This window comes from Paroedura picta, chromosome 8 (genome assembly GCF_049243985.1).
Source record: "Paroedura picta isolate Pp20150507F chromosome 8, Ppicta_v3.0, whole genome shotgun sequence".
NCBI classification, from domain to species: domain Eukaryota; kingdom Metazoa; phylum Chordata; class Lepidosauria; order Squamata; family Gekkonidae; genus Paroedura; species Paroedura picta.
In genome coordinates this window covers 103,159,609-103,231,697 of record NC_135376.1, presented here as the reverse complement: position 1 = coordinate 103,231,697, position 72,089 = coordinate 103,159,609, and positions in this window count along the sequence as shown.

Below are 72,089 nucleotides of genomic sequence, written 5' to 3'. Positions count from 1 at the left end.
TCTTTCACATAGTGATTCACCTGATCCTTTGAGCTAGAGATGCTGCCAGAGATTGAAGGTGGGGCTTTCTGCATGGGAAGCAGGTGCTGTACCACTGAGCCATGGCCCCTCACCGCATCTTACAAGCATGGATCCAGCTTTGAATTACAGCTTTCCCATTGAGAACAAGAGGAAATGTGGTCCCTTTGGACACGAAGGGGAAAGGGAGTAAGGGGCATGGCTGAGCTCTGCCTGAGAGAGACCGTTTCCGCACTAGCAATCTCATTTGGATTTGCATTTTTAAAGGGCCAAGTTTTCAGCTCAGTTCTACATTAAAATCTGCCTTTCCAGGTGCGGACTTGAATAGACTTACTGCGCATTTTGGAAATTCCCAGTTACAGCGATTTTAATGGTCAAGGTAGAATCTAATTTGGGGCAGCCCAAGGGAGAAATGCGGACACTTGGTTTCCCCCCACAGCCAGCATGCTGAGTGGTTTTTGCGCACCCCCTTTCTCATCACCATCCGCCCTCCCCTGCCTTCCCTCCATCCCGAAACAGCAGCCTTAAAAAAAAGTGGACTATCACGTTCAGACGCTGTTTCTAGCCATAAAGATAAGCTGTGGCAGTCTTCCATGTTGCCCTGCAGCAGCAGCATAATGCAATGACCCACTTTTAAAAAATAAAAAAGCACTGCCAGTATACTGGGGGGGGGGCGCGATTGAGGGAGCAGAATGGTGGGATTTAGGGATGCAAGGAGATGAAAGGTTCAAGTAGGCACCATTTTGCAGGGGGGGGGGTAAAGGTTTTTGGATAAGGGCAAGGAAGCAAAGCATCATGGGAAGCTGCCTGCATCACACTCAAATGCAGAAAGCATATCACAGTTTTCAGCCTGGGAGACGAGGGGAGGGAAGCCCGAATGCAGAAAGGCTGGAGTCAGTTCGCGGCATCCAAAGGAAATCCAGAGTGAGGCTGAAGCAAGGGAGGTCTCCTCATGCGGTCGGAGGAAAAGGAGGAAGAGGAAGAACTATTTTCGGTAATCCACTTTTCCCTGCCCAAAGAAGTTCCAAAGCGGCTTCCAATCGCCTCCCCTTCCTCTCCCCACAACAGACCGCCTGTGAGGGAGGGGAGCTCTGGGAGAACTAGCCCGAGGTCACCCAGCGGACTGCATGTGGGGGGGGGGAGTGGGGAAGCTACCTGGTTCTGCTGATCAGAGGCCAGGGCTCTTCACCCCGGGATAGCCCTGGCCAGCCCAATCACGCCAATCTCAGAAGGTAAGTGAGGGCTGCCTCACTCACATTTGGATGGGAGACCTCCAAGGCGCCCTGATGCAGAGGCAGGAAATGCCAGACCACCTCCAAATGCCCCCAGCCTATCCCCACCCACGCCTTCCCATCAGTAAATGACCTCAAGCTGGCCTGACCGGGGGGGGGGGGGTGCTCCCTTGAGCGGCTGCCCGCACACATCATTCCACGGCACGCTTTCCCCGAAGGGAACGGCTTTCCCATTGCGGGCTCCTGCAAATGACCCTGTGGTGTCCCCCCCCCCCCACTGACCTTCATCTAACCCTGGCTCAGCCATGTGTGTCTCCCCTGGGAGCCACCTACTGCTACTCATGAGTATTTCCTGCACTGCCTGTAGAAGTATGCAAAGTGTCAACCTCAGCTTAGTTTTTAACCTGGAGTGATAGCTTTACTGATTTGCCACTTTACTACTCTTGTTAATGAATTTTTAATCTTCTTAATGACATTAAACACGGAAAGTAATTAAGGAAAACAAGTTTGAAACTGCTGACTTAAACCCTTTATTCAGAACTATTTAATGTAGAATTAATTTGATTTTGCCCATTATTCAAATGAACGCATTACCTTCCCAGGCACAGGGCTTTTCTTCTTCTCACCCCCCACCCACCCCCCCACCCCCCCACCATTTTATTAAATATATATCATACGGCATTTGTTCTTTGCCTTATGATGCAGCCAGCGAGCTCCATCATCTACCCAAGGTAGGGGCAGACCCCTCTGGAGCCTCCTAACCCTGCTGCTGAAAGGATTCCTTTTCCTGTGAAGGAGAGGAGAGGAGCAAGATCCTGGCTCCAGCGAGGGCAAGAGGCAGCCAAGGTGGCCATGCTGGGAAGGAGGGGGGCGGGGAGGGCAGCTGTTGCTCCTCTGGGGGAGGCAAAGCCTTCTCTAAAGAAGGAGGGGCGGCATTTGCATCAGGGTTACCAACTCCAGGTGAGGCCTGCAAATCTTGCTGAACTGCAGCTCATCTCCAGGCGACAGCCTCCCAGGGAAGAATGGCTGCTTGAAAAGGTGAACTTTCCCAGTTCCATTAATCTCTAACCTTAACATTTTTATTGCCCCAATGCTTTTGTGAATGGCAATTGAACCCAAAAAACTGATTTGCTTTTCTAGCAAAGAATTATGATACTGCTTATTTTGGACATTGTGATGCCGTTTACTAATTTGCTATGAATTTACTCTCTCCTTATATCTGCACTCTTACTGTTGTTGTTCCATTGTCTGAGGAAGAGTGCTTGCACTCGAAAGCTCACACCTTGAATAAATCTTTGTTGGTCTTAAAGGTGTTCCTGGACTCTGATTGTGTTGTGCTACTTCAGACCAACATGGCCATCCACTTGAATCTATCATAACTATGCTATTTATGTAGTCTGGTGGTCTGTTGTCATTCCAGGAGATCTCCAGCCCACACCTTAAGGTTGGCAATCCTGTTCTGTGGGGGCCAACACACACACACACACACACTCCTGTCCCCCCTCCCAATGCAGAGTTGGGGTTCCCGCTCCGCCCATCCCTCTTGGATGCACAGACAACCTGGGGAATTTGGGAATATTGATAACCTGAAGCCAAATTGCATCTCATTCTGGGATCTGTGTCTCAGCTGGGTCATCTCTGTCTATTGGGGCATTTGCAGAGTAAAAGCCAAAGTTTCCACATCCACCCTCCATACTTGAAAATCAACGGATACCTCTGGGGCGGTTTGTTTGTCTCCATGACCGCTCTTACTGAAACACCATAAGAAGAAAAGGACAGAACGTTGAGAGAGAGAAGACATTAAATCAAAAAAGTTTCCTTTTTTGACCAAGTAACAGGTTTGCTGGATCGGGGAAATTCGGTTGATGTCATTTACTTGGATTTTAGTAAAGCTCTTGACAAGGTTCCCCATGATGTTCTGATGGATAAGTTGAAGGACTGCAATCTGGATTTTCAGATAGTTAGGTGGATAGGGAATTGGTTAGAGAACCGCACTCAAAGAGTTGTTGTCAATGGTGTTTCATCAGACTGGAGAGAGGTGAGTAGCGGGGTACCTCAGGGCTCGGTGCTCGGCCCGGTACTTTTTAACATATTTATTAATGATCTAGATGAGGGGGTGGAGGGACTACTCATCAAGTTTGCCGATGACACCAAATTGGGAGGACTGGCAAATACTCCGGAAGATAGAGACAGAGTTCAACGAGATCTGAACACAATGGAAAAATGGGCAAATGAGAACAAGATGCAATTTAATAAAGATAAGTGTAAAGTTCTGCATCTGGGTCAGAAAAATGAAAAGCATGCCTACTGGATGGGGGATACGCTTCTAGGTAGCACTGTGTGTGAACGAGACCTTGGGGTACTTGTGGATTGTAAACTAAACATGAGCAGGCAGTGTGATGCAGCGGTAAAAAAGGCAAATGCCATTTTGGGCTGTATCAACAGAGGCATCAGATCAAAATCACAAGATGTCATAGTCCCATTGTATACGGCACTGGTCAGACCACACCTGGAGTCCTGTGTGCAGTTCTGGAGGCCTCACTTCAAGAAGGACGTCGATAAAATTGAAAGGGTACAGAGGAGAGCGACAAGGATGATCTGGGGCCAAGGGGCCAAGCCCTATGAAGATAGGTTGAGGGACTTGGGAATGTTCAGCCTGGAGAAAAGGAGGTTTAGAGGGGACATGATAGCCCTCTTTAAGTATTTGAAAGGTTGTCACTTGGAGGAGGGCAGGATGCTGTTTCTGTTGGCTGCAGAGGAGAGGACACGCAGTAATGGGTTTAAACTTCAAGTACAACGATATAGGCTAGATATCAGGAAAAAGTTTTTCACAGTCAGAGTCGTTCAGCAGTGGAATAGGCTGCCTAAGGAGGTGGTGAACTCCCCCTCACTGGCAGTCTTCAAGCAAAGGTTGGATACACACTTTTCTTGGATGCTTTAGGATACTTAGGGCTAATCCTGCGTTGAGCAGGGGGTTGGACTAGATGGCCTGTATGGCCCCTTCCAGCTCTATGATTCTATGATTCTATAAAACGCACCGGCCCTTCTGAGGACTCTCCCCTCCCCTCCCCAATCTCCGCCCGCTCCAGACTCACCCCCAAATCATTAGGAAATCCCGAGCCCAGAACTGGCAGCCCGAGGCAGGAGGCTGATGCAGGGAGGATCGTCTCAAAGGACCTTCCAGCCAGGCTCCGGCGTGAGCGTTTGGGGGAGGGGGGGAGGGGGTTGCAATTTATGCCAGAATCCTTTCTCTTGTTTTTTTATAACTCTGTTTCCATTATTTTTCTATCTTGTTAATAACTTTCCATTGATTCAATGAGTAGCTTTTTGTATTATGTTTTAACACTGGATTTTGGAAGAGAGTTAACCCCTCTTCCCCCCAACACTGTTCGTGTGGCCTTGCCTCCAGCACTAAATCTGCTTCAGCATCTTCCTGTCTCAGGCTCTGCAGGGTGAATTCCGAGTCAGCTGACCCCTCAGACCAATCCCCTTCCAGTGGCCCGTGGGAAGCTCCAGCAGCACAGAGCCGAGCAATAACCCACCGGGGCAGCCCACCGGGCACCGTTTGCATCCTGTCCTTCTTCAAGGCCAATGCAGGAAATGCTGCTGGAGCCCCCAGTTCTCTAGCTTTTGTGGCCTAGTGATGAGGGATGCCAGGGCCTCGTAGGTACCAGGGAGAACTTTAGAGAGGCACGCTTTGTGTTACAACTTTGGGGGGGGGGGGATAGTTCTGGAATCGCCTGCATGCTTGTACGCATATGCGATGCTCCAGGCAGTTCACTTTAAAAAATTCCATCCCCAGGAGAGGAGAGAAGAAAGCAGGGGTGAGGGCGGGACAATGAGGAAGAAGAAGAAGAGTCGGTTCTTATATGCCGCTTTTCCCTACCTGAAGGAGTCTCAAAGCAGCTTCCAGTCGCCTTCCCTTTCCTCTCCCCACAACAGACACCCTGTGGGGTAGGTGAGGCTGAGAGAGCCCTGAGATTATTGAAGAAGAAGAAGAGTTGGCTCTTATATGCCGCTTTTCTCTACCTGAAGGAGTCTCAAAGTGGCTTACAGTCGCCTTCCCTTTCCTCTCCCCACAACAGACACCCTGTGAGGGAAGTGAGGCTGAGAGAGCCCTGATATTACTGAAGAAGAAGAAGAGTTGGCTCTTATATGCCGCTTTTCTCTACCTGAAGGAGTCTCAAAGTGGCTTACAGTCGCCTTCCCTTTCCTCTCCCCACAACAGACACCCTGTGAGGGAAGTGAGGCTGAGAGAGCCCTGATATTACTGAAGAAGAAGAAGAGTTGGCTCTTATATGCCGCTTTTCTCTACCTGAAGGAGTCTCAAAGCAGCTTACATTCGCCTTCCCTTTCCTCTCCCCACAACAGACACCCTGTGAGGGAAGTGAGGCTGAGAGAGCCCTGATATTACTGAAGAAGAAGAAGAGTTGGTTCTTATATGCCGCTTTTCCCTACCCGAAGGAGGCTCAAAGCGGCTTACAGTTGCCTTCCCATTCCTCTCCCCACAACAGACACCCAGTGGGGTGGGTGAGGCTGAGAGAGCCCTGATATCACTGCTCGGTCAGAACAGTTTTATCAGTGCTGTGGCGAGCCCAAGGTCACCCAGCTGGTTGCATGTGGGGGAGTGCAGAATCGAACCTGGCATGCCAGATTAGAAGTCCGCACTCCTAACCACGACACCAAACTGGCTCTCTAGGAGGCGGAGATAGCGCTTTTTCACCTCCATACATTTCTTTGGCATGTAGTGTGCTCAGGGTGGTTCACAGGGAATGTAAAAAATAAAGAAATATAAAGATAGAATAGAGTTGGGACGGGGAAGGCAAAAGCTCAATGCTGTTTCCAGAAGGTCCTGCAGAACTCCGTGAGTTCCAACATGGCCCTGACATCCTCCAGGATCTCATTCCACCCAAACAGGGCCTGGGCTGTGGGCCTGGGACAAAGAGCTCTCCGGGGAACATAGACAGGCAGTCCCTCAGATGCATCAGGCCCAGGCCATGTATGGCCTTACGACCAAAACCTTGAGCCGTATCCAGAAACCTACTGGAAGCCGACAAAGAACTGGTCTGTTTTTAAATTGTATCATTTAAATCTCTTTCCCATCGTTTTCCCAACTCTCTAAACTGACTGTGTGTTCAATGCCACTTGCCCTTCATTCCTTCCTCCTCAGTACACCAATTTGACAATTATTTTTACTTCTTGGAATGTCCCCCTTTTCTCCTCATTTATAATCATCCAATATTCAGATTTTATTTTAGAAAACTCTTTTGTCTAATTGGTGGTACTTAAACCATTCACTTATTATTTCTTGGACTTCAATCCATTCCTTGAGTCTGAATTGGGCCCCTCACAATGTTCAGGTGAGGACCAGGCAGCTGTGGAGTCCAGAGCAAGGACAAGGGCAGGCCAGCGCAGAGCAAAGCCTGGAGGTGACCATCGCATGGTAGATGGTGCTCCATGGTCAGATAAGGTGCAAGCAGTTTTGCTTGGCAGACATGGAAATATGCCAGCTGAGCCACTCCTGTGACTTGAGCCTCCTTGGATGTCATGCCCAGGTTCCTGGCTGGCTGTGCGGCCTGGGAAGGCATGCTGCTTGGGCTGGTCCTTTCCGGCCCAGGGGTTACGCTTCCGGTGCTTCGCCTTGATCCGCTGCACCATGGCTTCCAAGCACTGTCTGAATGAGCTCAGGGGTATCTGGTCAGCCATCCATTAGGAGAGAGAAGCCAAATGCCCATAGCAGAAGGCTGACCATAGATATCCGCAACATTTGGTCTCTGTTGCCTCACTAGGGGAGCCTCGATGATCTTTGGGCTGCCTCATGCTTTGTTGGCCCTGGAGACGGCCCTCCTGGCGATCCTGTTTGCATGAGCTGAACAGACCTGCAGTTCTCCCTGTGGGAATACTGGCAACAACCACCCACAAGAGGGCTAATGGCAGCTCTCAGATGTAGCACTGAGTTGCATTCAGACACTTTGGATTATGCTCTCTGACAGCAATTCTTAAGATTTTACAGATCTGTTCAAAATGCTTCTCTTACAAGGCTTCTGCTTTGATATTTTTCACCAGGACATAGAATTCTGTTCTTTACTGGTAGGAATAGGCTGCCTCAGGAGGTGGTGAGCTCCCCCTCACTGGCAGTCTTCAAGCAAAGGTTGGATACACACTTTTCTTGGATGGTTTAGGATGCTTAGGGCTGATCCTGCGTTGAGCAGGGGGTTGGACTAGATGGCCTGTATGGCCCCTTCCAACTCTAGGATTCTGTGATTCTGTGAATAAGGTTGACATTAAATAAAGAATATTTTTAAGCCACCTTCCACCCAAAGAGCTTTACTGCTCAGTTGTCCAAATGTTCTGACATATCTGCTGGAAAATCTTAAGAATTACCAGGACTGGTTTGTCATTTTCTGCTGCCTGCTGTGCTGCTAGCCCTCCCTCTCTGGCCTCGCACCTGGAAAGCCCAGCACGGATGTCCCTTGCTCTGTCTTGACTCCTCCTGGGCAGCGGCAGAACTCAGGAGGGGGCTGCTGGGATACGAGTAGGTCCCCCCCCTTTCCTGAACAACCAAATTACTGTGAAGCATTAGCTGAGGTCGCTTTCTGGGAGGGCGGAGTCTGAGGTCAAAGCTGTGCTTGAAGCCTTCTGGAGAGAAGTGATTGGTCTGGGTCATTTTCGAGAGCCAGCATGGTGGACCCATGGAGAGCAGCAGCCACTAATCTGGAGAGCCACATGTGATCCCTGCTCCTCCACGTGCAGCCAGCTGGGCAGTCTTGGCCACCCAGCCACAGTTCTCTTAGAGCTGTCCTTGCAGAGCAGTTCTTTCGGACCAGGCTAGCTCACAGGATGCCTGCTGTGGGGAGAGGAAGGGAAAGGTGCTTGCAAGACACTTGGGGACTCCTTTGGGTGGGGAACGGTGGGGTACCAAAACCCAGCTGTTCTTCCCTGTTGCTCATGGAGCAAGCTCTGTTTGCAGCCCCCCTGCCCCTTGGCTGCTGCTTTGGGCCTCTGAACCGCAAGGCTCCTCCTCTGGGCAGAGGCGCAAGGCAGCTGGATCCCATTAAACCACTGGCCCATTACCATGGCGAAAGCCAGTAAGGGAGTGGGGGGGGGGGCTATCCAGGGTCTGCATAGAGCAACACTGATAGGAACTGGGGGGGGGGGTGCTCGCTGCATGGAGCTCCTGGCTCTCGGGAAGCAGGTTGGCTCCCTTGAGGCCAGGGTTGCCAATATGGAGAGAATGGGGCAGGGAGAGAGAACGTGTTGGGGAAGAGACCCTGAGGGACTTACCAGAAAATCCCGCCCTACTCCTGTGCTGACAGCTCCTCTCCTGTTGTGGAGAAGGAGAGTCTTGTGCTCGGAGGGCATCAGCCTGAGAAGGAAGAACGTGGTGCCGTAGAAGGGGGGCCTCTTCCTTAGACAAGGGACTGGTATCCTCTTGTAGTGAGGAGTCCCCTGGGGGGGCAGGGCAGGGCAGGGCAGAGGGGGCTTCTTGTAGTGGGTGAGTCAGTCCCTCTGACAGACATTCTGGCCACGGGGTGACTCTTCTGCCTCGTGCAAAGGTTGCAGACCTCACTCACTGTCCAGATCAGGACAGCAGAGGAGTCAGAAATCTCCCCTATGATTCTATGATTCTATGACTCTACATTTATCTTTGCACTAAGACTGGGGCCAGTTACTGTGGCAATCAGTAGAAACCTCACACTAACATTTAAAAAGTTTCAGAGCAGCATTTAAACTAACTCTGTTCAGAGGGAGCTAACAGGGCTGTGGAGCACCCAGTTCAGGACAGGTCAGGCCAAAGAGAGAACTGTGTAAAACAATCAGGGTCACATTGACAGGAGCATAATAGAAGAAGGGTGCATGCACACAAAAGCTTGTGCCCAGACTTGAACTTCATTGGTCTTAAAGTTGCCCCTGGACTCACACTTGGAAGGTTCCTCCAAGGCCATCTAGTCCAACCCTCTGCACAATGCTGGACACGGAAACTACCTGCCTACCTGCAGTGACCCCAGTTCCGTGCCCAGATGACTCCCCCTGCAAGAAAACCAGGATCCCTGGACCGCCTGGCCTGGAGGAGTTTGCCTCCCAACCTCAGAGTGGCCACTGGCATTTCCCTGGGCAGACTGGAAGGGCCAAGGAGCCACGCCCATTGTTCTGCCACCAGGGCCGCTAGATCACCATCAGTCTGTCTGGCAGAACCAGCCCTAATAAAACACGGCACCTGGGAGCACGCTCCGGGGCTATTAAGGAGGCTCCAGATATTCCTGGAGAAACTCTTTCTAGTCTATTGATCATAAGGTCTATGATTTATTGACAGCTGCCAAATTTTTGATAGCCAAAAATGGGAAGAGCTGGAGAATGCTTAACATTAGAAAGTGGGTTCAAAAAGGGTAGCATCTAGTCAAGCTATCCAGACTCCTAGGATTAGTACAAATAAGGGGTGGGATGGGGGGGGGGACTTTTTCATTTAAATGCTGTGGGCAACTGTCAGATTTTTTGGCACCTAAAACTTGATTTCTGCAATTGCTGTTTTATATTGTCACGGTAGGAAATAGGTATGTAATCATCAGGTATGGAAGATAAATAGGTAATAATAGAGTGTTAAATTTCTAATATTTGTGTTAAAAGTTATATTTTATGTGTGTGCTGTGAAATAAGTATAAAAGAAAAATATATAAAATAAGAAGAGGAATTCCTTGGAATAGATGTTGTGGTTGTATCTTTTTATTTCCCATTCCTTTTTCACTTTCTTCTTTTTGTACATCTCTGATCAGCTCACAATGTGTGTGTTTCCCCCTCTTTTTCCTTCGTTTTGCTCAAAGAAAGGAAGGAAGAGAGAAAAGGCTTTTTTTGTTTGTTTGTTTGTTTCTTCATAAACTCCAGCTGTACCACAGGGAAACCCAGTTCTTCTTTCCCAACCACAGTTGTCAGAAATACAGAGAGAAGTTAATCATAAAACGTGGGAAATGAGGAAAAGGAGAGCGGGAGAAATGATGTTTCTCTCCTCCGGCAAAGGGGCAGAGTCGGGCGGGGACTAGTTGGGACTGGGGGCTGCTGGGATGATGGTGAGGAGCAAAGTCGGTTTCTTTGTTTTATTGATTTTTTAAAAAACCACACACACACATCCCAGAGGCGCCAAAAAGCACAGGGCAATGATTAATGTCCCCTCAGAAAAAGAAATTATATAGAATAAATTAAACTACTGTGGCAGCAAATTGAAAAATAAGGATGTAAATGAGGTTTGAATACTTAATATCTGAGAAAAGGAAGCTAGTCAGGTCCCTGGAAAGAAGGAGCAGATTTTGCCTGGACAGAGTAACTTCTGTGCAGGGAGTAGGACGGGGGGAGGGGGGGGAGGATGTATTCGTTGGGGAGGAGAAAAGTCCAGCTCAGTCCACCTGGCTACTCTTCCACCTGGGCCAGAAGACCGGATGTTCTGGGGGCTTGGGAGCAGGGCCTCGGGGAAGGTGGGTTTGGTGGTAGGGGCAGCTTCAGCAGGGTATGCAGCCCACCTTCCAAAGGAGACATTTTTCTCCAAGGGAGGTGCAGTATAGAAATCAGAGGCCCTGCCTCTATTATTTGCCCCATGGCTGCCTCCTTTAACATGCATGGGGTCGCCCAAAAATGCTTCCTCCATTTCCACATGCTGCACAGAAGGGTTTTTGATCAGGTCAGGACAGCTGGAGACCTGCAGGGGCCTCCATCCTCCTTCATCCCTTGCCCTGCCAGGAAGTAAGTTCTGAGCAGAGCACTGAACTAGGCCCAAAGGGTGCTGCTCGGGCAGAACCGGCAAGGAGCCCAGTGCCGAGGAAACCACTGGTCTATTCAGAGAGAGGGAAGCAGCCTTGCAGCTGGGGAATGCTAGCTTGCAGGACAAAACCTGTCCGGTGGAGTCTTGTGTAGAGAGAAAGCTCCACATAACAGTGGAAAGGGCCTCCATGAGCAGAACTGATATTCAGGGGCCATTCCGCACGACTTAAATGTAGCAGAAGTCTTACCTTTGGTAAACGCTACTAATTCAAGGTTCTGCATGACGTGGCACACAATCGGCAACACTCCTGCAACACTCCCGCAAAAATCGCTTTGTTGTAGCGCTTTACGGGAAATCCAGAAAAGTGGATTCCCCCTGAGAAAACCGCTACAATTCTGCGCACAAGCTGCAACACATCAGCGAAAGGCATGTGCATTCTCAATGTAGTGGTAGAAAGAAAGTCCCTTCCCCGCTCTCACACCCGAACTTCCGGTCAAACGATCGCCATTTTTTTTTCCTTAGACGGGGAAAGCAACGAACGAGCAAAGCTTCTCCGGCTAAAGTCCCTCCACAGAAGTTATTAAAAGTTAAACAATGCTCCGTACTGCAAGTGTCTTTAAAGTTCCCAAGCACAATACAGCCCCTTGTTCGACACTGCCCATAATTTCAGCCACAAATCTCGCCCATGGGGGGGGGGGATTTTTTTGTTTTAACTTGAGGAGCCTGTAAATGATTAAGTGCCAGTTCCTACGCCTGCAGAAAAGGTCTTTCTGATACATTGAAGGAACGAATATGCGTTGCTACAGGTGTTTTCGGGTTTTTTAAAAAGAGTTCTTAAACAAAAACATGAACACAACAGTTACTTGGCTGTTAAGGGGTGGGAGGAAGCGTGGAAAAATATCGCCTCCCCTATTGCGATTTCAGCAAGACTGGAAACGTGTGCGTTACGAGAACAGCGCTAGTGGGAGAGCCTTTCTTCGCTAGGAACGGCTGTGTGCGTTACTGCAATCTGCCGCTTTTGCCTGCAGCACTTTTCAATAGCACACAGATTTAGCCACGTTGCCCTTTGTGCGGAATGGCCCTCAGGATCCAGCTCAATGAAATTAGCAATTAAAGCTAAACAATATCTCAGTTCAAGCTGAGATGGAGTTACCTCAAAAATTATCTTTCAAGAATTTGATGGGGAATTTTAAGTTCCCGATACTTTGGGGAGGCAAGGATATTCTCTGAATATTTTTATATTCACTACCAACTTTTGTATCCAAAGATAGCCCAGTGACACTGGTCAGCATTTCACAGTATCTTGATATGTAACGGTCAAGGATGACAGCTAGCATTCTGTGGAAGTTAGTGTCTGGGACACGGGGTGGCACTCCTCCCCACGGACGAATGAAAAAAGAACCTGTAATCCTGTTGCTTCCCTGTGCGGGAGACACAAAAACGAAGGACAGTAATGATGAGCAACCGACTGAGTAGCTGAACCGAATCACAGAGTGCCTCTTCCTCCTCCTCCTCCTCCTCCTCCTCCTCCTCTCCTCCCTGCTTCTTGCCTACCAGGACCTACTTACCTGACTGCCACTGCTCCATCTTTAGCTGGCTGGTGACCGTAGGCCGGCAAGTCAACAAACACAAGGGAGGGGAGGGAAATCCTGTCTGCCTCCCTCAGGTGCAGCTGCCAACTGAAGAAGCTGCCAGACCTGACTCAGTTTTAAACCTCCCCAGTCCTGCCTGCATAGCAGGATCAGTCCTTCAAGCATCCAGCGCCTCCAGCCAATCAGAGTGGAGCATGATACACCAGGCATGTGGTTGAGGTCAGCCTGAACCACCACTTCCCACGACCCTCCACTGAGCCCCCTCCTATGGCACCCAGTACAACTCCACCCAAGCCACTGATCTATCGCTATGCGTAATTTAATGTTCTCCATATTATTCTATTGTTCTTCTGTGTTGCTAGCCATTATCACTGTATTACTGCTAAACTGAATTATCTGTATTGTTTCTGTTTTATGTGAAGCGCCCTGAGCCTTTGGGGAGGGCGGTATATAAATATAATAAATTATCAGGGGATGATTTCCACACCAGATAACTTTCAGATGTTAAAAAGGAATGTAAGAACACAGGGTTGGCCATGTTCAGCTTCCCAAAACCAAATAACCTATTTTGCATCGTATGCAAATTGACTAGTAATTATGCAAACCAAACACATTATGTTGTTATCAACCAGGTTCTTTTCATCTTCTCCTATGAACTATAGCAAAGTATTTCTAGAAAACATGTATTTAACCATCTCTTTCTGATACCAGGATTTGCCCGGACTTTCTTCTGAGACAACATCAAACTTCTGTGCTCAAACCAATATGGCAGATCCTCAGCACAGACAGACCTACAGGCACTTCCATTCAGATGCTACAGCAATGAACAGGCGAGGCAGATTCTTCTAAAAGCCTGGAGAAAAAACAAGGTGCACAAGAAATTCTGAAATATATAAAAGGGGAGGGGAGGGGAGGGGAGGGGAGGGGGGTACCTCCCCCCAAATAATAAAAGCAGCTTTAAGATATGAATACTCTCAGTGGCCGTTGCAAGGCACTAAGACAGTATTGTTAACAGAGATTAAACGTGCAAATGAGCACAGCACTGGATCCTTAAAGAATAAATAGCTTGGTAAAGAGAGAGAGGAGAGAGTTCTGACTGCCTAACTGTTTATTTATTTATTTTCCGCTTCATACCCCGTCACTTACAAAAATGTCATCTTGTAGTGGCTCACAATATAAAATCAAATCACAAAATACCCATAAAACCCCCTTAAAACATTAAAACCAATACAGTAATAACAATATCAAAAATATCGTGATGGCGATGTAACCCTAATAGGCCCCAAAACGCAGCTCAGCTGTTCCAGCCCAGGCCAATAGCATGGCCCTAAAAAGATGTGACACGGGGGATCTAAGCAACTGAGGGCAAGAAGGGAGGAGGTGGGCTCAAAGGAACAGGAAGTGTCTCACTGAGCCAATCAGACAAAGGGGGAGATGATTTGAAAATGTCAGGAAGTTCTAATCTGAATATGCTAACTCTGCATCTTCCCTGATGCCTCTTCGTGTCCTCTTGAATCATGCATACTACAGATCTTGCATATTCATAGAGTCCTAGAGTGGGAAGGGGCCATGCAGGCCATCTAGTCCGCCCTCTGCTCAGTGCTTGGAGTAGATATAGATGTGGCCAGTGTTATACTCCCTTGCTACCCCGGTTAGTAGCCCCGCTCTTTTGGGAGGGCTTATATCTGTTATTTTCTGCTGACATGTAGTTATTGTTGTTGTATTCTTGTAATTGTTGAGTTTTATTGGGGATTTTACTGGAGTTTCATTGTATTAGTTTGCTGTGTAACCCACCACAAGACAGCTTGCTGGAGGGGGGCACGTAATAAATAGATAGATAGATAGATAGATAGATAGATAGATAGATAGATAGATAGATAGATAGATAGATAGATAGATAGATAGATAGAGAGAGAGAGAGAGAGAGAGAGAGAGACAGACAGACAGACAGACAGACAGACAGACAGACAGACAGACAGACAGACAGACAGACAGACAGACAGACAGACGTGTCCCCCGCCTTGAAATCTGGCCCCACAGCCCACCCCTTATCTGCCCACCACTTCGGGGCCGCCCACTCCTCCACTCCTGGTGGCACCTTGGCAGGGGCAGCTGGGGGCAGCTCCAATACAGGTCGAGGCCAGGGGGCATAACTGTAAACCCTTACTTTGGTGGGGAGCATTATTGTGGGCGTACTCGGCTAGGGGTGACATCAACAGCCAATCATCCTGATAATACTTTATGTAACAATGGAGATATTGTTCTAGACTCGGATTCACCATCTCTGTTTGTCCAATTGTGGCAGGGCAGTAGACTGAGCTAAGGGCTTGTTCTACCCCAGCCAGACGAAGAAGGTCCCCCCAAAATTTGGCAACAAAATCATTCCTGTGGTCGCTAATTACTTTGTCTGGAAAGAAACGGGGTCTTAATATGTGCTGCACAAGGCGGGCTGTTGCGCTGTTGTCAGGGAGTGCGCAGGATGAAACGGGCTTGCTTGGGAAATGTGTCTAAACTACCCAAATTCCCGCCTTCCCATTGCTGGACGGAAGGTCAGTGATGAAGTCCTTGGAGATGGCCTCCCAGGGCCTTCAGGGGGTCTCGACAGGCTCCAACAATCCCAGGGGGCTCCCTACCACCTGCTGGGTAGTTGCACCAGTGCAGAGGTAGTCAAACTGCGGCCCTCCAGATGGCCATGGACTACAATTCCCAGGAGCCCCCTGCCAGCATTCGCTGGCAGGGGGCTCCTGGGAATTGTAGTCCATGGACGTCTGGAGGGCCGCAGTTTGACTACCTCTGCACAAGTGGGACACCCCCTTCCGTAGTCTTCCACGTTCTGTCATTGACGGGGCCACCAGAATTGTCTCTGCACCAAAACTAAGGTTTCATGAGCCCAAAACCTCAGTTCCGCAGTCACATAGACTTGCCTCCCTCAGTACATGAGCCCATTGTGGTCCGTGAGGGAACTCCTCAGGTTGGGCGGTTCCAGGTCATCCTCCAATGCCTCTCAGAATGCCCCATAGCCACCCCCTTGAGGCCAGAGGTAGGAGGAGGCCCCCCATTGCACTGACTGCAAGTTTGCACCATGAGACCCAACTGACGGGGGCAAACACAGTGTCCACCTGTGCCTCTGGCTTACAGTCATATTGAGGCAGGCAGGAGAGTGTCGGCCAGGAAGTTCGAACAGCCACGGATGTGGGTTAGCATGAAGTCGAAATGAGAAAAGAACCCAGCCCATCAAACTTGCTTTGCATTAAGTTTGTGTAGCTTTTACAACACCTCTCAGTTCTTATGATCAGTCCAAACCTGGAATGGCTCCTGAGCCCCCTCTAAAAAATGCCTCCAAACCCTCCAGTTATGAGTGGCGGCCGATAACTTGTGGGAGAAGTAGGCACAGGGGTGCAAGCTTCCCTTCCTCCCCCCTTTGTAACACCACCCTTCCCACGACATCCTTGATCCTCACACCAGGTAGACAGCAGACCACCCAAGACAACAAGTCCAGTCAACACACTTTGGCTTCTCTCAATAGGGAATCCCCAATTACTAGCATGTGCCTCCTAGTCCTCATACGTTGGGGAGTAGAACAGGTAGTCCTCTCATCCACAGGGGCCTGTGAAACATCTCCTGGGCTTCTGGGGAGCTGGGGGAACAGCCCTTGTTCCTGTGGCCCAGAGGCACTATCAACAGGCAGATCCTGGAAACGATTTCTGAGTATCAGAGGTGCAGAACATCTCCTTATGTTTTGACACCTCTGGGTAACATTCTTTACCTCTGAGTAACAGGGCTTGATTCCCTGCTCCTCCACATGTAGCCAGCTGGGTGACCTTGGGCTTGTCACAGTCCCGATAGAGCTGTTCTCCCAGCACAGTCCTGTTGGAGCTCTCTCAGCCTCACCTCCCTCCCAGAGTATCTGTTGTAGGGAGAGGAAGGGGAGGTGATTGTAAGCCTCTTTTCGAGACTCCTTCGGGTAGTGAAAGGTAAAGGTAAGGTAAAGGTATCCCCTGTGCAAGCACCAAGTCATGTCTGACCCTTGGGGTGATGCCCTCCAGCGTTTTCTTGGCAGACTCAATATGGGGTGGTTTGCCAGTGCCTTCCCCAGTCATGACCGTTTACCCCCAGCAAGCTGGGTACTCATTTTACTGACCTCGGAAGGATGGAAGGCTGAGTCAACCTTGAGCCGGCTGCTGGGATTGAACTCACAGCCTCATGGGCAAAGCTGTCAGACGGCTGCCTTACCACTCTGCGCCACAAGAGGCCCCTGGGTAGTGAAAGGTGAGGTATAAAACCCCAACTCTTTCTCTTCACCAGGGCCTAGTCTGCACACATGAGATAATGCACTTTCAATGCACTTTAGAAGTAGATTTTCCTGTTCTGCACAGGAAAATCCAGCCACGAAAGCACATTGAAAGTGCATTATGTATTGTATGCAGACTAGGCCCAGGTCTCCCCTGGCAAGGGATGGGAGGTATAGTATTGCCAAATCCAGGCTGGGGAACTCCTGGGAATTTGCCCTTTTCTCCAGGGCAACTGTACTCTGGAAATGAGCTAGCACTCCAGGGGGTCCCCAGGTCCCACCTGGAGGCTGGCACCCCTACATGCACTGTCACTGCGGGTCAGCTCGTTTAAGGGGGGATGGGAGAGGGGGAGGGCTTGAGCTGCATTCTTCATCCCAGAAGGCCCCTGGAAACAAGGCTCTGTTGGGGAATGGGGAACTGTGTTCCGGGCTGTGTGCCTCAGCAGCCAGCCCCGTTGCCCCGAGGGCCAAGGCAGCAGGGTGTGAAGGAGGACCACGTCCGGATAAATGAAAAGGGAGGGAGGGAGGGAGGAAGCAGCAGGTTACACGAATGAGCACAAAAAGACGCCAGGAACCTCCATCTAGCCCACCTCACTGCCTTCATGCCCAGGGGGCGACAGCAGACAGCCGAGGGGGTGTCCAAGGCGTGAGTGGGCCACTTAGGCTCTGCCACAGCTGTCAGCCTGGTCCAAAGAGAAGTTTTGCGTGTTCCCATTTCCCTGCAGAACTGGCTGCTGTGCAACTGGATGGCCTTCCTGCCTTCTCCCTCCCCCCCCCAGCCCCTCTTCTTCCCCTTCCCCTTCCCCTTCCCCTTCCCCTTCCCCTTCCCCTTCCCCTTCCCCTTCCCCTTCCCCTTCCCCTCCCTCTCCCTCTCGCCTTTGCCTTCTGTGTCTCCCCGCTGCTTAGGGGAGGTCTTCATGTCTGTTTCCCTTTCCCCTCCCCTCCCTTTCTTTTTCCTGCTTCCGCTCCTGCTGCCTCTGTCTTCCTGTGAATGCTTCTGTTGCTCTTTCATGCGCTCTCCCTTTCTGTCTTTGCTGTTCATATATATTTAGTATTTATTTACAAGCTTGATTTTTCCCCTGGATGTGAAGCCAGGCATGTACAGAAATCCTTAAGATGCTATAAAGTTGCTGAGGTATAAAATGGAAAGTGCTTACCCTGCCTGTACAGAAATATCTCACTGCATGCCAGTGGAAGGCGCCGGAGCCCAGCGCAGTAAATCTCACAGAGTTTAGCCTGTTTGTTTACACCGCGATGAGGGGGGCGACAAAGAGGGGAATTCAGCTTCCCTGTCAGGCCAGCGCCCCTGTCAGCCCACCCCCCCCCCCGGGCACTCCCTGCATGGCCGGCCAGAAGAGGAAGGCAGGAGCTCCATGGCCGGGGGGGGGGGGGGGGAGCGGCATCAAGGGTTCTTCCTCTCCCCACCCCCACAGGTCACCATTTGGGAACCCAGGCACCTGTTTAGACTAAGGTGACCAGATTTTAACATTGGTAAAGCGGGACACCATTGACCGGGGGGGGGGGGGGTTCTTGATTAAAATTTGGTCTATATGGGGCAAAAAAATTTTTCATAGAACACAGAATGCAAAAATAGTATTGTAATCTATATTTTTTACTTTCAGCATGAGTACAGTTTGCCAGGTGCCCCCAGATGGCCCTCCAAAAGTGGGACCATCTATCTGGTCGCCTTAGTTTAGAATTGGGGAGACATGGAAAGTGGATTCCTCTCTAATTAGTCTGCAATTATTGGGGGGGGGGGATGTGTTAGGGTTGCCAACAATCTCCAGGGGTGACAATTGATCTCTTGACTACAGTTCCCCTGCAGAAAAGGGCTGCTGTGGAGGGTGGTCCCTGAAGCACTACACACGGCGAGATCCTTTCCTTCCCCAAGTCATAGAATCATAGAGTTGGAAGGGGCCATACAGGCCATCTAGTCCAACCCCCTGCTCAACGCAGGATCAGCCCTAAGCATCCTAAAGCATCCAAGAAAAGTGTGTATCCAACCTTTGCTTGAAGACTGCCAGTGATAAAGTCCTGCTTTGTCCAGATCCCGCCCCTCGATCTCCTGGAATTTCCCAACCTGGAGTTGTGTGTGCACCTTGTTCTGATGGTCGAATCATAGACTCATAGGGCACTTCCGCACCCATTAAGTGTAGTTAAATGCTTACCTTACGTAGTCATTATATTCTGGCCCCTCCATATGACGTCGCCAACATCCAGCATCCGGGCAGGAACCGTCTGGCTCCATCCTCCATTTTAAAGCGCTCGTTGGGGAATCGCAAAAAGTGGATTCCCCAACCTATTTAGTGCCAGGTAAGGGAGAACAACCAGCAGGTAACCAGCAGAGGGAAGGTGTGGAGGCTCAAACGCACTAAAGGCATCTGCCTCGTCCTGCCCTCACACCTGCCTCCCTCTCCCTTGTTCCCGGGGATGGGGATTTCTTTTTTTAAATGGCTAACTTCCTGGAGCAATGAATAGGTGGACAAGCATGCAGGGGATGCCAAAAGAATTTCACACAAATTTGTAACACAAGGCATACCTCTCTAAATTCCACCCCCCCCCATTACAAATGGGAGTAATTTTTTTAAGTATCAAGACTCGTGATCCCATAAGGGGTAGTATTCAAAAAGCACTAAGCATCTAGGATTCTATGCAGAGGCATTTAAACGGAGAACTGTGAATATTTTTTAAAAAATTAGCGGGCATTGCGGGACCTTTAAAGCATGGAGAAAGAGGATTGGCTGCAGAAGAAAAGTGTGTCTAAAGCGTGTTGCTCTCTTCCGCCATTTCTAGCAGCCAACGTGGAGGGTGAGACGTGTGAAAGAACGGCAGACTAGAGCGTGACAGCAAAAAGGTGAGGAGGGGCTGGGAGGCACGATCATGTTTAGTGCTAAGCCGTTCAGCTGGCGTAAAGCTATTTTTACTGATGTGCGGAAATGCCCTTAGAGTTGGAAGGGACCTCCAGGGTCATCTAGTTTCTGATTGTCTCCTGGGAACTCAATAATCATTTCAACAATCACCACAGGGGGCTAAGGGAGGAGGGCAAATGTGAAGTGCCCCCCCCCCTCGGCCAGTTCTGAGCATTTATTCATAAGATGCTAAGTAGGAATCGTTGAGCAGATGGTTGTGAGAGGTGTGTGTGTGTGTGTGTATGGGGGGGTTCAACAAAAAGGGGGTGTGGGTAGTGGGAGAGTGATGCCAGCACTAAGAGGCACAGCATCTCCAGGCTGCAGTGCCAGGGGGGCTTAGGGTGGGCTACAGAGAAGGAAACATCATGCTGTCCTTTGTCCATGGGACTGGTCCAGAAAGACGGCTTTTCCATTTTGCAGCCATTGCTCTGTAGAATGATATCGGATAGATATTAGGGAGGAAATTTCGCGGTCAGAGTAGTTCAGCACTGGAATGGGCCACTCACGCCCCTCACTGGCGGTCTTCAAGCTGCGGCTGGACGGATCCTCATCCTGATCCCGCACTGAGCAGGGGGTGGGACTAGGTGGCCTGTAGGGCCCCTTCCAGCTTTAGGACTCTGCTTATGAGTCCTCAGGCGGGGAGAATGGCAGGACAGGCTAGGTCTCCAGAAGTGTCAGTGGCCTGTCAAAGCTTTCCAGCTTCCCTAAAGCAATTTGGGGAGGGGAGGGGAAGGGAGGGAATTGCTCCTATGCTCATGCGAGGGGAGCTCAAGGTCCCATTCTTGGGGAGAGGGCATTCCTCCATCCCCAAAACCAGCCCGTTCAAGGGCATAGGCTTATTTGCGTAAATGGACAAAGCAACAGAAAACTGTGTTGGGGCTAAAAAATGAAGAGAAACATGGAGTGTGTTGCCCGCTAGAAGTAGGTGCTTCTGTCCACGGCTGCTTGTTTCCCCTTGAAAGTTTTGCTCCATGTTCCTCCTGTCAAGCTGTTGTGGGTTTTAAGGGTTTCCAGCATAGTTGTTCAACAGGATGGGCCACGGCTCAATAACAGAATATCTGCTTGGCATGCAGAAGGGCCCCAGGTCAATCCCCTTCAGCATTCCCAGTAATGTGAAATCCTGAGACCCTGGAGAATCAGTGTCAGAGGCTAGATAGCCGTCTGACAGAGAGGCAGATTCTGTGAAGGCTCAAGGGGGTGGCAGGTGACAGTGGAGGAGCGAGAGGGTGGTGAGTGTCCTGCACAGTGCAGGGAGTTGGACTAGACGACCCAGGAGGTCCCTTCCAAGTCTAGGATTCTATGATTCTAACTGTGGCCCGTCTGAGTAGACCCTAACAGACCAAGGTCCTGATTCTGTAGAAGGCAGTTCCACGGTTATGCTCAATGGTCCTCCTTCCACAGTTTCCCCTATTCTACTGCACCCCACACCTCAACAACAACAACCCTGCTTTGGTGTCATATTTCTTTTTTTATTATTATTATTATTATTATTATTATTATTATTATTATTATTATTATTATTATTATTATTATTATTATTATTATTATTATTTCGATTTATTTCCCGCCACTCCCAAATGGCTCGCGGCGGGTTACAATGTCTTTTAGATTGTAACAACCCCCTTACTACATGCAGTGCCACCCCCACCCCCCACCCCTCCATCTCCAGCGGGCAGTGCCCATGCCCCCCAGAGAGCTCTTTGCTCTTTGAAGACCAAGAGGTTGGTTGTCTCTGTCCCAAGAGAAGTCCGACTGGCCTCAACCAGGGCAGGTCCTTTTCGGTCCTGGCCCCGACCTGGTGGAATGAGCTCCAGAAGAGCTGAGGACACAGATGGGACTGGCTCAGTTCTGCAGGGCCCCTCCTCCAAAACGCAGCTGGAACTAATTTAGAAGAAGAAGAAGAAGAAGAAGAAGAAGAAGAAGAAGAAGAAGAAGAAGAAGAAGAGTTGGTTCTTGATTTCTGAATGCTGCTGCTACTGGGGTATTTTATGGATAGATTTAATGTTACTGGTTTTTTGTACCTTTTTAAAGCTTGTAAGCCGCCTGAGCCGTGACCTCAGGACTGGCAGCATAGAAGTCTAAATCTTCTAGAGCGGTGAACTCTAACCTGGAGAAACCTGGAGGTTTGATTCCCAACTCCTCCTCCATAGGCAGCCAAGTAGGTGACAGAGCTGTTCGTGCAGAACAGTTCTCTCAGAGCTCTCCCAGCCACACCTACCTCACAGGGTACCTGTTGTGGGGAGAAGAAGGGAAGGCAAGTATTAAAAGACCCCCTCATCTTCTCCATCCTCTGAGACCCACCATCTCCCCCCCAAACACACACACACACACACAAACACTGCTGGGCCTTCTGCTAATTAAAAAGAAAAAACAATAGCGTGTACATCATCACTATGACATTAGAGCAGTGAAGTCATCTACCTGCTATTTCTTATGCAGGCAAGACACTCATTGACGTCGGAGGGAAATGGTCAGTAGGAGGGGATACCACACAGCACGTCCTTGCCTGGATTCTGTCGATGCTGCCAATGCCCCCGCCTCTGTCACTGGCAAGAACACATCATGGGGATTGGCCCCACATGGAATGGAAGCAACTAGCATAGAGAATCCTAGTGGAGGAAGGAGCCATAGAGGCCATCTAGTCCCACCCCCTGCTCAGTGCAGGATCAGCCTCAAGCATCCAGGAGAAGGATCTGTCCAGCCGCTGCTTGAAGACGGCCAGTGAGGGGGAGCTCCCCACCTCCTGAGGCAGCCCCTTCCACGGCTGAACTTGACTCCTAGAATCCCAGAGTGGGAAGGGGCCATGCAGGCCATCTAGTCCACCCCCTGCTCAGTGCAGGATCAGCCTCCAGCATCCAGGAGAAGGATCTCTCCAGACACCGCTTGAAGACCGCCAGTGAGGGGGAGCTCCCCACCTCCTTAGGCAGCCCATTCCCCTGCTGAACTAGACTCAGAAAATCCTAGAGTGGGAAGGGGCCACAAAGGCCATCTAGTCCCACCCCCTGCTCAATGCAGGATCAGCCTCAATCATCCAGGAGAAGGATCTCTCCAGACACCGCTTGAAGACCGCCAGTGAGGGGGAGCCCCTTCCACTGCTGAACTACTCTGACTGTGAACATTTTTTTCCTGATATCTAGCCAGAACCATTCTAAACATAGTTTAAAACCCTTACCATGGATCCTGTCCTCTACTGCCAACTGGAACTCTTCCTTGCCCTCCTCCAACTGACAACCTTTCATAGACCTAAAGAAAGCAATCACATCCCCTCTCAGCCTCCTCTTCTCCAGGCTGAACATTCCCAAGTCCCTCAGCCTTTCCTCAGGGGGATTGGCCCCTTGGCCCCGGATCATTCCCCCCCCCCTCCGCTTTCCTCTGAACCCCTCAGTTTTGTCCACATCCTTTTTGAAGTGAGACCTTCAGAAATACACACAGTACTCCAGGTTGGGTCTGACCAATGCGGTATCCAGCACAGGGACTAGGACATTCTGTGATTTTGATGGGATGCCTCTGCATTTGCCCAAGACTGCATTTGCCTTCTTTACTGCCGCATCACATTGTCTGCTGATATTTAGCTTCCAGTCCACAAAGACCCCAAGATCTCATTCTCACCCACTGCTACCCAGAAGTGTATCTCCCATCAAGAATGCATGTTTCTCATTTTTATGACCCAGATGTAGAACTCTGAACTTATAATTATTTCTTTTCACAACTGGGAAAATGTCTGCCATTAATTACTAACCTTAACATTTTTATTTCTCCATTGTTTTTGTGGACTACAACTGAACTCAAAAGGACGTTAGCTGTTTTATCAGAGAATTACCTTATTGCATAATTTGGATATTATGATACAGTTTACTAATTTTCCACTAATTTACCTTTTCTTTAAACCTGTACTCTTTTTCCGTTCTGTCTGAGGAAGAGAGCCTGCACTTGGAAGCTCATGCCTTGAATAAATCTATGTTGGTCTTAAAGGTGCCCAATTGGACTCAATTTTTGTTCTGCACTTCTCCTTATTGAATTGCATCTTGTTCTCATCTGCCCACTTTTCCACCATGTTCAGATCTTGTTGAACTCTGCCTCTACCTTCTAGGATGTTCACTACTCCCAATTAGGTCTCAATTGTAAATTTAATGAGTCCCTCCACCCCCTCATCCAGATCATTAATAAAAATATGGAAAAGTACCAGACCCAGTACCAAGCCCTGTGGCACCCCACTGCTCACCTCCCTCCAGTCCAATGAAATCCCATTGGCAACCACTCTTTGGGTGCAGTTTTCTAGCCATTTCCCTGTCTACCTCCCCATCTGAAAATGCACTGTGCAGTCCTCCAGTTGACCCATCAGGACCTCATGGGGAACCTTGTCAAAAGCCTTCCTGAAATCCAGGGAAACAACATCCACTGAGTTTCCACGATCTAATTAGCCTGTCCCTCAATCAAAGAAGGAGACCAGGTTGTTCTGGCAGGACCTGTTGGGAGACAAATCCGTGCTGATTTGGCCACCACCAATGAGACATTACTTTGAGATTCAGGTCTGGGTTTGAATTCAGAGGCTCAAGATGCCCAACAGAGAAAGAAATACCACAACCACCCACTGCCCTGGGCTTCCCATTGGGTTCTTTTCACCTCTGGGTGCCAGGAGCACCGTGGAAGGCAGACACAAAGGCACAGCAACACATACCACCTGGGTTGGCCATTTGTCTACTTATTGTGCGAGAACCCCTGCCCTCAGCTCCAAAACCCACCCTCAAAGAATTGAGGGGCAGGAGAAAACAGGGCCAGAAAATGTCCTCCAACGAATTGGCCCATATCTCTGTTTTTCCCCAGGGTGATCAGGGCAAATTAATCCAGTATCGCCCAGAAGTGCTGTCCCTTCCTCACCCTCGCGAGGCACTTTCCTCAAAATCTCCCAGCCATGCTTTGTTGTTGTTGTTGTTAGGTGCGAAGTCGTGTCCGACCCATCGCGACCCCATGGACAATGATCCTCCAGGCCTTCCTGTCCTCTACCATTCCCAGAGTCCATTTAAGTTTGCACCTACTGCTTCAGGGACTCCATCCAGCCACCTCATTCTCTGTCGTCCCCTTCTTCTTTTGCCCTCGATCGCTCCCAGCATTAGGCTCTTCTCCAGGGAGTCCTTCCTTCTCATGAGGTGGTCAAAGTATTTGAGTTTCATCTTCAGGATCTAGCCTTCTAAGGAGCAGTCAGGGCTGATCTCCTCTAGGACTGACCGGTTTGTTCGCCTTGCAGTCCAAGGGATTCGCAAGAGTCTTCTCCAGCACCAGAGTTCAAAAGCCTCAATTCTTTGACGCTCGGCCTTCCTTATGGTCCAACTTTCGCAGCCATACATTGCAACTGGGAATACCATAGCCTTGACTAGACGCACTTTAGTTGGCAGGGTGATGTCTCTGCTTTTTAGGATGCTGTCTAGATTTGCCATAGCTTTCCTCCCCAGGAGCAAGCGTCATTTAATTTCTTTGCTGCAGTCCCCATCTGCGGTGATCTTGGAGCCCAGGAAAATAAAATCTGTCACTATCTCCATTTCTTCCCCATTTATTTGCCAGGAATTGAGAGGGCCGGATGCCATGATCTTTGTTTTCTGGTGACCCCGGATACAGCCTCCTTGGCCCAGGGGTCCGGCATTTCCTCCCAGTGGGTGTGCAGAAGGGATATTCATCTGTAACTCCCCCCATCGGCGTTGTGGGCAGGACCTTCTTGAGTGGCCCAGATGGACACGGGAAGTGGATTGGTGGTGTTTGCCTCCTAAAGTGTCTCCAGCCCCAAAGGAGCCATGCAGAGCCATCTGACCGTGCTGCATCTCAGTTTGGATGGAGGATGAGTTCTCTTTGGAAATGTTCTGGGAAGTCAAGGGAGGCCCCCTTCTCAGTTGTGGCGCTCTGGACAGCTGCCTGAGCCGTTGATGGAAAGCCAGTCCATAACTTGAGAGAAAAAAGAACATTTCCGCACCAGATTCCTCCCCCCCCCCCCGCAAATGCCTCCCTATTTCCTTGGCTTCCCCTCTGAGAGACTGGGAAGTGTGCCAGGAGGGGGGGGGTCAGGGTCACGATGGCATTAGGAACCAGGCCTGAGACAGCTGCAGGGAAAGGGACGGTGCTCCCCTCAATGCCCTGTGCGCTCTACATATTGTGGGAAAAGCTGTTGCATTCATCAATGTCAGGCACAGAGTTTGAATAAATTTGAATGCACTCAAGCGTGCTCCCTGCAGCTTTCTATAATATCACTTTCCAGTTTGAATATTTCACTTCTTTTTTTTCAGTTTTTTTATCCACCTTTTCATCTCCATCTCCCTGCCTTTCCCGGGCACCCCAAGGGCCTGGCAGAGACCAAGTCCCGCTTTGCTGTGTCCAGCGCCAGCCTGGCTGCACTGCCTGGCTTTTACCTGCTGGGATCCTGCAAGGAATTAAAGCGGTGGGTGACGGGCACTCCTTGGCTCACCGGGAACACAGGCCAAGGCTTCCGAAGACACAGGAGATAGTTTGGTGAGCTCCAGTTTTTGCCCATGGCCACCCCCTCCCAAACCTCACAGGCTGCAACTGGGGGCTGATAACAGCTCTCCCCCTCCGGGGCTGTTTCCTTCTCAGGTTCCTTCCATGCTTTCCCACTCTGACATCTCCTGGGTCCATGTGTTGGTTGTCCCCCTTGTCCCACTGGTCATGCATATCAGGCAGTCTACTCCGAAACAAAGACCAGCCAGTCACTGATATGTGTCACCATGCTCTGGAAAGCAGGGGACGTTGATTGCAAGAGGTGGACAAAATTGGGAGGAGGATCCGGGGCCCGGGGACCAAACCCTGTGAGGAAAGGCTGAGGGAACTGGGAATGTTCAACTTGGAGAAGTACTTTACTATTCTAAGATGGACTCTGGAGGGCTGGCTGTGCTAGTCTGCCAGAGCAAACTAAAACCAAAGTCCATCAGCACCTTAGACGCAAAGGTGGTCTGTGACCCCTTGAGAATGAAGCAAGGTTACCCCCCCCCCAAGTCTTTGTTTTGTTTAGTTCCTCAGATGCCTTCCTGTCTTCCTGATCAGGGAGTAATTCTGGGTGTTCTCCAGTCCCCTCCTAGAGGTTGGCAACCCTTCTTGAGGCCATGGTGGGTAGCAACAGCCCAACCTTCAGCGGCCTTGGAAACAACACTCCAGGTAGGACCTTCTCAAGCCCAGGGGACTGGGGGGGGGCAGAAAAACTGGACTCAAAAGACATTCATTGACGGGGGGGGGGATTCTTGTTTGTACAGGAGGCAGCCCCCCTCCCCCGACTGACTGGCCAGCAAAAGGCACTGGCTTGCGGTCGCTATGTCTGGAGGGGGCCTATCCGTTGTCTGCTGCTCTCTGCTTTGCCCAGGAGGGTCTGTTGGGAGAAGATGCGCAGGACGGACGGAGGGAGCGCAGAGCCACGAGGGAGATGCTCTCCAGCTTCTCACCCCGGCCGGTGTGTCTCTCTTGCCTCTTTTCCCTCCCCCTGCTTTTGATTTATATCCCATTACTTCGCATGTTTGTGCCTCGCAGACATGAATTTTTCCCCCTGACATCTTCTCCGCTGCAGCCACATCAAAGTGTGGGATGAAATAATAGTGGTGGAGAGGTTTGTGGGGCCGCTTCTCTCCCTTGTGGGATGCAGACATCAATTAAGACACCCAGCGAGGCCTGATCCATCGTTATTAATGGCACTAATGCCGGCACTCCCCTCCCATTAGGCCCAGCACGGTGGGCAATGCGGGGAATCCCGGGCAGGCGCCACTCATGCGCAGGCAGGCCGTGCAGCGCTGTGGCTCTAACCGCAGACCCCCGATGCCGGTGCTTCTGAAGCAGAGCGTGATAGAGTGGGATGGCCTCTGGAAGCTCTGAGGGGGCCCAGGACTGTGTTGGGCTCTGGCACATGGTGGAGCTCAGGGGCATGCCTCTCCCTTCTAAGCGGGGGGGGGGGGGGAGGGGGGAGGGAGGGGGCGTGGCCCCGTCAGACCTTCAAGGGACAGACTGCGGTTGCTGGGCTCACGCGGAGGGCGGAGCTAGAGGGAGAGAAGGCAGCGCAAGATGGAGAGCCAGTCGGCTGCAGGCGGCCATGGAAAGGCCTTGGACACGGGCCAGAATGGGAACCCTCAGCACAGCCCTGGCCCACGAAGCAGTGTGGCATGGTGGTTAAGAGTGGCAGCTGCTAATCTGGCCAGCTGGGTTTGGATGGGTTTGGATTCACACTCCTCCCCCTCATGCTGCCAGCTGGGTGACCTCGGGCTAGTCACAGTCCTGATAGTGCTGTTCCAACTGAGCAGTACTTCACAGGGCATCTGTTGTGGGGCGATTGTAGAGAAGGCGACTGTTAGCCGACTCCTTTTGGCAGCAGAAATCAGGGTATAAAAACCACTTCTTCTTCTTCTTCTTCTTCTTCTTCTTCTTCTTCTTCTTCTTCTTCTTCTTCTTCTTCTTCTTCTTCTTCTTCTTCTTGTCTCGTCCCTCAGGCAATGCTTAATTGGCTGCCACATGGGGGGAAAGGTGTCCCGACAGTGGCCTAGCGTGACAGACAGGCCAGGAGGAACTCGTGAGGGTCATGAGTCGAGGGGGTTGAGCCACGTGTCCATCACTGGCAGGCAGCAGAGAGGGACATAAAATATGTGGGTTCCTAGGGAGGGTGCCAGGCTCCTGGGCCAACAGGCAGTTTCCTTCTAGTGATCTCAGCAGCTGTAGCAGGTGACAAGACTGAACCCCTCCCCCCCAAGAAAAACCCAGCTTATATACGCGTGACGGACAAAAGACACAAGTGGCTGGATCGAACATGATTAATTTAAACTGATTGGATCCCGCAGGCAGGGATCCTTGCAGCACATTGGCTGGTTTCACATCTGCCAGGATCCCCCCTCGGACCTCAAACTGGGCAGATCCAGGTTCGCAACAAGGGGGCCACAGGAGGGACAGTCTTCCTCTTCCACACCCCGCTGGGAACAGGTGATAGTGTCAGCCATGACACCTCTGGGCCACAGCCACAGAATCCTAGAACATTAGGTGGGAAGGGGCCACACAGGCCATCTAGTCCAACCCCCTGCTCAGGGCAGGGTCAGCCTCCAGCCTCCAGGAAAAGAACTGCTCCTTGCTATCATGGCATGTCACTAGAATCTCCCTCCTTAGATCAGTGGGAACATAGACCCTCCCCCCTCCCCCCGAGTACAATAGTCCATTGTGGTCGATAAGCGCTCTTCAAAAAGAGTCTTGGCCCATCTCTTTTAGGTCCGTAGTGGAAGGGGGGCTTCCCCAAGTCTGATTGCCAGTTTGCCCCACAAGGCCCAACTGGCAGGGGGTAAACAGTGAGTCTACTCACACTTCCTGTTTACAATCGGGCTGTGGGAGGAAAAACAGAGCATCCACTAAGAAGTTTGACCCAGGATGTGACTTAACGTGATGTCAAAAGAAGAAAATAACGGAGCCCACTGAATCTGTTTAGCATTGAGTTTGCGAGTTTTCGTAATACTTCTAAATTCTTATGATCAGTCCAGACCTGGAAAGGCTCAGTGGACCCTTCCAGAAAATGTCTCCAAGCTGTCAGTGGGGGGAATGAGGACTTTTGTTGCCTCTGGAAATAGTCCACTGTGAGCATGCCTTCCAGGCTCATTGTACAAGGGTAGCTGCAGGGCTCCCTCCGGGTGGGAAAATGAAGGCAGCGGTGCAGCCGTGCTCAGGGACCTCCTTCCTGGGGGCCCCTGCTCAATCCAACCTCTGTGGTGTGCGGGGTTATGCGGCTAACATGGATAGGGGGAGTCCCAAATAGTCATCCAGCATGGCAAGTGTATGTAACTCCTCTTCCATGGATTTAAAATGTGCTGCAGTGTCACGGTTCATCCTAACCATGGACCCAAAACTGATTGGTGTTCACCATAGTTACTGGGACCTCCTGGGCCATTGAGGACGAGGTCGCTGCATCTGCTACAGCAGTGCTTACTGGCAACGGACCCCTAAGGGCCCTCAGAACCTGGATCAGGGCCCTCTCCCCCATGGTCCGTTGTCCAGACTGGAGCGATGTATACTCGCAGGCCGTGGTCGCCATTCCAGGAGATGTTTCAGCTGGCGCTGACATTTGTGTGATGGGGAGGGCCTTGCTAAGCATAGTCCCAGAGTCCAAACCTCCCACATACTCCAAAGCCAATTCCCGTAGCGAATATTCGCCCCATCAGGAGCTGTGGCCTTCAGCCAAGAAAAGAGAATGGTCTTCCAAGTCTCCTCCTGCAGTCATGGTTGGGAGTCTTACAGCCAAACAGAGGTTAACGGGGAGGAGATGGTCTTCCCCAAACTGTCAGATTCCCAGGAAATCTTCCTGTAGGAAAACCACCCCGTATTGAGTCTGCCATGAAAACGCTGGAGGGCTTCACCCCAAGGGTCAGGCATGACTCGGTGCTTGCACAGGGGATACCTTTACCTTTACCTTTTACAACCTTGCTAGATCAAGGGAATACCGTGGACATAGTTTACCTTGATTTCAGTAAAGCTTTTGATAAGGTTCAACATGATATTCTTGTTCACAAACTGGTAAAATGTGACATGGATCTTATCACTGTTAGGTGGACAGATCACATCTAAAGGGTGCTTGTGAATGGTTCGTCATCTTCTTGGAGAGGAGTAACGAGTGGAGTGCCTCAGGGGTCTGTCCTGGGCCCTGTGTTGTCCAACATATTCATAAATTATTTGGATGAAGGAATAGAGGAGATACCTATTAAATTTGCAGATGATACTAAACTGGGAGTGGCCGCAAACACACCAGAAGACAGAATCAGGATACAAGATGATCTTGACAGTCTAGAAAACAAAATGAATAAAATGAATTTAAACAGTGATAAATGCAAAGTTCTTAATTTAGGTAGAAAAAATCATATGCATCACTATAGGATGGTCAAGATTTGTCTTGGCAGTAGTACATGTCAAAAGAATCTGGGGTTCTTAGTAGATCAGACACTGAATATGAGTCAACAGTGTGACTTGGTAGATCAAAAGGCCCCTTCCAACTCTATGATTCTATGATTCTATGATTCTATGATTCTATGATTCTATGATAGTGTCCAGATCATACGAAGTGTCCAGATCACACAAATACTTGAAGGGCTGTCATAGACCGTTTATGCACTGGGAACTTTGTTACCTCAGCTCCTGTGCAGGAGCACAAATCGGGGGTGGATGAGATGCACCAGGCCAAATGCTCCTCCATGTGGGTGCAGGAAGTGGTGGGGCAACCAACCACGACTGAATCTAAAGCCTGCAGCCTGGAATGAAACCTCCAGTGCATAAATGGTCATAGAGAAGATGGAGCAGAGTTATTTTCTGTTGCCCCAGAGAGAACCAATGGGTTGAAATTAATTCAAAAGAATTTTCAGTTAAATATCCGGAAGAAGTTCCTGACAGTTAGAGTTGTTCCTCAGTGGAACACGTTTCTCCGGGAGGTGCTGGGTTCCCAGGGAATTGCTGATCACTGCTGTGGGATGGTTGGTGAAGTCCCACCAGGCCAGGCTGAATTCTGGAGATTTTTGGTGTCTAGGGTGGATCATTTGGGCATGAAATTGGAGTCACTGTGAGAAGGCAGTTAGTTGTGAGTTCCTGCATTGTTCAGGGGGTTGGATTAGATGATCCTTAGAAGATTAGAGCCCTTATAACTCTATGATTGTATAAATCTATGGACTGCCTGACACCTTCATGTCTAAATATGGGGCACAGTTCACTTCCGTGGAATTCAAGAACTTCCTGGCGGGTGCCTTATCTGACATGTGAATTCCATTCCATTCCACCTTCCCACGAATGGTCAAGCAGAAAGAATGGAGTGTACCACCAGGGACACTCTTTCCCAGATGATTGCGGGAGATTGGCATCTGTGCTTGGTGACTTTTGTGGCTCACTAGTGCATTACATCTACGGCCGTGACTGGGAAGAGCCCGGTGGAGCTGTTCATGAGCCAGTGCCGGACAACCCTCTTGGACAGGTTACACTCGGACCATACAGAGGGCCGCCCTAGCAGATTCTCCAAAGATGCTCTACCTCCCGCGCCCCGCTCATTTGGTCTTGAGGACCCAGTGTTTGCCAGGCCCACTCTACGGTTGGCCACACCCTCCACTGCCAGCTTGCCCAGTTGCAGGGTCAGGACCCTAAACTGTCCTACCTAGATGAGCCTTCCGAGGTGACCCTTGTCCTGGCACCCCAGCCATCATCGCCCCTACCGCAGGCCATGCCAACCACCATCTGGGATCCATTCCCTGTTCGTGCCCCAGAGGTCACTGTGGTGGACTCTTGGCCTATGTTGGACTCCTGCCCACCTCCGGCTCCCACAGCCACAGACCCACAGAGGTCCTTGCATGCAATTGACTCTGTGACTATCTCGGGGGGGGGGGGGGGCTGTATGAAGCTTGAAGTCCGAGGCAGGGTTGAGATTCAGAGCTAGTGATTGGCTTGTCAGCCTGCAGGAGCCAGTAAATTCTTATTGAGTAGCCACAGCCTAACTAGTCAGCTCGCAGCAGGATCCTCCGTGGATCCAAACAGTTTTAACCAGCAGTTTGTTGTTCCATGCTTGTATATATTGTGGGGCTTGTTGGGGGGGGGGGGTTAAGTGACATTTTGGCCCTGCCTTGTATCATCCTATCTGTCACCAAGAAAGAGCTGAAATGTGTCCTTGGCCCATGAATCTACCAATGTCCCCCCTTTAAATGTGGTGCCCCACAGCACTGCTGATACTGGTGCAAAGTGAGCCGTGTTCCTGACCTGCTCTGTTCTTCTTCACGCCGTCATTTGCAGACTCATTTCTGTTCAGAGGGAAGTTGGTACAGCAGTCTGACGTGGGGGAGGATGTGGGGTGAGGTATTTGTGTCCCACTTATGCACTCTGGTCTTTAAGCACCAGGTTGCTGTTGCCCGGGGGAGTTTGGAAGGAGCGGGTGTCTCTGGCGTATGGCAGCCCTGACTGGGTAACGGTGCAGAACGTAAAGTGTTGTCTATTAGGTAGGGAGACTGGTTAATACAAAGAGTTGTTGGTAATAACAATGTCCTTTCAGCGCTGACAGAGACAAAGCACCTGCGTGTGGTGTCTACCCCTGCGTGCAGCGACTGATGGTCGGAGGAAAGCGTTGGAGAGCATTTGAATTTCACATCCAGGGAGAGCTGGCCTATCATTAAAAAACCCTAATTTCAGTGTCAGGTGGAGTTCCAGGTAATCGATCATGGTGTCAGCAGACACCAGCTCTCCTCTGCTGCCTCACCTCCGAGTCAGCCTTGGGGTTTCCAATTAAACTGGAGGGAAGGGAACAGAGAGAAGGTGGAGGAGGGATGGCACCGAGGGGGCTGAGTGGGGTGGAGGGGCAGGTAAGTAGCCAGCCTGGGAAAAGGTAGACACCCTCCGACTGACGGAAGGAAAGGCTTCCTACAGGGCCATGGGGGGCAGCGAGGAGTGCTTGTGCTCAATCAGCATCACAGAAGAAGAAGAAGAAGAAGAAGAAGAAGAGTTGGTTCTTATATGCCGCTTTTCCCTACCCGAAGGAGGCTCAAAGCGGCTTACAGTCGCCTTCCCATTCCTCTCCCCACAACAGACACCCTGTGGGGTGGGTGAGGCTGAGAGAGCACTGATATCACTGCCCGGTCAGAGCAGTTTTATCAGTGCCGTGGCGAGCCCAAGGTCACCCAAGGAGTGCAGAATCTAACCCGGCATGCCAGATTACAAGTCCGCACTCCTAACCACTATACCAAACTGGCAATGAAACAGGGTTTCATTGTGGTTTCATTGAGTGGAGGATCTCAGCGTTGCTGTGTACTTAAATCCCAAGTGATCTCTAGAGAGGAGAGGTCAATCCCCCCTGGAGAAAAATGGCTGCTTTGGAGCTCTATCCCCAGTGCCCCAGGGACTCTCAAATCTGGGGTTAGCTTTCCTGCCTGTTCAACAAACGGGACTCTTTCCATCCCACTCGCTTCACAGATGGACACACCTGGTGTTGGGTGCGCAGATCTGCTGAGGACCAGCCAGATGTTCGTAATTCAGATCGTAATTCAGAGGCCCTGATTGGCTCACACCGACTGGCTTCCCCATGGGAACCAGTGAATTCAAAAGATGCTTTCTGCACCCTGATTGGGCAAGTAATGGCCGGATCCACCAGGGATCCAACAGTTTTAAATCTATTAACCAGTCGCCTTCAACCACGGGTGGTTGGTTGTGCCCAAACTGTATATATTAGAGGGTTTGTTCAAGGGTTCCCAGGTGATTTTTGTACCAGGAGGGGATCACTAATAAAGAGCTGAAAGAGTCCAGTGTCCCGGGGTTCCTTGGGCCCAACACCGGTGATGAGGATGGGATCCCCACGCTAGGAATGTTGCCCTAGAAAGCGACCCTCTGCTGGAATCAGCCCTGCCTTCCAAGGAGGGACGTTCTGGCAGTGCCTGCCCTCCAGCGAAGGGACTGTGCCCCCTGACTGAAGGCACTGCCCAGAGAGCAGACTCCGTTCCTGTAAAACAAAATGGCCACCCGGGCCCTGCTTGAGCTGTTGAACCTCAGCTTCCCAGCAAGGTGGGAGGCTTATATTAGGGCATCTGCGGCTGCTTCTGGGCTAATACCACCAGTGGCTGGTTCCCCACCTGCAGAAGACCCAGAGGGCCACAGTGGGTAAGAGATGTGGCACCCCTTGTGGAGCTCCACAGGGAACGGTCCTCTCCCCCATGCTGTTTAACATCGACGGGTGCCCTGGTCTGGAGTTTGGGGCTGGGCTGTCACCAGTATAGTGTTGTGGTTAAGAGTAGTGGCCTGTAATCTGGCAATCTGGGTTTGATTCCCCGCTCCTCCCCCACATGCAGCCATTTGGGAGACCTGGGGCTCGCCACAGCACTGAGGAAACTGTTCTGACCAAGCAGGAATCTCAGGACTCACGGGGGTCGATGCAACGGTCACCTCCAGGCTGGACTTCTGTAACTCGCTCTACGCTGGCCTGCCCTTGTCTTTGACCCAGAAACTCCAACTGGTGCACAGTGCGGCTGCCGGGGTCCCCACAGGAACATGTTGCAGGACCCACATCCTGCCTGTGCTGAGGCGGCTGCATTGGCTGCATCCTGGATCAAGTTCACGGTTTTAGTATTAACCTTCAAAGCCATGTGCAGTCGGTTCCCCACCTATCCTTGGGGTCACCTGTCTCCTTATGGTCCCTGCAGGGCTCTTTGCTCTGCAGGAGCAGAACTGATGGTGATCCCCAGCCCAAAAAAATTTCACTTGGCCTCAACCAGGGCCAGGGCCTTTTTGGAATGAGCTCCTGGGAGAGCTGAGGCCCTGAGGGAGCTCTCTAATTTCCACAGGCCCTGCAAGACGGAGCTCTTCTGCCAGATCATTGGTTGAGGCCATGGCAGTTATCAATGGGCCCCTCTCTGAATGAGTTGGCATATTGAGCTACCACCTATCTGACCCCCTGAGGGAGTCAGTTGAGCAGGTTGTAGAGGGGAGTGTATTGTTTTTATACTGTGATGTTTTTTTTATTATGGGACTTTTTTATTGTGGGGTTTTATTGTGGGACTTTTATGATGTTACTTGCCAATCTTTGGGAGTGGCAGACTACAAATCAAAGAATGGATGGATGGATCTTTTAAACCATGCCTGGTTTGAGTTCCCAGGGTAGGGGGATCCCGCTCGAGCCCCAATATTCCCTACCGTATGCTTTGTGGGTCAGTTCTGACTGATCCAGTTCTGACAAAGTAGATGTTTGCATTTCTAATAAAGAAACTTTCATCCAAAGAGTTTAGTTATTTACAATTCAAAGTCTCTCACACCTGGCATTACTGCTCCTCTCCAGACCATGAAGCTCCCCAGGCAGAAAGGGCTGCTTTGGAATGCTACACCATCCTGCCAGTCACCTTGGCCCTCAACTCACAGGTGGCTCCTACCCACCTCAAGGCTCATTGCAACCCCTTCGCCCTGAAGCCAAAGATCAATGCAGAATTCCATTGCTTCATCATACAAGGTGTCCTTGAGCCTATGCCCAATGCCCGTTGGGAAACCCTGATCATCACTTAATTGAAGCTCAGCAGGGATATGCCGATCTGCGTTGATTACAAGTGCACCTTGAATGAAACACTCCAACAGCACTCCTAGCCAGTGCCCGTGATCAGTCACCTGCTTGCATCCTTGGCCACAAGGAAACTGGATCTAGCCCTAGCCTACTAGCAACTTCCCATGGATGAAGCTTTGGACAAAGCACATTGGACAAAGCATGTGGTGCACTGCTGTGTATTCAAGATGAAGAGGCTGCAGTCTGGTAGAACCTGGCTCCCAGAATCTTCCAAGATAACATGGAGGACCTCCTGAAGGCATCATCCCTTACTTTGATGATGTCCTGCTTTCCAGGAGCACCAAAAATGGGCTTGCAACTTGCATTCAAGAGGTTCTTCATTGATCATGCCTGCATGTGGACTTTGCCAGTCCATTCCAGGAAAACTGATTCCAGATAGTAATGGACTCTTCCTCCAAGTGGTTGGACATTGTGCCTATGTCCACTATGAGCTTGGCCATAGTCACCCGAGGTCTACAATGGCTTTTTGCCACCCATAGACTGCTAGATACACTCATATCTGACAATGAAGCACAATTTATATCAGTGGAGTTCAAGAATGTCCTGGTGGTTCATGTCATTCACCGTGTCTCCTGTGCTCCATTCTACTCCTCTATGAATGGGCCAGCAAAGCAGATGGAGTGCACCACAAAGGACACACTCTCCTGGATGACCATGGGAGATTTGCACCTATGGCTGGCAAACCTCTTGGCTCGCCAGCACGTCACACTAACAGCAGTGACTAGAAAGAGCCCAGCAGAGCTGCTGATGAACCAACACCTGACAATGCTTCTGGACAGGCTGCATCCAGACCACACCAAGGACCACCCCATCAGACACACTGAGGAAACTCCAGCACCAATCACCCACTCATTCATTCATGAGGACCCTGTGCTTGCCCAGGTCTATGCAGATCTATGCACTAACTGGATCCTGGCAATCATCACCAAGACCACTGGAACCATGTCATACCAGGTCCACTCCCAGGACAGCTGCATCGTTTGCCACCACATATGGTGGTAGGACCCTGGTCTGTTGTACCTGTCAGAGCCAGTAGAGGAGGCAGCCATTCCGGCACTCCCACTGGCAGTGCAGCCCTCTCCAAGTGGACTTCCAGCTCCTTTAAACACTATTTCTTTGGGCACCCCAACCTTAGTTGGAACAGGCCCTCGCTCTCTGCCAGACCCTGCTCTGGCTCCAGTTTCTGCAGCTGCCAAGCCTCAGAGAACATTGCGCACAAGGACTGAACCTTGTTTTGTGTGTAACTGGCTAATTGACTATCTAAGGGGCAAGCGGTGTTGTGTATGTGGATCAGAACAACAAAAGAGGGAACAAAGTAACCCAGCCTGTATACACAAGCTAGGAATCTAAAAGGTTGAGCAGCAGCAGATTAAATTAAATATCAACATACAAATATGTATTTTAATTCATATGCACATATATAATTTTAAAACATCAACATTAATCACACACTGTTGCCCAAATCTAAAGCATATTGACACATGGATACCTTGTTTCTTTAAATGAGATCAAATCCTCTGGGCCAGATGAATTTCATCCAAGAGTACTAAAAGAACTTGCAGATGTAATTCTGAGCCTCTGTCCACCATTTTTGACAATTTTTGGAGAACCAGTGAAATGCCAGAAGATTAGAGGTGGGCAAATGTTGTCCACGTCTTCAAGAAGGGGAAAAATTTATTTATTTTATTTATTATATTTATATACTACCCTCCCCAAAGTCTCAGGAAAAAGGAAGATCCGGATAACTACCAACCCATCAGCTTGATGTATATAGCTGGCAAAATTTTAGAACACACGATCAAACAGTTGGTGCATGAGCAGCTAGAGCGGATGGCTGAGTCAGAGTCAGAGTACCTTTATTGGCAAAAAGAGTAGATGGCTGTAATTACAAAGAAAAACCAAAACCAAAAAAGGAACAACACAACCTTTACAGGTAGGAAGTTGAGCTGTACAATAAAATAATGTAAAAATGTTAATTATTTATTATAGTGCACAATTAAAAACAGAATAAAAACTACATAAAAAACTATACAGAGCTAACAGCACATAAGATCAAACGCATTTCAACCCTACTGTGGTCAGTGGTCAGAACTGTGACAATACACTCTATGTAAAATTTCTAAACTCACTATAAAGCATAGTTGAGTGGTTGAATGGGATCCCGGAAAATAATGAAAAATATCAGAATGAGCATGATTAAAAAGGAGAGTCTAATATGTAAATCATTCAAACACAAGTGGTGACTTACTGTAAATTATGGATCCAACCAATATATATAAATTTTAGACTTTTTGGAGACCATCTCCTATGGCATATGCCTAGGCTCACCACTCTGTTAGCTCTGTATAGTTTTTTATGTAGTTTTTATTCTGTTTTTAATTGTGCACTATAATAAACAATTAATATTTTTACATTATTTTATTGTAATTACAAAAAGTCAGCATGGCTTTCCCAAGAACAAGTGATATCAGATTATCCAGAAGATTGGAGGTGGGCAAATGTTGTCCCCATCATCAAGTAGAGGAAGAAGGAGGATCCGGGTAACTATCAACCCATCAGCTTAATGTCTATAACTGGCAAAAGTTTAGAACAAATCATCAGCCAGTCAGTCCTTGAGCAGCTAGAGCTGATGGCTGTAATTACTAAGGGTTAGCATGGCTTTCTCAAGAATAAGTCATGTCAGAATAACCTTTTTTTGAGAAAGTTATTACCTTGCTAAATTATGGGAATGTTGTGGGCATACTTTACCTTGATTTCAGTAAGGCTTTTGATAAGGTTACACATGAAATTCTTATTTACAAGTTACTGTTAGGTGGATCGAGAACTGGTTGACAGATCGAACCCAAAGGGTGTTTGCAAATGGTTCATCATCTTCTTGGAGAGAAGTGATGAGTGGAATGCCTGAGGGCCCTGTGTTGTTCAACATGTATTTATAAATGATTTGGATGAAGGAATAGAGGAGATACTTATTACATTTGCAGGTGATACTAAACTGGGAGGGTTAGCAAGGACACCAGAAGACAGAAACAGGATACAGGGTGATTTTGATAGGCTGGAAAACTAAGCTAAAATTAACAAACTGAATTTTAATAGTGAAAAATGTTAAGTTTTGCATTTAGTTAGGAAAAATCACATGCACCACTATAGGACAGGCAAAAGTTGTCTTGGAGTAGTATGTGTGAAAGGGATATTTGGGTTTAGTAGACCATACACTGAACAAGTCAGCAGAGTGACTTGGTGGTTAAAAAGGCAAATGGGATTTGGGGCTGTATTAAAAGAAATGTAGTGTCCAGATCACGTGAGGTGATTATGTCACTTTACTCTGCTCTGGTAAGACCTCACTTAGAGTCCTGTGCTCAGGTTTGGGTACCACAACTGAAGAAAAAGAAACTGGAGCAGTTCCACAGGAAGGCTTCGAAGATGGTGAGGGGTTTGCAGACCAAGTCGTATGAGGAAAGGTTGAGGGAGTTTGGTCTGTTTAGCCTGGAGAGAATACGACTAAGAGGTGAACTGATAACCATCTTCAAATACCTGATGTCATGTAGAAGATGAAGCAGAATTGTTTTCTATTGCCCCAGGTTGTTGGACCAGAACCAATGGGCAGAAATTAATTTAAAAGAATTTTTGGCTAAACATCCTGAAAAACTTTGTAGGGTTGCCAGATTTATGCTGGGAAACGCCTGGGGAGTTGGGGATGTCGCCTGGGGAGGACTTAAGTGTACAATACTACACCTTCCCAAGCACATATTTTCTCCAAGGGAACTGACTTTTGTAGTCTGGAGATGAGCTGTATTTCCTGGGGATCCCCAGCCCAGGTCACACATACCTCGCAGGATGTCTGCAATTGCTCATGAGTCCAGGCCATAGAACTGGCCATATGCACCAGGAGGGTTCTTAGCAGCTTGGCCCTGTAGGACAATAGCAATATAGTGTGCAGAAAGTCCCAGGCTTGAACCTTGGATGTTCTCTCTCAATTGAAAGGGCAGGGAGGGAGATACTCATATATGAATGAATAATCTGTCAGAACATGGGATACCATGAACTTCATGGGAAGCACATTCAACAGGCAAAGTCCTGGGCAGCTGCCTGATCTCATATGAGTGAGACCTGCAGATTGTTTGCCTGTCCACTATGACCAGCATTTGAATAGATTGGCACCTGTGCAGTAGCCATGGTGATGGGATTCCATTTCCTGAGTTTACAGGGACTCCTGCGTCTTCCCAGTAGGTAAGATGATTCTACCCAGGAACAGGGGTGGATCGGTCAGTCATTAAGTGGCATGGGTGTAGGGGATTAAATGACACGAGGAGGGACTACATTTCCCATCAAGTTGTGCAAAAATGCTATGTGCCACTTAATGTCGATAGCATGTACTTAAACAAACATAATTGCTCTTGTTTGCAATGAGATAAAACCAAGAGTTTGTAACTGGTTAAAAGTGTTAGTTAAATAACTGTTAGATCCGAGGGTTCAGAGAGACTAGGACACTGGGGCCATTTCTGCATGGAGGGGTCAAAAGAGAGTGGCTTCCGGCGGGCAAACATGGATAGTAAATCTCACATTTGCAGCTCTCCTCATGGGAAGACCCCTCCCACGTTTTCTCTCTTTTTGCCTCCTGATGATGCTGCAAGGGAAAACAAGTCGAACTTCTCTCCTCTTTGGCTTGTGAATCACAGCAAGCCACCAATCACAGGTCAGCAGTTCTCTCATGGACTGAAACTTTCTCCCCCCTCCCTGGGAATTCATTTCAGCTCTTTATTGTGACAAAGAGGCAAAAACTGAATCAAAGAAACCCACAACCAACCCCAACTTATATACAAAAGCCACACAATAGATCAGTGCAGGCTATTGGTCAGTCTCACTTTAAGCGGACGGCCTCCGGCCGATGGGATCTAGCTGCGCATTGGGCAATGACAGGACAGGCTCACGATCCTGCCTCAGACTTCAAGTTTGGTCCTCAAAGAGCTACAGACTCAAGAATAACAACAGTACTTCTTCTCCACTAATGATGACCAAAGATGTACAAATGTTTATTTCCACTTTTAAACAAATAACTTGTTTTCTTTGTGTTTTCCTCTTGTTTCCGGCGGAGAGAGCATGATTCGATGAAGCCCTTCCCAATTGAGTGAGATAGCAGGGGGTTTCCTCAGCATCCTGGGGGGGGGGGGGGTGATGGACAACTCTTCTCTGTCACTGTCATCTGAAAGGCTAGGAAGAGTTTCAGGGTCTCAGTTTTCAGGAGCTTCTAGCCCAAAATGATATTTGGTTGCTAAGGTAACATTGGAGCTGAAGCTAATGCAAGGCCCATTATGCACGGCCGCCGAAACGGCGATTTCGGGTCACATGGAAAACACGGAGGGGGAAGACATGAAGCACACCGGTTATGCACAGGACGGGGCGCAACGGCGGCAAAACCCAGAGTAGCCGATTATGCAAGTGGCGATCCGGGCGCCGCTTCTGGTTGCGCCCCTGTCATCCGGAAGCTGTGCTTTCTTCCGCGTTTCGCTAACGCGGCTTTTTCGGCGGCATGCACCAAAGCTGCGGCTGGTTGCAGACGGCACCGTGCGTTATCGGTGATTTTAGTCGCCGCCATTCCACCCCGAATGTGCGTTATTTCCCCCGTGCACAATGGGTCCAAGAGACTCTTGTGGTGCAGAGCGGTAAGGCAGCAGATATGCTGTCTGAAGCTCTGCCCATGAGGCTGGGAGTTCAATCCCAGCAGCCGGCTCAAGGTCGACTCAGCCTTCCATCCTTCCGAGGTCGGTAAAATGAGTACCCAGCTTGCTGCTGGGGGGTAAACGGTCATGACTGGGGAAGGCACTGGCAAACCACCCCGTATTGAGTCTGCCATGAAAACGCTAGAGGGCGTCACCCCAAGGGTCAGACATGACTCGGTGCTTGCACAGGGGAGACCTTTATCCTACTGCAGCATCTCTGAAACATGCAGCTCTGCAGACTCTCCCTCTCTCTTGCTGTCTGAACTCTTCTTAACACTTTAGCAAAGCAGCTGGACCCTACACTGAAAGCATGGAGTCTTTTTCAGCTGCTGTTGAGCCTGTTGCTTCTATCACAGGAAAGGGAAATGACAGGATGAAAGAGGATCTGCCAGCATCTCCTGGTGAGGCCATCCTTGGAAGTCTACACATCGTGGACTTATGCTACAGCAGGGGTGGACAAACAGTGGCTTTCCAGTTTTCCATGGACTACAATTACCAGCATGTGCTGGCAGGGGCTTATGGAAACTGTAGTCCATGGACATCTGGAGAGCCACAGTTTGGCCGCCCCTGTGCTCCAGCGTAGCAAAATAGGCTTGCCAACTAGACAAGTCCCCTGGCTTGCCTGCAGTGATGGGAGGGGACTCTATGTGAGATCGTTTGGCCTCAGTGTGGCAGGGAGGGGTTTCTAGCTAATCTGGACAACCCAGTTTTCTCTAGCCCACTTTCCCATTTCAAGGATAAGGGGAGCCGTGAAGCACAACACTCTGCAACTGTGAATTGCTTTGCTGGTGAGTTCATTCAAACCAGGTAAGATAGATGGCTCTTCCTTATTATGGGCAGGTAATTGCTTTCACCTTAGCTAATGAGACCTGATATTTGACACCCCTGGTGCTGCTTCCTCCAGTTGCTGCAAGCCTTTCCTGGGCCCAGCACTTGTCACAGGTCAGATCCCCTCAGCCCTTCCTCAGGAGCGTTGGAGTCACCGGCTCTGGCCCTTGGATGCCAACCGAGCACACAGGATATGCCCCCCCCCCCTTCTGGCACTGGGTTCACAACATCCATTGCTTAATCCAGGCTCCGTCCAAATGCAAATCCTACGACTGCTGAGCCGACCTCAAGGAATCACCCGGGGGTCCCTGGGACCGTCTCAATTGGCCAGGGGGGGAGGGGGGTCACCAGGTGGCAAAGGCAGGCCAGAGAGATCCTCGCAGCCGGCAGGCCCTGGACGGTAGACACGATTCACTTGCACAAGGGCACTCAGGGGAGGCCGTTTTATGTCACGTCAGGCTGTGGGGCTGAGAGTGGCCTCGGAGAGCTCACTGTGCAGCATCAGGGGTGGCCAGGTCAAATGGGACCAGGCAAGGTCCAGGCTGAGCCGTGTCCGTTCCTTTAATGCCGTTCATCCCAAAGGAATGACCACAACCCTCCTGGAACTCAAACAACCTTCTGAACGGACAGTTACTTCTGCGCTGCTTTCCACGGCCTGCTCAGTGGAAGGGCTCATATTGCTCCTGCGGCCATTCCGCCAGCTGCTTCCACCCGTCCCATCCACCCTCTCGGGCTCCGAGCACCCAGGGCTCCTCCTGGCCAAGGCACCTGCCCCCTCACTGGTTCTGCTCTTGCCTCCTGGGCAGCCAGGGCAAACGTGGCTTATGCCCGCGCAAAGGCGGACGGGAAGGGCACGAGGATCAGGCAAACTAAGTGCACAAATGAGGACAGCCACCATGTCCACGCTCCCTGTGGGTGCACATACAGTTCCTGGCTTTATTGCCTTTCCCCCGGCCGCTTTCAAGGGCAACAGAAATGACATTTTAAAAAAACATACACTTACTGGTTTGGTATCCCTTTCTCAACATCCTACGAAGTTCTGAGAATTTGTGCATGGTCTGGATCCAAAGCCCTGCGTGCCTCCGTGTATTCACACAGACTCACGGGACTTGTAGTTTACCCCCGACCACCACTCTTGTCAGTAGAAATAATGGTCATTCTGACACTGTAGCCGTAATGAACGGGTGCCTTCCACGCAGACAACCAAGTGACCTGTGCCCTGTAATGGCCTGACCCAGCCGTGACCCTCAGCAGCGGGCTGGACGGGTCGATCTCCGAACTGCAGCAGGCGGAAGGAAACTTCCCTGCCACAGCCGTGGGGCTCCGTGTTTGCACTCTGCGGCCGTGAGCCACGAGAACAGAGCCCGGTTCCCCCTCAGGGTGTGGCTGTCTCGGTGCCGGCAGACCTCACCGCACCCGGTCGGGTGGCCTGGCAGCTGGGATGGCCCCAGGGGGAGGCGGGGGGGGGGCGCACAAGTGGGATCGGGGGCTCAGCTCTGCCCTCTCCACAGGCAGCTCCCCAAGGGGGCGAGATGCACCCAGAAAGACAAACCAATCTGACTTGCTTTAACTTCTGTACCAAAGAAACCGACTCACATTTTTAACACTGCCCAAAGCCAAATGCCTATTCCGCATGACCAGGAGAAGAAGCTACATGGCCTGCAGCTGTGCTCAGCTAGTGGTGGAGAGACCAGGCTGGCAGGAACTAGAAATGATCAGGGGCGGGGGGGGAGGGGGGGCTTCCTTTCTTGCTTCCGGCCTGTCCTTTAATATTCTAATGCTTAAAAAAACCCTTCTTCAACCCAGCTTTCTTCTTTTTCCTTGATGATGATGTTAGCCAGTCATATCTGACTCTTGGCGATCCTATGAGTGGTGACCACATTTTCCAGTCTGGCACTGCTTCTTTTAGTGGAATAGTGCTCTGGCCTGGGTCCCTCTTGATCGTGTCCCACCACCGCGCTCTTGGCCGGCCTGATTTCCTTTTTCCACAGAGCAGACCTAGCAGAATTGCTCTCTCCGACGAGTTGGACCGCGTGATGTGGTCAAAGTAAGTGATAATTTTTCTTTAATTATGTCTAGAATAATGTATCATTATACTTCATTGTAAATTCAGGACAAATTCATATGCAAATATATGCATGTTTAATTAATTGATCAACTAAAATTCTGATTAATTGAGTAGAATGCCTATAATTGAGTGATTGAATTAATTTCAGCCCATGTTAAGTGTCCTGTGTGGGCCAGTTGGTAAAAACACAGAATGCAAAAACAGTTGGACTCGCATAGCAGTCAGAGCACAAATGTTGTCGTTCTTCACAACTTGCCATGAATTCAAGAAACAGGGGAGCAAAAGGCCTAGGGCTATTCTGTTCCTTCCCCCCCCCCTGCTCCACACACACACAAACACACACTTTTGGGTTTCCGCAGGCCTCTCAGCCTGCATCCATACACCACAGCCTGTTCCCAGGACATGGGAAGGTCCTTTGTGATGTTATCTCTTGTCTGACTCTTGGGTTAAAAATGTCGCTTTTGCTTTGTGCTGAGTGTGTCTTTGCAGATAAGTCCTTCTGCCGTGGGAGCAGCAAATGGCGGGAAGAGGAAGGGTTGATGGGGGCAGGGGCGGGGGCTGTCTGTATGTATCCTAGGACTGGACAAGTCCGTTGTTCTTTGCAGTAGCCTCTCAATCATGATGCCTCCAGATGGACCCTCTTGGACCCAATAAAACTCTGAACTCTTTTCCTTCTCTCCTGGGGAGAGTGCAGCCTTAGTTCATTTCATCCTCACAACCATTTGGTAAGCTAGGTCATGATGCTGCCGATGAGGAGGAGGGAGAGGAAGAAGAAGAATCGTCTCAGTCATGTTTTTAATTGGAAGATGGTGTTGTGCGACTTGAGCTCCAGCCAAGTGCTTGTGATCTGCAGATGTTTCTTTGCAGGATTCTTGCTGCTCCAAGCAATGTGGCCTTCAGGAGCTGAGCTGGGCTCCTTTGCTCCCTGCCCCAGATGTCCAGGGGTCTCTTGGGACTCCCAGGCACTGCTCCGAGGGCTCCAGGGGCCACGAGCAGGATGCTGGCGCCTTTCTTCTCCCAGAGGCTCCCTATTTCTAGGTCTTGATATTTTGTGATCCTCCTTTCTTTCCCATGTTGCCGTCTCCTGGGTTTGCAGAGTCAAAAATCAAAATCCCATTTCTTATTTTTTTCTACAATTATGGTATCAGGAGTGTTATGTTCCATGTACTTGATTGTAATTGAAGTCTGTGAAGCTTCCAGGGCACCATCTGCACCACCTCTGCAGGCCGGAGTGGCACCCATCCAGCCAGAGGAGGCCAGGGTCCTTCTGCCACAAGAGATGAGGGAGGGGAGAGGGGGCAAGGAGTCTGAAGGCCCATATTTTTGTGTCTGTGTCTGAGAGAGACGGAGGGGGGGGACCGGGGGGGGGAAGCTACAGGGAAGGAGGGAGAGGGAAGTGGGGGGAAGGAGTCTGTGTGTTTGTGTGTCTGTGTATCTGTTTGACAGAGAGGGAGTGGAGAAGGGGGGCAGGGGCCAAGGACCCCCAGAGCAAGTATGTGTTCTGCATACCTGTGAGAGTCAGACTGTCAGTACTTTTATTGTTTTTCTTTTTGAGTAATGATGTTTTATTTTTTTTTAACAATAGTTCTGAAAAGTCACAAAGTGTTACAGAAATAACGAGTTTTACAAATATTTCAGATATTCCTCCCAGTGTTTTTAAAGTCTTCCGGCAGATAGTGGTTTACCAAATCCCTTAGTTTGGCCAATACTGCTAGTTCTCTGTGTTTCATGCTCCCTGAGCTCATGTGTGGAGCACGCCCTTGCTTCCAACCAGCGGCAATGATCAGCCTTGCTGCTGCTGTTGCTTGGAAGAAGAATTCAGCACCCTTTGTTAGGTATACCTGTGGCTATAATGCATGTTTATAGACTGTTTTATGTATTGTTCTTTGTTCTTATGTAAACTGCCCTGAGCCTTCGGGGAGGGCAGTATATAAATAAACAAACAAACAAACAAACAAATAACATGTATTTAGGGTCTGCTACAAACTTACACTTAAACACAGTTTGCAATTTATCATGGACTTTTACCCAAAAGCTTTAGATCAATTCCACCATATATGGGGAAAGATCCAACAGCATCATGACATTTCCAGCATTTACCATCAGTTTGTCTGGACATTTTGCTAATGACTTTAGGTGTCAAATACCACCTCTCAAACATCCTAGACCAATCTTTGCACAGTGCTGGGCATTTCATCAGTTTCACATTTTACACCAGAGTTGTTCCCATTCCTCCATAGTAATCGTCACATCAAAGTTTTGCATCCACTTAATCATGCAGATGTTCACTTGTCCTGACTCAGTTTCATATTAGAGAGTTAGTTCCGAGGGAGAAAGGTCTGCAAATGTGTTGAGTAAAATTTCCATAGAGTTAACCAAGGGAAACAAACCTTTTGTGATCCAGCATTTGTCTGAAATAGGCTGCCTAAGGAGGTGGTGAGCTCCCCCTCACTGGTAGTCTTCAAGCAAAGGTTGGATACACACTTTTCTTGGATGCTTTAGGATGCTTTGGGCTGATCCTGCATTGAGCAGGGGGTTGGACTAGATGGCCTGCATGGCCCCTTCTGATTCTATGATTCTATGATTCTATCCAAGCCGGGAAATAAGTATATTGATTCCTTATCTTGTGTGTTTCTCTCCACAAATCAATAAAGGATAGTTGAGTCAAATAATCCAGAGAAATTTTGGGCAGTTTTGTTCCTAGTTTTTTTTTTTAGACTTATCCATCAGATGGTCTGGGACCACACTGAAGTCTCCTATAATCTCTGCATCACCATCTACTTGTTCCACATAGGTCTGAAAAAATTCCTCATTCCTGCATGCTGGCTCATGGGAATTGTCGCCGGTGGACGTATAGAGCGCCCCAGTTTGGTAACCCCTGTTCTCAGGGGACATCCTACTTCCTGCTTCTTCCTCCACTCTCTCAAACACACGACATCTTTCACCATCGTTGGCACCATGAGGGCAGGATGCACTCCTGTATCCCTCTCCATCCTAGTTAGTTAGAATAGACTAGGACTCTGTCTCTCCACATCGGATTTAGACATATATTTCCCAAAAGAAATTAATTATATTAGTTTGAAAAGATAGAGAAATCTCGGTTTTGTTTGTTGTTTTCTTACCTGCAAGCGCACAAGGAATACATGTCTTCTGCTGGAGTTTTTAGCCATGGTGCACTCTGCTAATTATGGGAATATTCCCCTTGATATTTTATTTATCTTTCTTTTATCCTTGTATACCACCCATCCCTGATAGCTCAGGGCAACTCACATAAAAATACATTAAATTAAACCAATGGGATGAAATTAATGCAAAAGAATTTTCGGCTAAACATCTGGAAGATGTTCCTGACAGTTAGAGCAGTTCCTCAGTGGAACAGGGTGTAAACTGCACGGGGCTTTTATTCCAACCCCAGATCGATTCAGTCCCTGCCCTCTGCACAGAATGCGATTTCCGTTTGGATTTTTTTCTCCCTTCTCTGCCTTTTTCGATCCTCTCCCCCCCCCCTCCAAGAAAAGAAAGAGGCTCCCTGCTTGGTTCCTCCCCCCCCCTCCAAGAAAAGAAAGAGGCTTGGCTCCCCCCCCCCTTCTGAGCCTCCCTAACCACGTGCAGAAGACTTTCCTGTTTCAATGGGGGGGGGGGGGGGGAGAGGAAGACCCGAGTTCAGAGTGATCTGGAATCAGCAGGATGGACAATGGAATAAGCAGAGTAAGTGCAGACTCTGCCCAGGCTTCCTGGGGAGGTGGTGGGTCCTCCTTCTTTGGAAGTTTTTAAACAGAGGCTGGAGATCTGACAGAAATGCTGTGAACTTAGGCAGGCGGTAAGTGGGTGGGCAGAAGGCACTGTGTTCTGGCTCTTGTGGCCCTTCCTTGCATGCCCAGGGAGATGCCAGGCACCACTTTGGAGTCAGGAGGCGAATTTCCTCCCGGCCAGACTGGACAGGGATTCTGGGTTGTTGTTGATTTTTGGGGAGGGGGGCTTCTGTTTTTTCTGGGCATGGTATTGGGGTCACTGTTGATGAGCAGGTAGTTGTGAATTTTCTGCATTCTGCAGGGGGTGGGGCTAGATGATCCTGTAGGTGCCTTCCAACGCTGTCATTCTAGGATTTAAATAAAAATATTTAACTTTAAAGTTAAATCAATTTAAAAGACTCCCCTCTTTCAAAAGATTAAAATTCATCAAGGGGGGGGGGCACTAAGAAGTTCTTACAGGGTTTAGTTGTAGGTTTTCCAACATTTTGAAGCCACTAAGGATGTGTTTAATTTCTCAGTGTGAGCACCATATTCCACCTGTGCTGAAGTAGCTGCATTGGTTGCCAGGTGTGGCCCGGAGCAGATTCAAGGTTTTGGTATTGACCTTTAAGGTTCCTTGAATGATAGAGCCATGCTGAACAGGGGGCCTTTGCTTGAGGATGGGTCTCAGGGACAACCGGGGCCCTTCCTCCAGCCAGTGCTTTTCCACTCTGGGATCATTGCTTGCTTGCTTGTTTGTTTGTTTGTTTGTTTGTTTGTTTGTTTGTTTGTTTGTTTGTTTGTTTGTTTGTTTACAGCCAACCACCTGTGGTGGTTTTGACTGTAAATTGGGCAGGTAAGAGTATAGGTCTTAACTACAGGGGACGTCAGGGGAGATGAGTCATTTGCATATTTAGAACAGGAACTTTCTGAGATTTTCCTAATAATCTTCAGAGTCAACTGGAGACTTCCTGCTGCTTTGAGCATACTTCCTCCCTGCTTGCCTCCAGAACCAATAAACTGAATGAACAACAGATCAGGCCAGTTAGGCAGTTAGAAATCTCTCTCTCTCTCTCTCTCTCTCTCTCTCTCTCTCTCTGTGTGTGTGTGTGTGTGTGTGTGTCTGTCTCTCAAAAATTGTTTCTTTCTAAATAAAACTATTTTATGGTTTAGAGCAGTCTGGTGCTCTGCTCCTCTTTGCAAATTTAACCTCTGCTGTCCCATGAGCCACAGGATGAGGAAGGAAGGAGATGAAAGTGCCCACCTTCCGCCCTCTGAGCACGAGTGGGGCTCCGCTTGGGAGAGGCCGGCTGAGGCCTGGCAGCACCAGCACGGCCCCTGCGGGCAGCGTTGGCACAGGGAAGGGATGGAAACTGGAGACACACAACAGTAGAGTTGCCAACTCCAGGTCAGAAAACAAATAGAGATTTGAGGGTGAGATGAGCCCGTGAGGGAGGGAGGCTCCCCGGCCTCCTCCTGGGACTAGGGGCCAAGGACAGGAGGGGCCAAGACGTGCTGAAGTAGCCTCTGCCTTTGGGGAGTCCCTCCTTGCAGGGGCAGGTTTGGCAGGACTGCGGAGGGGCTGCTTCCCCACTCTGGGCTGGGCCTGGCCCCCGTCCACCTGCGCTTGGCTCCTGGCAGGCCTGTCGGAGGGGGGGCCCTGCTGCCCCCCCCGCCTCCCCCCCTGCCCCCCGAGCAAGGAGCAGCTCCTGCCGCTGGCTGGCGAGCCTCTGTGCCGTGTGCGTGCCACACAGTGACAGATGATTGACTCAAAACAATATCTAAGGCGATCAGGATAAAGTACCGACCATTTCAAGGCTCAGCAGAATTCAAATTCTAATTAGACTTCTCACCACATTCCAAATAAAAATTGTTCCCCTGATATCCTTTTTGCCTATCAGGTGTCTCTCCCTGATCGCTGGAACAAAACGCATAAAGAAAGTGATTAAAGCCATAACAAAGGCATAAAATTGAAATTATCGCTGGCATCACATCTGGGAGCAGAAAGTGTCACCATGCAGCCCCCCTCCCCCTCCCCTCCCCTCCCCTCCCTCTCGCCCTCCTCTAGGGTGGGGGGAGCCCCCCTTAAACATGCACACAATGCATGGGGGGGTGGGGGGTGGGGGGGCCTCTATGCCAGCCTCCCGAAATCCATGCTGGTTCTCTCCCTCCTGACCGGCACAGACTAGGGTGATGCTAGATCATTAACAGACCTGCTTCTTTCTCTTTTTATAGCACTTTTAGTTTGCAGAGGGGTTTTTTGTAAAGAAATATTATTTTCATCATTGCCTGCAACTATATGGAGTAAATCCTCATCATTATTCCTGTTCGATACGTGGGGGAAATGAGACTGAGATTTCCACAAGATCCCTGGCCAGAGCGGGTGATCTCAGGCCCATTTTGTGGCTCCCATCGGATGTGCATTTTACCAGCAGACTTGCTGGAGGAGAGGGTGTGAAAGAGACCCGCTCGTCCCAGCTGCCTTCTACTGAGCCCTTTCTCTCCCCCTTCCACCTGCACTCTGGGGCCTGCCTACGGAGCTGCAGCACTCAGGGGGCCCAGGCCCAGGCTTGGGGTCACCTGGAGGACTAGGGGTCTCTATCAGTCTGGGTGACCCTTTGGACAGTTTGGCTCAGAGCAAACTCTACATAAGGAGACCAACCAAAGAGGCAGGCAGAGAGAGGCAGCAAACAACGCCACAACTTTAGAAATGAGATATCAGAATTCAACACATATTTGAAATGGAATGAAAAATTCAAAGCCCATTTTTCAAATATGCACTTTGAAATGCTCAAATGTTTTAAACATTGACCCTTCTTTTGATTTTGGCTGACTTCTAATATAAAATCTGTCAAACGCAAATTACCATGCGTGTTGCTAAGCAGATTTTTAAAAAGTGAATTGTATGCCAACCATATACTGCCAAATATGCAATGATATCAAATAGTGAAATCAAATGTCACTGGGTATCAAATACAGATTTAAAATATGCAGTGGACATTCAACAAATATTCTAATCAGTGGGGAAAATCTGCAAGATATCCAACAGCAACATTCCTCAAAGAATTCCGGAAAGCAAATTCATTTCCGCTCCTCCAGACCTCAGGCTCCCACTGAGCACGGTTCCTGTCCAGGACTTCCAGCCTCACTAGGAAGGCTCAGCAGGATGACTGCTCAGCCCCACTCTGGCAGAGGGGCTCCCTGAGATGATGGGGCATCCGGAAGAAGCACTGAGGTTCCCGAGCCCTGGGCTGGGCTGCTGTGTGATTCTGTCATGTGGCTGGTTGCTCTCCTGTCTTCCCTATCTGGGAAATGGGATTAGCAACACCCTGCAGGTTTGTGAGGAAGATGAATCCAGAGGCAGAAATGTCACCTTGAAGCACAGCAAATGCTCAACGCGCCAGACATAAAACCTCTCCTGCTCTGTGTATAATTCCTTCCTCTGTTTTCAAAATATACCTAAACATGCACATGTGCCATTACTGTCTTACGGCTGAGAAGGCACATGCCACGCTCTGACATGCATCATGTTCTTGCTTTCACCTCTGGCTGTTGTGACTCACACACAGGTGCCTTTTCCCTGGGTGGGAAGCAAAATGCTCCGGCACTAGTGGCAGAGGACAGAAATGCATCCTCCCCACAGGGCTGACCCCAACCCCACAGAAGACGCATTTCTACAGCGCAGCATCATGAGATGTCTCCCCAGGTCAGTTAATGTTGCCCTGTTAGGCTGTGCCTGCTGGGTCGGAATTAGGTGACCGTTGGGCCAGCAAATCCATGAAGGGGGCCCTTCTCAGTGTTGGGGGGCCGGCTGGAAGCTGCAGGGGAATCAATGCACACAGGATGCAGAAGACCCTTCCCAAACTGAATCCTTCCACTGACCCTCAGGCCTCCTGAGAACGGCCTCTTTTCCCTCTCGGAGTCTTGTCTGCCCATATATCCACGGTGGTTCCCCTCCTGACCATGCAAACGCCCATCCATGTGCAGTTAAGGAATGGGTGAACGAGGGAAGTCACAGTGCTTGGGCATGTTTTGGATTACTTTTCACACACGCACACCCCACTGGGCCCCTGAATGACTTTGTGTCCCACCAGTACTCCTCTTGTGGTTCTTTGCATTGAGCTGAGGGGCTTTGCCAGAAAGAGAGTTAAAGGAAGAAAGAAGGAGAGAGAGAAACTTGGGGGGGGGACACAGAGAGAGACTAAAGCGATATAAAATTAAAAGGTAAAAAGCAGGAACGCAAATGGGAGCAGTCTTTCAGCTTTCACATTATTAATGACTCTTCAAAAAATCGGCGAGTTTTCCAATCTTCTCTGAGAAGCGCTTGAAGGAGCTCACAGATGAAACTGACCTTCAAAATGTTCTTTGGTCTTTAGTTAAGAAATTCGCTCGCCATTATGGCATCATTAGGGAAACAAGGATAAAATTACTCCATGGTTAATGACCTATAGTATCTCCCCACCAAAATTTGTTTCAGATCTAATAAAACTGTGCTTAACACACTCGGATGAGTTATGAGGACTGTTCTGCAGGGTATTAAAATGTGGAAAATAGATTTTCCGAAGCTGGGGGGACTGGACTTTTCGAATCAGATAGCAGAATGGAATTTTCTGGGCAATAAATTCTTCCATGTCTCAATTTCATCTCTCTCGCTCGCTCCCTGGCTCCCTCTCTCTCTCTCCCTCTCTCTCCCTCTCTCTCTCTCTTTCTTATTCACTCTCCCCCTGAAATGCAAAGGCAACATGGAAATCTTCATAGTGCAGAGGCGTTGTGAAGAAAGCTTTCTGCCTTTTGTGTGGGCATCTGCCTTCCTCTTCCTTTCTGGCCTGGCCCTTGGGTTTGTCTTAGCCCAGCGTGGCATCCGAATGATGAAGGATGGCATTAGAGATCCGTGCCAGGAAGGAGGAGGAAGCTCTCCTCTCCTTGTGGATGTGAGCCCGTGACAGTCACTCTGGGCACCTTGAGTGCGCATGCAGCGGCCAGTGTGCAAAACAGAATGGGACGGCCCTCCCTGCTCTCCCCCGTGAGCTTGCCCACCAAGGACTGCCCGCTCCCGTTGGGTGAATGATGCTGGGCACATGTGGATGAGCACTCCTTTACCAAACTCCACAGCCCCTTCCCAGGGAGAGGGACCCAGGGCCTGGGAGTCCTTGGACAACGGAGGGGAGCGGGTGAAGCCCGGCCGATCTGTTGTTGCCGGAGGCAAAAGTCCGAGTCCCGGTGGCCCTTCCAGGTTAGTGAGGGCGAGTTACTGCCGCTGAGAGAGGTGGCTTGTGAGGTAATGGCATTTTGCTCTCTTTAAACTTTAATCTTTCCTATTAATTCCCAGCAACTGGAGAATGTATGAGAGTTAATGTTCCATGAACGTGTTTCTCACTCGACAGTCTCTTTGAGCTAATTACCTTCAGGTGCTAAATGGAGGGAAATTGCAATCCATTTGGATGTGAAAAAATTTCGCCTTTCCAATCCCCTGTGAAACATTCTTTTTCCTGAGTGTTGCAGAAAGAATGCACTTGGGTTTTTTTTCTTTAAAAAAAATAATAAAAATTGCTTTCATCCTCTGCACCTCCCCCCCAAACAGACAACATCCCTTCTTCTTTCCCTCCTCTTGTAAAAGTCTTTAGGAATCCGCGAGCAGCTTGGTCGGCAGAGGGCAGGAGGCATCTGAGCAGGGAGGAGGACACCAGGGGGCCCACCCCATCTCGGAGGGAAGGGAAGGGAAGGGAAGGGAAAATGCACAGCTTTGCAGGCCTGGAACCACAGGGTCTTTGCACATTCCCTAGGCTGCTCGTGACTGCTCCTTCCCATGAACTGAGTGTTGAATACCGGGGGTGGGGGGGGGGGATTTTCCAGGCTCCATTGTGCCTTTTCACTGAGACTGAAAGGCTGCCAGCTTGCAAATAGGATGTGTTCCCCTGCAGGGACTGCTGATCTCCAGACGGCAGAACTCAATGTCCCCCGAGGAATTGGGAGTTTCAGAGAGGGGACCAGAGGGCATCAAAGCCCTGTTGAGCTCCCCCCCCCCCAGCTCCAGCTCCCAGGCTGGAACTGGCAGTGATGGCTGAAGGGGACCTGCAGTGGGCGGAGGCCGCACCTTCCGGGGGCAGTGCAGGCACCCCAAAGGAAATGCAGCGGGGATGCAATAGGGTCAGGTCACAGGGAGCAGCTAGCAGGGCTCTCCGAAAGAACCTGTGAGCCCTGTAAGCTGCCCCTATTGTAAGGTGACCCGGGGACTTGGGTTCCGGACCCGAAGCAAAACTTCATCAGGACCTCCTCTCCAGCCGCTAGTAGTGGGGGGGGGGGGGAGTTGAGCCGCCGTTCTTGCCATGCCGGCAATATTGGTAATGTTATTATTGTTTTAATGGGGTTTTAGTGGGGATTTTGGGATACTGTTACCCGCCACGAGCCGCAAGGGAGTGGCGGGAAATAAATCTGATGATAATAATAATAATAATAATAATAATAATAATAATAATAATAATAATAATAATAATTGTCCCACTTTTGGAGGGACCTGGGGGTACCTGGCAAATTGTACTTATGTTGAAATTTAAAAATATATATCACAATACTATTTTTGTGTTCTATTAAACTTTTTTTGTTGCTCCATATAGACCAAATTTTTAATCAAGAACCCCCCCCCCCCCGGTCAATGGTGTCCTGCTTTACCAATGTTAAAATCTGGTCACCTTACCCTCTTGGGCACGTCCAGTAGATGCTCCCCATGAGAAGCAGATACACTCACCAGTTCTGCTCATGGCAAACTCAGGGCATCAGGCAAAGCAATGCGGCCACAAAATTCATTTTTAGGTATTTCTGCTTGGACCTCTCCATATACATACATAGATGTAGATGGTTGTAGGCGTTTAGCCTGATTTGCCTGCCTTTCCATAGTGATTCTGCCAATGCCTGGTGGCCTAAGGAGCGTTTTCTTGGTTCCACACAAACATCAGCTCTTGCCTGATTATGTTTTCTTTGAGCTGGCGTTTCCCCCACCACCACCCCCGATCCTTTTGAAACTGCTCAGCTGCTGTGCCGGAGTGAGACGGTGAATCCTTTGCTGCTCTTGCTGGCATGTGAAAGGGAGCTGCTGCCTTTAACTTGTCCAGGAGACATCCCCCCCCCCCTCCTCCTCCTCCTCCTCCTGTCCTTCGGTGGGAGCTTAATCATAAGCTCTAGCAAAAGTCTATGAATTCTGTACTCTGTCTAGAAGCCTGTGACTGGAAGTCACTACAGCACTTGTCTATTTTTTTGGAACTGTAAAGTCTGCTCAAACCGGTCAACAATATACAATAAATTAACGAACATAAGAGAAATAAAATAAGAAGCCACCAATGAGACAATAATACATGAGATCACATTAGCCCGACTGCGGGGGCAGCCCCTGCCACATGAGCCTTGGAAGAGGGCAGTTTTAGAGGCCTGGCCGTTGGGAGGGGGCCCTCCCGGGAACCAGCATTTTGCTAAGTCCCATAGCATCAGGTTCCCCACGGCAGAGGGATGCACCCCCACCAACGTCACTCATACCAGCAAGGCTGTTGGACATACTCACCAGCGTTTGCCTGCTGACCTGATCCAAGGCAGTGAATTGGAGAGTCATGAATATCCTTTCAGAGTAAAAAAGAAAGAAAGAGAAGAAGCAAAACCAAAAAAACAGAAACTGTGCACCACTCTAATCCGTTATCCCCGCTGCCTAAGCATGCATATTGGCATGTACACAAATGCAAAGCTTGTACGTGATACTCACAGACTGCACACAAATTAATTGCAAATTTGTCAATCTCAGTGGCTGTCATGACACTGAGTAGTACGCGTGTATGCAGAAATCACATTCAGGTCATTTTGTTCCTTAATATTTCTATTTGTTTTCTTTCTTTATTCTTTTCTACCCATTTCAATGGGAAAGACATCCCCATTGTTGTGTGTTTGTTTTCCACAAAAGTGGATTGAGATTCTTGTTTATGAAATTATGACATTCACCCCAAATTTCCAACCTGCAAAACCTCACAACCAATAAGGAAGGAACGAGTCCTCTTTCTGAGTGGAGATGATTTTGTGTCTGAGCACAAGGTGTTAAGTAATGAAGAATCCCTTGTTCCTGAGGCCCATTTCCTCTTCGCCAAGCAGCACCTTTGAGACGGGACTGATGACCAACCAACCTGCAACCAGCAGTGTTTTGAGGAGTCGGACATTGGCAAAGTGGACAACCTGGCCAGTTCCATGGCAGAGCTGTGATCGAAAAGGATGCAAGTTCTCAGGTCTCTTTTAGAGAGCAGTGGTGAGGACCAAATTTCTGAAATGTCCAAGACGCCTTCCTTAACCTGAGACTGGCCACTGAACAGCTGTCCTGCTTAGGACTAGCCCCCTGTGTTAAAGCATCCAAGCACAGCACCATCCACCTATAACAAATTCCCCCTCAGCAGCCACCCCTCCTGGGCAGCAAAAAAAGGCAAGCAACCTCCTGTTGAGGAGCAAGGAAAGCCAAGGATGGGGACAGTTTGGAGGAAATTGGCACCAGTGGGCCAGAGGGGTTACCCCCTCCTTGGCCAGTTCCGACTGGCGGGGAAGAGGCAGGCCATCCAGGCCTGGCTCCTCCTCCAGCTCACAGTGTTCTGGAAGGGCTGGGTAGCACCGTGGAGCCTCCTGGGCATTTTATTTTTGCACTGTCATGGCCTATGTCAATCTGTGGAAGTTGTCCAGGGCTGGAGGTGAGCTCCTCCACTCCACCCCTCCCTTCCAGGTTCTTTCCTGTTTATGCTTTACATCGCCAGTGATAGGTGAGTAGCACTGCTCTGTTTCTCCTTGGAACCCTTGTAGCAGTTAGGAGTAGAAAGCCGTCTGAGGAGGTAACCCAGCTGGCTGGCATCAGTATACCCGCTACTGAGTTCAAATGCTTTTCCTTGAGAACCCCTTTTCCCACCGCGATCCTAGGGGTGGGGCCCCAGATCTATATATACCCCTGCAGGTCCTTTGTTTAAATTGTCTTCCTCAATTTCCTTGCTGTAATGAACTTCCATTGATGCTTATTCCTGTATGTTCCTTCTAAAGAACCAATTTTGATCAAGGGCCTGATGCTTTGGGACTTTACTTTGTAGGGTAAGAAGGTAAACTTCCGGGTGAGCGATCTGTGGGCCGTGACATTCCTTTTTAAGAATGGGGCATTGCAATGCAATAGGCCATTCTTTAAGATGAAAACCGAGGCCTGGGTGCATCATCTGGACTCACAAATCTGGGGTGGGCCCAGTCTGGTGGGGAAAATGCTCCCCCATGTGGACTTGGGAAGAAATGGGGCAACCTGCCCCAGCGGAAACACCCAGAGGTGGTGTGTCGTGGCACCACCGGTGCAGAAAAGGCCAGAGTGCTTTCATCTTGATAGAGGAGTGAAGCAAGACTTTCTCTTAGCTGCTCTTTCTTCAGCAGAATTTTCTCCTCCGTATTTATCTTCAGAAGCACGAACTCTACTCCTTGGGGCAGATGACACTGCTTGTGTGTCCCATGCTCAGGTTGTACTGAGAAGACTCTTAAGCCATTTTTCTAAATATTGTAAATTCAAAGAACTCCAGATCAGTTATTCATAATCAAAGGTTTCTCAGCCTGGAGAAAAGGAGGCTGAGAGAGGACATGATAGCCCTCTTTAAGTATTTGAAAGGTTGTTACTTGGAGGAGGGCAGGATGCTGTTCCCGTTGGCTGCAGAGGAGAGGACACGCAGTAATGGGTTTAAACTACAAGTACAATGATATAGGCTAGATATCAGGGAAAAAAATGTTCACAGTCAGAGTAGTTCAGCAGTGGAATAGGCTGCCTAAGGAGGTGGTGAGCTCCCCCTCACTGGCAGTCTTCAAGCAAAGGTTGGATACACACTTTTCTTGGATGCTTTAGGATGCTCTGGGCTGATCCTTGAGCAGGGGGTTGGACTAGATGGCCTGTATGGCCCCTTCCAACTCTATGATTCTGTGATTCTATGATTATATGGTATTTTCCAAAGCCGAGAAATCTTTGAGAAAGACCGATGGAATCTCATGTTTTAAAAATGGCTGCTGTTAAAGTATTTCCCAGCAAAAAATATGAACTGAATCAGCCTAGTCCACTGACTGAGGCCTTCCTGTATTTTCTCAGCATTTCCTAGCTGCAGGTCTTTGTTTATTTTTATATATTTATATATATATTTCTAAACCAATCCACCTGGCTCTGCCAGCTTGGGGTGGTTTGCATCATAATTAAAAGCAATTCCGTACATTGAAAAAAATAACGTTACACCAGTGAAATGGCGTAGCACTAAAAATAATCATGCCTCCAGCCATTCCTCACCTTCTGGCTCTCACTGTCGTCTGCTGCCTTTTTGCGCTTCTTAGCACTCTGCATGCCAGCTTGAAATGGCGGAAGAGAGCAACGCGGTTTACACGTGACTCCCTTTCGCCTCAAGCAAGCCAGGAAGCCAGTCTCCTTTCTCCATGCTTTAAAGGGCCTGCGGTGCCAGCTAATTTTTTAAAAGTAAGACTTCTCCATTGAAACACCTGTGCCTCTAATCATAGATGGATAGTGTTTTTATAATGCCACCCCTTATGGAATCACAAGTCTGTAATCTTTAAAAAATTAATCTCATTCCTGAGTTTGTTTGTTTGTTTGTTTGTTTTGGGGGGGGGGGCTTTGTGTTTAAACTGTGGGGGAAAATTCTTTTTGGCTTTGCCTGCATGCTTGAATGCCTATTCATTGCTCCAGGCACCATAAAAGGTATAAATGAAAAGGCCACACTAAGACGAAAGGCGCATCTGGCTCCTGTGCTTTGCTATCAGTCTTCCAGTGGGTGCAAGCATGTAATCTCTCTCTGTGTCTTGGAACATCAAAATGCTTCTCCAATGGTGTGCAAATCTTGGGGCAACAAAGTCAGTGGATTGTGCTCGCCTGTCTGAAGATCATAGTTTGAGTTCAGAGGAATTTTGGTCCCCAATTTGCCCCCTTGGTGAACCTGAGTTTTGGAGGCTGCCCTTTTCCTCTGGTCTGAGTTGGCTGTACACTTTCTGAGTGTGGCATTGTGCGCCCTGGATTGTGTTGATTGGTGTATGTTTGTTGGTATGGGAGTAAATAATTTATTTGAGAAAAGGTAGGACTAAATGACCTTTGGGTACATCCCATAGAACTGGAGTTGCAAGTAACATTCCACGAAACGAGAGTTTGTTCTAGTCATCCCAACATAGTGATTTCCGTCAAGAGTAGTACATTTTGTTTGGGTTTGATCATGTATCAACCAGAAATGAAAGTATTTGCATTGCAATTTAGAAGGTTTTCTTCTCTGCTCTGCTTCTTTCCCCTAAAACTTCCACATAGATTTTCACTTTCTGCCCTTGCTCACCCTAACAAAAAAACACACATCCCCTCCCCTTTTTCTTTCTCCCTTCACTTCCTGCTTTGCTCTTTTCTCCAGCTCTCTCTACCCACCCCTACCTTGTTTTCTTTCTTGCCATACTCCCTAAACGGTACAGAATCCAAGACTGAAACAGGATGCCTCTGAAAGAGCAGAGATGCTTTCAGAGGTCATTGGGGGGTTAACAGGTGTGAGTCCAGACAAAAGGCTATTTCATAAGTCTTTGAAGGGGATAAATTATTTAAATGCCACCACATTGAATAGGGTAATGCAAGCAGATATTTCACCCGCTGATTAAAATGGCAGCGTGGACACATTTCTGGTCCAGCTAAAACCTCTGCTACAAAGAGTGCACCTTGAGTCTACAAAGTTTCTCTCTTTACACCCTACAGATAGCTGAATACTTCCTTCTTCGTGTGTCCAGAAATAGGCCACACTATAGCCAGAAGTGTGCATTGGTTAGTGTCAGCGTAGGATTAGGGAAATGCAGGTTCTAATTCTTGCTTGCCATGAGGTTGTCTGGGTCACTTGGGGCCAGTCACTTCCCTTCAGACGGACCTTCCTCACAGGGCTAAAATTGAGGGGAGAAAGATGTTGAAAGCCATTATGGGCCCCAAAGTAGGATATGAAGAGCCAAAATAATCCTAATAATAATAGATGTCCAGACCTGTTCACCTGTTCCCTGGTCTCATGATCTTGCCACGTAATGCTGGCCACCTGTCTCCCTGGTTGCCATGTGATATTCGATTGGCCAAGTCTTTTTGCCTTGCTTTAATTGTGCGGCCGTTCCTTCTAGAGGCCCCTTTCTCATTACATCTCCTGATAGTGTTTTATTGTTTTGACCTTGCTTCGCTGATGTAGTTTTTTAACAATGCTTATAGCATTTCAGCTGTTGTGCATGCATTTGTGTGGGAAAACTTGCTTGGGAAGGACATTGTTCAGATATGTTGTTCTGGTACAATATTCAAATTGTGGGAGGGCCGACGGGGGAAGCATTAAACTATGCTTCCAAGCTTGTTTTCAAGTTCTAGCAAGGAAACACCTTGTTCCCTGTTTGCCGTTGTGTGTGTGTGTGTGTGTTTCTGCCATAAAGAGTTTTCTTCCAACTCATCTGCTTATTGAGAGTCCAATAAATGAAGTCAAATAACAGAATTTCAGGATTTAGTGCATATTTTAAAAACATAAACACTACAGACGACAGTTTTCTGCCCCTGAACCTTTCTCCTCTGCTGTAAACTAGCTGATTACAATGTGCCCGTATCTCTGCATTCTGAGTTCATTCTTTGCAGCACTCCTCCCACTTTCTGACTGGGATAGAAGGCCTGTGAGGCCGGGATCTGATAAAGACATCTGTGACTCTCCAAAGCTGATACCCCAAAATCTTGTTTATCTCAAAGGTGCTTGTAAACTTGAAACTAATCTTTATTTACATACTGGTATCAAAGCCCATTTTAAAAAGGGGCTTTGAAAGAGGCAGGAGGCAGGAGGGCTCACACAGAGTGTGGTGCCCCAGAGGGGAACTGGTGTGGCAATCCGGAGCATGATTGGAAGCTTCCCTGACTCCCCAGCGGCCCAGCCATGGTCAGTAGCTTTCCCAACTGTCCGCTCTCTCAGCCTCCCCTCCCTCACCGGGTGTCTGTTGTGGGGAGAGGAAAGGGAAGGCGAATGGAAGCCCCTTTGAGACCCCTTCTTTTTCTTTTTCTTTTTCTTTTTCTTTTTCTTTTTCTTCTTCTTCTTCTTCTTCTTCTTCTTCTTCTTCTTCTTCTTCTTCTTCTTCTTCTTCTTCTTCTTCTTCTTCTTCCTCTTCTGCAGTGGCCAGGTGGCCCAAACATGGGGGCTGGGCTGCAACGGCTGACACTTTGCCTGTGACCGAGCATAGCTGGCCAGTTGGCCTCCCTTACTCCTTAGTGGCCAGATGGTCTGCTCCTGAGTAGTGAGACTTGCTTGGAGGAAGGCCGGCTCTTATCTCACCCTACCCAAAAGTGTCACAAAAGAGAAGGAGGGTGAATAGGAAAGTGAGGAAGCTTCTCGATTGGCCCTCAGTGGGTGAGTGCCCTCTCCCTATTGGGGGCATATCCTCCACTGAGAGTCAATCTGGTAGTTGGTACATCATCTGCACACAACCCCAGGATTATAATGACTCGAGATAGCTGCCATTCACAGGTCTACCAACTGCCTTAATTCATTCTTAGCTATACTTGCCTTCCAGGCAATCTAATCCCCACCCACCTTCTCTCCACCTATATCTAAGGCTTGGGGAAAACAGTTTCAGTGAATCTAATCAAGTGTGCATGCACATGAATGCTTGTGCCCAGAATTAAACTTTGTTGTTCTTAGTGGTGCTGCTAGACTCAAAGTTTGTTCTATTGCTCCAACTATTGCTCCTACCTGAATTTATGTTTTAAGCTTCTCCACAAGAGAAGCTTTGGATGGCGGATGGACTGCATAGCACTATATCAGCCTTTCCCAAACTTTCAGACATGGAATATTTTTGAAAAATCTGAGGTACCCTGAAAGTGATGTCAGCTGGGCTTCCCCCCCCCCCAGAAGTCACATGTCACCCGAAGGCTGCTTCACAATGGATTATCTTGTATTCATGCAAGAATGGGAAGTGGCTTTTGAGTTGGATGCCAACTGAGTCTGCTATGAGGGAGCACAGCTGAAGGGTGAAGTGGCCAAGCGGCCAATAAACTTGTTCAACATGGGCAACCTCTAGTTCAGGGACTTTGATGCATTTATCCAAGTACTGTGAGAACAGTTTGAGGACCTCTTTCAAGAGGAAAAGGCCAAGGCTCGGCTGCTATGCCTCAAGCAGGGAGCCTGGTCTGTGGCCCACTATGCCTGTGAGTTCATTTGCCTCAAAATAAGGTGCATGATTGGACCTGAACCATGAAAAGGCAATGTGGATAACTGGGCCCAGTGAGGCAGTGCCAGGACTAGGGCGTCAGATCCCCATGCCCAAGGGCAGTGCCAAGGCTGAAGTCATGTCTGGCTGAAAGACTGGGATCTACAGAGGAGTGACACCATCAGTAGGGATTATGCCTGGGATGTGGAGCTGAGGGACACTTTTTGGCCAACTGCCACAAAGTCTACCCCTGCTGGAAAGCAGCATGGCTGGGTGGATAATAAGGATCACTCACTGGTGTGAGTGCTGAACAAAGTCTGAGTCCAGGGCCCATTCTGCACACAATAGATAATGCGCTTTCAATGCGCTTTAGAAGTAGACTTTCCTGTTCTGCACAGGAAAATCCAGCTGCAAAAGTACACTGAAAGTGCATTATCCTACACATGCGGAATGAGTCCAGCAGGGGCACCTTTAAGATCATCAAGGTTTGGTTCAAGGTATCACAAGCTTTCGTGTGCACACACCCAGCGCTAGGTACATTGAACTGGAAGTTACCAGTCCATACACATAAGAAGAGGGTAAGAAGTAAATTCTATACAACATAGCGAAGATGTTTAGCAAATGCAGGGACCAAACAGCAATTGGGAGAAAACATAGTGAAGGAAATAAATACATGAAAATTGGAGACGTGGTCAGAAGTATCTCTTGCTTGTGGGGTGCTTGTGGGAGTAATTAACTGAGGCCCCTGCCATTGCCCTCCACCCGTCTCTTCTCAGGCCCAGAGGTGACTCCCCAGCATCTTCTTCTTTGAAGAGGGTGATGGTATGCAGAGTCTGTGGAAGGCGGGCACTGTGAGGGAGAACCCGCTGAGGTCACCACATGTCCAGAGAAAGGGGAAGCAAGTCTCCTCTCAGGGGACAGCCAGCTTCATGGTAGCTTTGTTATCCATATATGGTGTTTACCTTATTAAATACTTTATTTTCTGATAAATAAACTTCCGTTGTTCATCTCCATCTGCGACTTATCTGTCAAGTCCAAAAGTGAACCATTCTTTAAAGAAGCTCTGTGGGGCTGATAACTGGCTATTTCTCTTTCTTTTCCAAGCTGGAATTTCCAGTCAACAGATCATCCAGGTCCACATACTCTGACACCCAAGTCAAAGCAACTTCCAGCTGCAAGCCCACTTCAGTGGTGCTTTTACTGTGGAATTGGGCCAAAGATCCTCCCAGTTATTTTTTGCCTCATTTGAATATCTACACAAGAGTTTCGAAATGTGAGATATGAGGCTGGTTCAAGCATCAGCTGATTTTACTCATTAATTTCTAACATAAATCATATTCCTGCTTTTTAAAGCAGCAAGGATGATAAAGCATGCAGTAAAAGGGGACTGAGGGAGAGAGAGAAAGAAATCAAAATGTTTAAAGAGACAATTTGCTGGGGATAAAATAGAATTAATTTATGCAATAGAAATGGAGCCGCTCCCATGCTAGAAGTAGGGTCTGAAGGCAGGACTATTCAGGCCCCAGTGACCAAGTTCAGTAGAAAGAAGATGACTCTGAACCTGGGATACTGTTCCTCTGCTGTAGGGGGAAGTCTTAAGAGGGAACATTTAGCCCCTTTTCTGCAAGCCACTTTCACCCTGCATTCTGAGATGCCGCTTCTCCCTACTCAAAGGAGTCTCAAAGCGGCTTCCAATCGCCTTCCCTTTCATCTCCCCACAACAGACACCCTGTGAGGAGGCTGACAGAGCCCTGAGAAGAAGAAGAAGAAGAAGAAGAAGAAGAAGAAGAAGAAGAAGAAGAAGAAGAAGAAGAAGAAGAAGAAGAAGAAGAAGAAGAGTTGGTTCTTATATGCCACTTTTCCCTACCCGAAGGAGTCTCAAAGTGGCTTACAGTCGCCTTCCCTTTCCTCTTCCCACAACAGACACCCTGTGAGGGAGGTGGGGCTGAGAGAGCTTTCTCAGTGCTTTGGTGAGCCCAAGGTCACCCAGCTAGCTGTATGAGGGAAAGGAGTGGGGAATCAAACCCGGCTCGCCAGATTAGAAGTCGACGCTCCTAATCACTACACCAAGTTTATTAAATCGTTAAAAAAAGAGTACAGAAAGAAAAAGAGATAAAATCACTGAACTACATTCAATGCAATACCTCTCAACAGATTCTGGGGGAAAGTCCCAGCACTCATGGAATGGTAGTAGGCAAGGCATAGCAAGGGAGGGTATTAAGGAAGGTCTAGTGTCTTGGTGACAGATTGACATGGACAGAGAGGTTGTCAACAGGCACCTGGCTGCACTGGATGAATTCAAATCCCCTGGGCCAGATGGTGTGTGCCCAAGAGTGCTCAAAGGACTTTCTGGAGAGCTTGCGGAACCCTTGTCCATCATCTTCAGGAACTCTTGGAGGACTGGAGCCAGAATACTGGAGGAGAACAAATGTTATCCCAATCTTCAAAAAAGGGAAGAGAGAGAACCCAGGAAACTGCAAGCCAGTGAGTCTGACCTCAGCTGCAGGGAAGATAATGGAGCAGATTTTAATCATCTGAAGAACAATTTGTTGATCTGGGGAAGTCAACACAGATTTGTCTCTAGCAGGTCCTGCTTGACCAACCTAGTTACCTTTTTGGACCGAGTGATGGGCTTATTTGATCATGGAAACAGTGGATGTTGTTTACCTGGATTTCAGTAAGGCTTTTGACAAGGTTCCCCATGATGTTCTGATGGGTAAGCTGGAGGAATGTAGACTGTTTTTCAGATAATTAGGTGGATAGGGAACTGGCTAGAAAACAGCACTCAAAGAGTGGTTGTTAATGGTATTTCATCAGAGTGGAAGAAGGTGAGCAGCAAAGTGCCACAGACCTCCATACTGAGTTCAGTACTTTCAAACATTTTTATCAATGATCTGGGTCAGGGGGTATGGGGACTCCTCATTAAATTTGCAGATAACACCAAATGGGAAGAGAAGTGAAAACCCCAGTAGATAGTGTTTAGCGATATCTGAACAGAGACGCTACATCCAAATTACAAGATGTCCTAGTCCCACTGTGTACTGCATTGGTCAGACCCCAACTGGAGTCCTGCGTGCAGTTCTGAAGGCATCATTTCAAAAAGGATGTGGACAAAATTGAGAGGGTCCAGAGGGGAGTGACAAGAATGATCCAGGGCCTGGGGACTAAGCCCAATAAGGAAAGCCCAAGGGACTTGGGAATGTTCAGCCCGGAGAAGAGGAGGTTGAGAGGGGGCATGATTGCTCTCTAAGTATTTGAAAGATTGAAAGGTTGAAAGAGGAAGATAACAGAGGATAGGATCCCCAGTAATGGGTTACACTATGTGTAGAACTATATAGGCTAGATATCAGGAAAAATGTTTCACAGTCAGAGTAGTTCAGCAGTGGAATAGGCTGCCTAAGGAGGTGGTGAGCTCCCCCTCACTGGAAGTCTTCAAGCAAAGTTTGGATACACACTTTTCTTGGATGCTTTAGGATGCTTTGGGCTAATCCTGTGTTGAGCAGGGGGTTGGACTAGATGGTCTGTATAGCCCCTCCCAACTCTAGGATTCTAGGGTTCTATTCTGGTGCTTTTCTATTCATCAAGTTGGTGACTCTTTCCATCACAACATATTCTTTAAGCTTCTCCACCCACAAGTCCAAATTGACCTTCCAGCTCAAGGCAGTTAGGAGTTTGGCAGCGGTTGTTGCACAGAAAAATTTTTTTCTAGCAAGCACAGGAAAATTAACAGGAAAAATACCTAACAATTTTTGGTCTAACAGAAATTTAAACGGTAAAATTCTCTGCAGCTTTCATGTATTTTAATCCAAAATACTCTAATTTTTCCACAGGACCACCACATGTAGAAGAAAGAACCAATAACATTATAACATCTCCAGGAGAACTGATCAAACCGACTCAACATCCTACTTATACCTTTGGAAGTCAGATACCACCTATAAAACATTTTATAACAATTGTTCCACAAAGATTGACATTTTGTTAATTCTACATGTTTAGACCTAAACCGCTCCCAAACATCAAAAGGAATGGGTACGAAGTTTCCTAGAAAGAAAGGGCCCAGCAGGTGTCAGAAAAATCAATGCCTCGGCCATGGGGACTGCAATGACGGTCTGCGTAGGCAATGCAGTGGTCATTTCCCCCCATGTGCTTCAATGGTCAATGGTCTGCATGGTGTCACAGGACCATATCTTGGGCTGCAGCATCATCCCTGCTCATGGCCATAAACTTGCACATCTCCAGGTACTGGTGCAGCATGGTACCCTCACTCCCCAGTCTGCCCACTCCCAACCATATACAGAGTACTCCTGGTGGTGTCCATCTATCATGCAGCATGGTGGGTCAAAAACCTGAGCCCCTTGTGTTCTGGACCCCTGCTTCCATGACGAGATGCTCATGGTGTAGGTGGTCATGTAGCACATCTTGGATGACCCACCTGCACACCACTCATGGAAGTTCCTTCTCCTGAGAACCCTTTATTGTTTATGGGTCAGGGACAAGAGTGGGCCAGCATACAGTGAGTTACAGAATTCCAGGCTAGAGATGACTGTTGTATGGATCACTGTGGCCATCACATCAAATGCGTACTCCCTGCCCCAATCAAGGACTTCCTCAAGCATCTGGGCTGGGATGGCTTTTCACCAAACAAGACCTGAGGGGAGTGTATTACAGTGTCCAAATAAAAATGGGGCAGGAGTGGCTCATGGCCTTGGATACCTCCTGGGGCAGTTTGAATACCTGGTGATGCCATTCAAGCTCAGCAGTGCACTGGGAGTGTTTATGAACCTGATCGATAAGGTTCTCCGTGATCTGCTATATAAAGGGGTCTTGGTTTAACTGAATGATGTTTAATTTATTCTGCATTAGAAGCTGAGCATGTCTGGTTGGTCTGGGAGGAGCTGCAGTGGCTGCCCCCTATTTTGTGACCTTAGACAGCCCCCTAGACAGCCTGCAGAAGGGACAACCAAGCAGTTGCAATGGACTCCAGCATGGCAGACAGCATTCGAGACCCTGCAGAAGAGTCTGTCGTGTTAAGCAGTTATACAATCCAGATTTCCATCAGACATTTGTCCTGCAAACAGATGCCTTGGGTTCTGTATTGGGGGTCATTTTTCCCAAGGCAATGGAGAACAGGAATAGCCACTCCACTTCCTCAGTTGGACGTCACAGTATTCTTGCCTTGACAGCTAAACAGCACATGGCTTTCACTTGTCAGCACAAATTGCGACTGTCCGTTTTTGTTCTGCTTCACCAGTAGATCCGGATCAGTCTCATCTCAGGAAAAATCTTGTTTCAATAGAAGATTAATGGCTCTTTCTTTGGAGTCTTCTGATGGCCCCTCAAAGTTCAGCTGCTGGGTAAACATTCCTGATTGAGCCACTTTCTTTAGCACGGTCATGTAGGTAGTTGCCATCTCTGCAAGGTTATATAAGAAAGGAAGGAGCACAGTGTAGGAATGAAACTATACAGGAAGAAATATACTGTGAGGCAGAATTTGCTAATTACAATAAACAACAAATAACAAACTTCACAATTTTTCCTTCAATGAAAATATTTATTAGCAGAAGTTGCTTGAAGAAAAAAGAACTAAAAATGTTTTGATATGTACCTTCTTCAGTTCAGTTCTGTAAATCTATTAATGAACAGTTCCAAAAATTAGCAACATACAAAATGGGAAATTTTACATGGGTATATAAAATAAGCAAAGAAGCTCTATTTAATATAAACAATAAATTAGGACAATACAGTGACTGATAATATCTACCAAATTATATAAAAGATGAAAACATCTACTATGTTATTGCTGTAACATGAAAATAGTTACATGGTAATTAAAAATGCAAAGAGAAATCTTCAATAGAGCAAGACCTCTTCAAAAACTCTATGTGAACTCACCAAAAAAACAGTTGTATATCATGTTAAAAACATTCAAATGATGGTTGATATAGAACCTACCATTGGTTTCTAAAGAATAAAGTTAAAAAATAACCATTAGAGTCTGTAAGGACATGTAAGCTGTTTACCATCAACAAAAATTGGGTTAAAAAGACATATATTGCTTACATCACTGACTGCCTAGATGTACTTACTCAGCTACATTCCGCACAGTCAAAAGAAGGGAAACAAGATCTAACCTTTAAGAAAAAAGATTAGTTGAATCAGCTATTGAAATGAGTTAATGAACTGCAGGTCAATCAGACCTGTCAAACTTGTGATCAAAATTATCTATCAAGCCAATCCTAAATCTACTTTCAAATGCCTGGAAATTAACAGAAAGCAACGACTCAAAGGAATTCACAGACCATAAGTACTTAAAGGAGACATGACAATTTGCAAATGAGCTAAGGGTAAATGGATGCGTAGTCAATTTGCATGAACAAATTACAAGAAACAGGATAAATCCTGTAATGTGTTGAGACCCAAAGGAATCTTAGTTCTTAATCTGTGAATTAATCTAGCTTCCTGTTGTAGAAGTACCCTGATGACATCAACAGAGTTATACAGGTGAGGTTTGAAAATTTCAGTTCATCTTCTGTATGATGTTCAGTGACGGAACCATCTAAAACAGCATTCCTAATTTTGCTTCTGTGTTTATTGATTCGGACATGAACTGGACATTCAGACTTTCCTTTATAATATTTTGGGTATACTAGAGGATATAAATTACATTTTTTTGTATTACAATTAGAAAAGAAAGGCGACTCTTTGATAAAATTCACATCAAGCTTCTCAAATCTGTGTTTCTACAGCAAAAGGGCACACTGAGCAATTATGACATTTATAGTGTCCGCAGACACTAAGGACACTCTTAGGGCTATGAAAAAAATGGATCAAGGAGTCCCTAATGGCTGGTATTTTCCTAAAGCCAATTAAAGGGGAAGTCTCACACCCCTGAATGATACCAAATGCCAATGTTTATTGATAATTCTGTGCAAAGAGTAGACCATGGAAGACTATTCAAACGAGTAATGCAGCCTTGGTTTTTTTTCCTTTCTGAATAAAAAGTGATTGTCTAGAAGTAGATAGGGCTTGATTTTCAGCTGTTTGAAGAAGTGAAATAGGATAGCCTCTAGAAATGAGTTGCAGTTTCAATTCATGAGAAGCTGACAAGAAATCAGACTCTGTAGAGCATTGCATTTAAGCCTCAGCATCTGTGCGAAGGGCAGATTGGCTTTCAGATGTGGAAAGACCTAAAATGAAGGAGGGAATTTGTATCCACCTCCTTTTTTGAAGGGTCTGACCTGTAGTTGAAATTGAGAGTTGATGAAAACCTCTACATCTAAAAAAATTATGCTGATAGCACTACTTTGACCAGAGAATTTAGGATCCAATGTGTTAATCCACATGAATTTCGATCTGAAAAAAGAACAAATATATCATCAATGTACTGCTTATACAAAAGAACAGTGTCAATTACAAATATATCGTCAATGAATTTGTGCTCCAAGTTAGCCATGTATAAACTGGCTGTCGATGGTTACAGTAATCCAGCCTGGAGCTGACCATTACCTGGATCACAGTGGTCAGGTGGTCAGGGCCATCAAGTCCTTTGCAGTACTCTTGCTTTGACAGCTAAACAGCACATGACTTTCTATTGTCAGCACAAATCATGACTGTCCATTTTTGTTCTGCTACACCAGGAGATCCGGATCGGTCTCATCTCAGGAAAAGCCTTGTTTCAACAGACGATTGATGGCTCTTTCTTTGCAGTCTTCTGATGGCTCCTCAAAGTCCAGCTGTTGGATGAACATTCCTGAAAGAGCAGCTTTCTTCAGCACAGGCAAGTAGGTAGCTGCCATCTCTGCAAGGTTAGAAGAGAACCGACTGTGGCTGTTCAATAAAGTGATTTATTAATCAAGTTGTGTCCTTTGCACTTTTCAGTAGACAATGTAGGAAATTCTTCCACAATAATTGAATTGCTCAGAAATAATTGAATTGCTAGGCTGTATACCTCCTTTTTTCAATGTTGTTCCTATGTAACAATGTTGTTTGTATGTAACAATGTTTTTCAATGTTGTTCCTATGCAGCTGCCCAAAGCTGCAAAGAAATGGGTGGTATATAAATCTAAATAAATAAATTAAATAAATAAATAATAATAATACATATGTTACCCAAATGTACATGGTATACAGCCTCGGTACCCGTTTTGGTGGTGGAAAATAGAGGGCTCATCAAAACATAAAAAGAAATCCAAAGATGTCCCGATTTGATGGAGTTTGGATTCACTTACTGAAGGCCAAGTGAAGCTATAAGGAGCATTTATTACTTGGCATAGTTATCTTCCTGACTCAGATCTAAAATATATATTTTAGTTAATATTTAAATCTATTTATTTGTTTGTTTGTTTAGATTTTTATACCGCCCTTCCCTACGGCTATGGGAGGTTTACATAAAACATTGAAGAACATTTACATTGAATAATATCAATATAACAAATAACAATAACATCTCCAGTAGAACTGCATTCCAACAAATAACTTTGGCAATCCCTCGGTAGGTTCACCCTCTCAGTCTGGGGGGGGGGGGGACACCTGTAAGTGTTTTAAGTCAGTTGGCCTCAAGCAAATGCCTGGTCTGACTTTGGCCACAAGATTTTGATCCAATTCAGCACAGAAGGCTACCAGCAGTTGATGAAGCGAAGATGCTTGAGCACCCACTCAAGTGTTATTACTGAGGGGCTTAATCCAAACAGATACCAAACAAAGTTTGAGATAAGATTGTGGTCTTGAAGATCTTAATAGCCACAGGAATACATTAAGAAGGAAGAACTGTCTAATTGGGGCAGCTGAGCCAATAGCCAATTTTAATGTTTTGTTTCTGTGCGTTGCCCAGTTGAGGTTATGGGTGAAGGAAATGGCCAGGGATTTAACGGATGTAACTTGCTCAGTTCCACGGTTGCCTAAACTCCATTTCAGGGGGCTCCAGCTCTTGAGAACACTAAAATCTTGGATTGAGTATAGTTGATCAATAACCTGCTATCCTGAAAGGTAAAATGCCTTTAAGCACCTTTGAAAGCCCACTCTTGTAGAGGAGTGTATGATGGTACCATTGGACATGGTTGTTTTAGGCGTAAGATGACCCTTCGTTGTATATTTAACTTGACACATGATACCAGCAGGGAGGGGGTTTTTTCAAAAGGAAGGGTAATCAGCAATCAATTCCCAGATTGTTCAGTTTTCCCATAATAAATCTCTCAAAATTGAGTTGAACACACTTTTTAGATTGATAAATGCAACATGAAGTTGTTTCAGATATTAGTTTGTTTAAAAAGGACAGGGTGAGACTATGGTCTAAAGCAGATTTCCTTTTCTAGAAGCCAATCTGTTCTGAGCCAATAACATGATTTAAAGACATCCAATCCATGAGGCAAAGTTCAAAATATTTGGCATACAACTTGCTTATGATGGACAAAAGACTAATCACATTTTTTGTGTACTGGGAAAACTATTGACTTTAACCAGGAATATGGCATTAGACATCAGAACCAGTTTGGTTCTGTCAAATTGTTGTGGTCCCAATGTGTATCTTTCCACCCCACCCCCATTCTGTGCATAGTTCCATTATTGGTCTTTGAAGAGTAACCAACTGTTCATTGCCTTCCTGTGGAGAACTGCTTTAATGTTGTAAATCTTGTTGGGATTCATTGAAGCATTGGACTGTAAGAACTTTAAAATCTCCAG